Source organism: Bufo bufo, chromosome 2, assembly GCF_905171765.1.
Source record: "Bufo bufo chromosome 2, aBufBuf1.1, whole genome shotgun sequence".
Classification (NCBI taxonomy): domain Eukaryota; kingdom Metazoa; phylum Chordata; class Amphibia; order Anura; family Bufonidae; genus Bufo; species Bufo bufo.
This window is the reverse complement of record NC_053390.1, coordinates 273,627,087-273,699,175: the sequence shown is the minus strand read 5'-3', so window position 1 is coordinate 273,699,175 and position 72,089 is coordinate 273,627,087. Positions and strand designations below refer to the sequence as shown.

At 44.2% G+C, this 72,089-nt stretch overlaps 1 protein-coding gene and 1 long non-coding RNA gene across 4 annotated transcripts in view; one reads left to right on the top strand and one right to left on the bottom strand.

Moving 5' to 3' along the window:
* Window positions 1-22,600: 22,600 nt before the first annotated feature.
* LOC120988822 (retinol dehydrogenase 12-like) lies at window positions 22,601-53,960 on the bottom strand. 3 transcript variants are annotated; one of them, XM_040416549.1, is made up of 5 exons: window positions 53,887-53,960; window positions 48,482-48,611; window positions 42,146-42,388; window positions 25,984-26,286; window positions 22,601-23,789 (listed from the first exon to the last, which is right to left on the bottom strand). In XM_040416549.1, the coding sequence occupies exons 2-5, from the start codon at window positions 48,600-48,602 to the stop codon at window positions 23,494-23,496; spliced, it is 963 nt and encodes a 320-aa protein (XP_040272483.1). In that variant the 5' UTR covers window positions 48,603-48,611; window positions 53,887-53,960; the 3' UTR covers window positions 22,601-23,493. The 3 variants fall into 3 exon arrangements, with proteins under 3 accessions (XP_040272483.1, XP_040272481.1, XP_040272482.1); XM_040416547.1 differs by having other exon boundaries at window positions 53,891-53,953; XM_040416548.1 differs by having other exon boundaries at window positions 53,866-53,929.
* Window positions 53,961-60,015: 6,055 nt separating this feature from the next.
* Window positions 60,016-72,089, top strand: part of LOC120991899 — a 12,339-nt gene continuing 265 nt past the window's right edge. The window contains exons 1-2 of the long non-coding RNA XR_005776853.1: window positions 60,016-60,119; window positions 62,682-62,684. This is a non-coding gene — a long non-coding RNA (uncharacterized LOC120991899). The remainder of the gene's footprint in view (window positions 60,120-62,681; window positions 62,685-72,089) is intronic.

Here is a 72,089-nt window from a genome sequence, read left to right as displayed (position 1 = left end):
AGGCCGTCAGGTGGATCTTTGGCAAGGAATTCACACCAAGTTCAGCATGCAAAAAAAGCCATACGAATGGCCCCTTAAGGGGTTAAAGACAGAGCATAGACTTAACCCGTTCGCTACCAGCGCCGTACATGTACCGACACCCCCTGCGGCCAACAGGGATGTTGGGAGTTGCTTTTAATGCTGTGAGTCTCACTGACATGACTCACAGCATTCATGCTGCCATTATCATATTGGCCACCAGATGACAGGCCAACACAAGAAATGAGCAATTCACAGTAATAAACTCATTTTTAAAATACATGATGGTTCAAAATTAAAAAGCAGATTTTATAGGCTCATATATGAGCTTCAAAATCATTACAAAGATTTTTTTTTAAGTAAAAAAATATAACATTTTTTAAAAATATAAAAGTTTAAATCACCCCCCTTTCCGTATAATAAAAAAAATATATAACTACGGTAAATAACAAGAAATATAAACATGGGTATCAGCGCGACCGAAAACGCCCGTACTATTCAAATATAAAAATATTTGTCCAATACAGCAAATGGTGTAACGGAAAAAAGGGTCAAAATGGCCAATTTGCCATTTTTTCATTGCTTCTCTTACCCAAAAAAATATAATAACGTGTGATTAAAAAGTCACACACACTCCAAAATGTTATCAATAAAAAGTACGTATTATGCCGCCAAAAAATTAGCCTCCACACAACTCAGTAGACATAACTATAAAAACGTTAAGGGGGTCAGAATATAGGGATGTAAACAAATTTTTACATTTATTTTTACACTATTTAGACATAAAATAAACCTAAACATATGGGGTATCGTTGTAATTGTACTGACCCAGAGAGTGAAGGATATAGTTCAGTTTTGCCACAAACGCTGTGGGAAAAAAAAAATCATAAAACAGTGGAGGAATTGCTTTTTTTTTCAATTCCACCCAATTTGGATTTTTTTTACCACTTCCCACTACATTGCATGCCATAATTAATGGTGGCATTAGAAAGTAAAATTTGTCCCGCAAAAAATAAGCCCTCATACAGCTATGTGAACGGAAAGATAAAAACGTTATGGCTCCAGCAAGATAGGGAAGAAAAATGAAAACGCAAAAACAAAAAAACATCCGGTAGTGAAAAGGTTAAGCAGCCCCCTCTTATTTGCATACCCCTCATCGCAGCCCGGTAATAATGTTGCAGAATTGGCCCTGGGATGTGTTCTGCCAAAAACTGTTTGACACTAACATACATTTAAAGGGGATGTCCAGCCTTTACCTGTATCTTCATAATAGGCCATTACTAACTGATCATCGGGGGTCTGACACCCCACATCTCTACCAACTAGATGTTCGGGGGTAGGTCCGGCACCAGAACTACGCAGCTCCGTCCACTGTCTAATGGCTCATGCACACAAACGTATTTTCTTTCCGTGTCCGTTTTTTTATTTCAATGGGTCCACAAAAAAACCATAAGTCACTCCATGTGCATTCTGTTTCCGCAAAAAAATAGAACATGCCCTATTATTGTCTGCGTTACGGACAAGGATAGGACTGTTCTATTATGGGCAAGCTGTTCCGTTCCTCAAAATACAGAATACACATGAACGTCATTCGTATTTCTTTCCGTTTTTCGCGGACCGCAAAATACATACGGTCATGTACATGTATTTCCTGTGTATCAGTAAGAATCCAATCTTACATTAATACAATCCATTGTCAAACACTGCGCAGCTTCCACTGCACAATTAGAGCGCAATTTGCACCATAACTAACTTTTAGAGCTGGAGACGAAAGTAGTGGAAGTTGAGACCAAATTTATCACATACCGTACAGACCATAAAAAAAGACATAATGTAGATTTGCAAAATTTTTACAGCAATTGTGAAATTTTTATTCCAGTTTGTAGAAAAAGACAGGAAGTCGAGAATATGGCCGGTGTTCTGTCAGAAAACCTTACCTCGTCAGATTCCCTTACTTCACATGACTTCCGGGGTTGTGCACCTCCGCGCAAGCGCAGTACCATGGCACAGCGCCTCCGCGCAAGCGCAGTACCAGGGCATGGGTAAGGTAAAATGACAGTGAGCGTTGACTCATGGACGCGCGCACAGACACCGTGCGTGCGCTCTCAGAGGTAAGGAGATCTGACGGTCTTTTGTCTTATTAAATCTCCTTACCTTCAGACTGCGCACGCACGGATTGTAAAATCCTTACCCCTGACAGTGCACGCGCGGTGTCCGTGCTCGCGTCCATGACGAGGTAAGGGAATCTGACGAGGTAAGGTTTTCTGACATAACACCGGCTCTGCAGTCGCAATTCCACTTACAGCCCACAGCGTGTGACTTTTTTAAAAAAAAATTTAGTTTACTAGATTGCCCATATTGGCGCCTTTTCTCTGATAACACATTCATAAATATAACAGTCCTAACGCCATTTTATTAACCATGCCACTTTACTCGTCAGATTTCTATTTTGGCGTTTATTCTTCTTCTTGGTTTAAATACTAATGTAGGCATGTGATAAATTTGGTGCAATTTAGTTTCCATGTAATTATAGTGCATTTCTTTTTTTTGGCTCAGATTGATCCATAGCAAGCATTCAACAAGTGTGTGTATCTAGAACAGCAACAATTTTTTTTATCATGGCCGCCCTGCAATATATCACCATTACAGGGAGCAGTTCAAACATAAAAGTACTGGCAATAGTTGTGTAGAATAATTAGGGTAATGAAATTCTCCCAGTGTCTCACCGCTGTGTCTAGGAGCGATTTGATGTGATTAATAAAGTTGATATAGTAGAGTTGTCTAGCAGTTCCAGGAACCATTATTACCCACCGGACTCTGGTCATAAACATGGGGAAAGTATTGTTCACTGTAATAAAAAATGTTCTGTTCAGTAAAGACAAAGGAGAAGTGTCCAAGCCTAAACTCAGTATTCACCGTCCGTCTGGGCAGGAAGCCTAGAGGAGGACAAGAGGATCTGTCATTAGATAAATGGATAGTCTCCTATCAATAAAAAAGGATCCATATTATTATACTATTATATATATAAAGAAGGACGTACTGTATATATATATATATATGTATGTATATACTGTATGTATGTTCCGCGATCACTCAAAAACGCAACCATCGATCTCAACGAAACTTGGTATACACATCCCTTGCTACCTGGAAAGAAATCTTGTGGGGGTCACACATTCACTGTGGATGTTACTGTTAAGGGGGCAGGCCGCTGTGGAGGTCACTGTTAAAGGGGCGGGCACTGCGGAGGTCACTGTTAAGGGGGCAGGGTACTGTGAGGTCACTGTTAAGGGGGCAGGGTACTGTGAGGTCACTTAAGGCGGGAGGGTACTGTGAGGTCACTTAAGGCGGGAGGGTACTGTGGAGGTCACTGTTAAGGGGGCAGGGTACTGTGAGGTCACTTAAGGCGGGAGGGTACTGTGAGGTCACTGTTAAGGCAGCAGGGTACTGTGGAGGTCACTGTTAAGGGAACGAGGTACTGTGGCAGTCACTGTTGAAGGGACGGGTGCTGTGGAGGTCTCTGTTAAGGGGGCAGGGAACAGTGGAGGTCACAGATAAGGGGATGGTCCCCTATGGAGGTCAGTGTTAAGGGGCGGGGTGCTGTATAGGTCACTGTTAAGGGGGCGGACCCCTGAGGAGGTCACTGTCAAGGGAGTGGGGTGCTGTGAAACTCACTGTTAAAGGGGCGGGCTGCTGTGAAGCTCAAAGTTAAGGGGATAAGCTGCTGTGGAGAATTTGGGAAATTAGGGGCAGTCCCTGCAAATTTGAAAATGTTGGGAATTATGCATATGCACTGTTATGTGGCACATATTGTAGATGTCACATACTTACCTGTCTGTGTTCCAGCGGTGAGCCCAGCCTTTCTGTTGCTGTAGTACGGGTTTGTTCCATTGCCGTGGAAACCAGCCACGCTGACAGTTGGGCTTGTCGTCATATCAGGGAGCAGGGCCGCCGGACCAATCAGGCTCAGTGGCAGCATCACATGCTTCCCGTCAGTAGCAGCTGCTGGCAACAGGTGCCTGTGATTGGTCTTCCTGCCTCACAAGCTGTTTAAGGGCTCATTCAGACGGCCATATGTGTTTTGCGGTCCGCAAAACATGGATACCAGCCCGTGTGCATTCCGCAATTTGCGCACGGCACATGGCCGTCACTCTCATAGAAAATGCCTATTCTTGTCCGCAATTGCGGACAAGAATAGGACATGCTCTATATTTTTTGTGGTGCCGCAGAACAGAACAACGGATGCGGACAGCACATGGTGTGCTGCCCGCATCTTTTGCGGCCCCATTGAAATGAATGGGTCCACACCCGTTCTGCAAAAATTCAGAACAGGTGCAGAACTAAACAGATGACCGTCTGAATGAGCCCTTATACTGGCTCCTAGAATTCCTGGATTACTGACCCTCTGCTAGTTTTGTGACCTTGCAGTTGAATACTGATATTAACTCCTGGTTTAGATCTTCTTTTAATGTTGACTCTGCGTTTATTCAGTTGTGTCTGCTTGTGCTTTACCTGGTCTGTCTGTCCTCCCCTTCTCCCTTTGGCTAGGCTCCGTGCATTCAGTCGGGTCAGGGACCATCCCCAAGTTGGGGGCTGTTGTTTAAGATGGATTATCCAAGTAGGTAGGGATAGTGGTGTGAGTCAATGGAGATTTTTATCAATATTGGTGAAAAATAGCCCAGTTGCCTATAACAAACCACCAGCTCCCACGTGTGATCTCCGCATCCTGCTCGTGCACCCATCTTTCTTTCATAGGTAGCAGAACACACATAGAAGTACTTAAAGAGCAAAAAGAAAGGGCAGATTTAAATATAATATTTTTTTTTGTGTAAGGGGTGCAGTGGAATTTTAGTGAGTGGGGCAGGCCCAGGGGGGCCTAAATGCAAATTACTGCTCAGCGGGGCTGTGGGCATGGAGCTTAAATGAGGAATGGATTATTACTGTTGATACCTAAATGGGAATTCTTTTTGAGTCAGACTGGGGGCCTAAAAGGGGAAGGGTTCTATGTTAAGGGTCTTGACCACAGTGTAGGGAACGCAATACTTGGCTTGCCCTGGGCGATGGAAACCTACACAATGCTACTTGGCTCAGACACAATAAATCTGGGCCAGCGTGTTTTTCGATAACAGATACTTTAACCTGTTTTAGCCCTTCCCCATTGATTTGAAGAATGTGTCTAAAATCTGCTTTAGGCCTAGTTCACACGAACGTATAACTTTTATAGTTTTTTGCGGTCCGTTTTCTACGGATCTGTTGTTCCGTTTTTGAGTTCCACTGTGTTTCCGCTTCTGTTCCGTTTTTCCGTATGGCATATACAGTATACAGTAATTACATAGATAAAATTGGGCTGGGCATAACATTTTCAATAGATGGTTCAGAAAAAACTGAACGGATACGGAAGACATACGGATGCATTTCCGTATGTGTTCCTTTTTTTTGCGGACCCATTGACTTGAATGGAGCCACGGAACGTGATTTGCGGGCAATAATAGGACATGTTCTATCTTTTGTCGGAACGGAAAAACGGAAATACGGAAACTGAATGCATACGGAGTACATTCCGTTTTTTTTGCGGAACCATTGAAATGAATGGTTCCGTATACGGACCGTATACGGAACACAAAAAAACGGCCCGTACACTCGCAAAAAAAACGTTTGTGTGAACTAGGCCTAAAAGAAGTGACATGCCACTTCTCAGGTGCACTTGAAATCACTGTGTTAACAAAGTGCAATCACGTGTTCATGGTCATATTTTTTTTCCATGGAAATCAATGGTTGGTCGCATGTTTGCTGTGCATTACCCTACATAAAACTGACATTTTACACAATGGAATACTCTGTGTACTACTTAAATTCCGTTTTGAGACCTAAAACACCCCTTTTATGGGTTAAATATGTTAGGAAAATGAATGAGCTCTTCTACAGTTAATAATATGTACACTTGTGAAATCAAACTGTAAGAGATAAGAAAGATATCTTTATCTTTACTAACCTCTGACATCACAAGTCTTACGATAATATCTTTCGTTGCTGAGCAAAGGCTACCAGCTGCACCAAGGAGAGAATCTCTGCATCCATCTAATTCACACCCCCTCCCTACACCAAGAGGCAAAGCGCTTTGGATAAATCATCACAAAAAACACTGCTGCAAACCTTCATCATTAAAACAGAAGTATACTATATGTAAAAAAATATATAATGTGACGTGGGCAGAATATCTGTTCCTCACTATACCCACATCCTCGTGGTGTACAGTATAAGTGGCAGCCTTCACAAAACACATATGGGGTCATTTAACAAACTGGTGTAAAGTAGAACTGGCTTAGTTGCCCATAGCAACCAATCAGATTCCACCTTTCATTTTCAAAGGAGCTGTCAAAAATGTAAGGTGGAATCTGACTGGTTGCTATGGGCAACTAAGCCAGTTCTACTTTACACCAGTTTGATAAATGACCCCAATAGGGTTTCAGGACTGGCTACAGTATTGAAGCATAGCCTAATGGTAAGGATATGATGTCAAGCATCCCAATGAAATAAATAGAAAAAAATTGGTTATTACTGTATATAGGTATAATAAACCTAGCCTAAATCATGGTATACGAATCTCCACTTTTTACATAGGAGATAGTCTAGATCATACATTGCATGAAGCCTTTCATGTGTAAGACTGGACTAAAGTAACATTATTATTCACATTATCTAGGGAATTTACATGGTGCCCTCCTTTTCATCTGCGGATCCGTCCATTCTTGGGCTCTTCTTCTTCAGTCCAGGATGGGCGTACCGCTTCTTGGTCTGCCTAAAGCTTACTGCGCATTTGATAGCCCAAATCACTTCCTGCTGTTCTTGGATTGGCAAGCACTGCTCATGTGAACAGTGCTGCCCAATCCAAGAGCAGGGCTGGGCAAGTGGGAAGTTTCTTGATCAACATTATACATCAGAAAGTGTGAGAAGTGAACAAGTGGTGTGGCCATCTTGGATTGCAGAATATGATCCAGAGAATTAGCGGTTCTGCAACTATAAGGGTACTTTCACATTAGCGTTTTTCTTTTCTGGCATAGAGTTCCGTCAAAAGGGCTCAATGCCTGGAAAAGATCTGATCAGGCATATCCCCATGCATTCTGAATGGAGAGTAAGGCCTCTTTCACACCGGCGTGTACTCCACTTGCCGGAATTACACGCCGGATCCGGAAAAACGCAAGTGAACTGAAAGCATTTGAAGACGGATCCGTCTTCAAAATGCTTTCAGTGTTACTATGGCAGCCAGGACGCTATTAAAGTCCTGGTTGCCATAGTAGGAGCGGGAAGCGGGGGAGCGGTATACTTACAGTCCGTGCGGCTCCCGGGGCGCTCCAGAATGACGTCAGAGCGCCCCATGCGCATGGATCACGTGCCATGCGATCACGTGATCCATGCGCTTGGGGCGCCCTGACGTCACTCTGGAGCGCCCCGGGAGCCGCACGGACTGTAAGTATACTGCTCCCCCGCTCCACTTTACCATGGCTGCCAGGACTTTAGCGTCCCGGCAGCCATGGTAACCATTTAGAAAAAGCTAAACGTCGGCTCCGGCAATGCGCCGAAACGACGTTTAGCTTAAGGCCGGATCCGGATCAATTCCTTTCAATAGGCATTAATTCCAGGTCCGGCCTTGCGGCAAGTCTTCAGGATTTTTGGCCGGGGCAAAAGGCGCCGCATGCTGCGGTATTTTCTCCGGCCAAAAAACGTTCCGTTCCGGAACTGAAGACATCCTGATGCATCCTGAACGGATTTCTCTCCATTCAGAATGCATGGGGATAATCCTGATCAGGATTCTTCCAGCATAGAGCCCCGACGACGGAACTCTATGCCGGAAGAAAAGAACGCAGGTGTGAAAGAGCCCTAATCCGTTTAGGATGCATCAGGATGTCTTCAGTTCAGTCATTTTGACTGATCAGGCAAAAGATAAAACCGTAGACTTGCCTGAATACCGACACCGGCATTTTTTTCCATAGGAATGTGTTAGTGTCGGATCCGGCATTCAAAATAGTGGAATGCCGGATCCGTCCTTCTGGTCTGTGCATGCGCAGACCAAAAAAAAGGTGAAAAAAAGAAATGCCTGATCCGTTTTGCCGGATGACACCGGAAAGATGGATCCGGCATTTCAATGCATTTTTTTGACTGATCGGGCATTTTTAAGACTGATCAGGATCCTCATCAGTCTTACTAATGCCATCAGTTGGCATACGGAGCTGCTTGCCGGATTACTCTGTCGCAAGTGTGAAAGTAGCCTAAAAAGGTGTAAAGGAGGTCACCATATGTGTTCTGTTTGTTCCCCGGTAATGTGATTTTTTTTCTTGAACTGGAAGGTTGCTTTAAACAGCAAAAATGCTCCCTCTAGCTGCAAAATTGTCTTAGGCAGGGAGGCAAGGATTTTCTGCAGCTTCCCTTCAGGTCTGTCTGGCTAATGTTTACAGCAGCCTGTATAAATGAACACAAGATCATGATGTCCACATTGACAGCACTGGGCTGTGTTCCATGATGGAATGATGAGGGAATGTCACACATGTAGCAGTGTAATATAGCAACTCATTGCAATTACAAGGTTATCAGTGTTTTTCTTTAACCCCTTAGGTCCCTTGCAGACAAGTGTGTCCGGATTAGGTCCGGATGCGTTGCGTCTGCAATCAGGTAGAACTGTGTGAGTAGGTACGCAATTGCTGTCAGTTTTGACTGCGATTGCGTTCCGATGTTCAGTTTTTATCGTGCGGGTGTAATGTGTTTCGCACGCGCGTGATAAAAAAACTGACTGTGGTACCCAGACCCGAACCCGGACTTCTTCACTGAAGTTCGGGTTTGGGTTAGGTGTTCTGTATATTTTATTATTTTCCCTTATAACATGGTTATAAGGGAAAATAATAGCATTCTTAAAGGGATTCTGTCATGACATTTTAGGCCTATAACCTAAACATATGGCCAGGTCCGTCCAAATAGCATGAATCCGAAACTGTACTTATTAAATGTGCCTGTGGCTCTATTAGCACATAAAACAGGTTTTTATAACCTGTCATTCACCTACCTAAGGTGTCCAAGGGGACGTCGCTTCATACAGGGTGCCCGGCTGCAGCCATCTCCGTCTGGTGCCCAGCGCTGCCTTCCCAGTTGAAATCGCCGCCTTCCTCACTTCAGCTCCGCCTCCGCAATCGTCCAGGCCCCTCTGCCAGATCCCGCGCGTGCGCACTAGGCATAACCTGAGGGATCGGACGATTTTTTTTTTGCTAATTTTTGTTCTTTTTTTCTCCTAAATTTATTTTCCAATTTATTACAAGGCCCTTCACGTGTGAAAGCACCTCTTACACACCCCACACTAAATGAAGTTGTACACATTTCACACACTACACCCCAATAAAATAAAAATGGCCCATCTGTCCCAACGAGTTTACTCAGCGGAAGAGGCATACGCATATCTTGCCTCCGATACTGAGTCGGCCAGTTAGGGAGGATGCCACTTTCCTCTGCTCTTCTACCCCCTCCTCCTCATCATCCGGTGATGAGGGACCCTCTAGAAGGCGCCCCAGGGTAGCAGCAGAGACAGCCCCCAAGAGTCCATATGGACCCCACCCCCTGACAATTATCAGCCCCAAATTCCTTTGTGGGCAGCTCAGGAATTTAGATAGATTGTGCGGGCTTCACTAAAATATAATTTTTTAAAATCTTTTTCTCTGAAGATTTAATAAATTTGATGGTAACCCAAACAAATGTATACGCCCAGCAATTTATTTCCCAGAACCCCACATCGTTCTATGCTAGACGCCTAGGTTGGACCCCAGTAAATGCAGCAGAGATGATGACCTTTTGGGCGTTATTAAAAAAACAAAGATTACTCAGTATTGGAGTGTGGATGTCTTGTACCACACTCCAATTTACAGTAGTGTCATGGCCCGTAATCGATTCCAAGCAATCCTGAAATTTTTTGCATTACAACGATAATGCACAGTGCCCACCCCAAAATGGCCCACCCCATCCTTGACAACTTCAACACAAAGTTTTCAGTAGTGTACACCCCAAAAAAAAAATGTCTGCGTTGACGAATCCCTATTACTTTTCAAAGGGAGGATAAGATTCCGCCAGTACCTGCCCAGCAAGCGGGCAAGGTATGGCTTAAAAATGTATAAAATCTGTGAGAGTAGCTCTGGGTTCACTCACAAGTTCCGGGTTTACGAAGGGACGAACTCCCAGATTGAACCCCCAGAATGCTCCCCCGTCCTAGGAGTTAGTGGGAAGATAGTGTGGGACTTACTGCACCCACTGCTGGATAAGGGTTACCATCTCTATGTGGATGATTACTACACGAGTCTACCACTGTTCCAGTCTCTAGCTTCCATAGGTACTTTGGAGTGCGGCACAGTATGCAAAAATCAGAGAGGCCTCCCTAGATCCCTGGTAGGGCAACCACTAAGAAAAAGAGAAAGCCGTGCTCTCCTCAATGAGAACATGTTAGTGGTTAAGTACAAGAGGGATGTCCTTTTACTGACTACCATTCACACTAACACCAGCTCCCCTGCCGCTGTACAAGGTACCATAACCACTGTCCCCAAGCCAGACTGCATCCTGGACTACAATAAACACATGGGGGAAGGGTTTGATCTTTCAGATCAAGTTCTGAAGCCCTACAATGCCACACGAAAAAAGTGAGGTACACAAAGCTGGCCGTGCACCTCGTACAGATGGCGCTGTACAATGCGTTTGTGCTTTTTAAATCTAGAGGCCATCCAAGAACATTCCTACAGTTTCAAGAGGTGGTGATAAAGGCCCTAATTCTTTCTAAGGCTACTTTCACACCTGCGTTTAGGTCGGATCCGTCTGGTATGTGCCCAGACGGATCCGCACCTTTTATGCAAACGCTTAGATCCGTTCCAAATTTTTTTTTGTTCATGATAATGCAAACGGATCCGTTTTGACTTTACTGTGGCAATACTGTGTCAACTTCAAACGGATCCGTCCCCATTGACTTACATTGTAAGTCTGGACGGATCCGTTTGCCTCCGCACGGCCAGGCGGACACCCGAACGCTGCAAGCTGCGTTCAGGTGTCCGCCTGCTGAGCGGAGCGGAGGACAAACGGAGCCAGACTGATGCATTCTGAGCGGATCCGCATCCATTCAGAATGCATTAGGGCTGGACGGATCCGTTCGGGGCCGCTTGTGAGCCCCTTCAAACGGAACTCACAAGCGGAGCCCCGAACGCTAGTGTGAAAGTAGCCTAACCAAGCAATCGAGGGCCCCAGTACTTCTGCAAGTTACGGTGCCCCAAACAGCGAGAAAGGGAAGGACCTAAAAAAGATGCAGGGTATGTTCCAAAAGGGGGATAAGGAAAGACACCATTCACCATTGCGAAACCTGCCCTGAAAAACCTGGCCTGTGCATCAAGGATTGTTTCAGAATCTATCACTCATCCATGGAATAATTTCATCCTTGATGTACCCTGTAATTTTACCACCTTATAACTGATTTTGTCCACAGAGCTTACATATTCACTTTTCACCAACCACTACATATTAATTTCTGTAATACACTTGTTTGGTCAAAAGTGCCCTTTCAACCCCTTAAAATGTTCGTACGCGGGTGCGCTTTGCAAAATGGGGTCACTTCTTGGGTTTTTTATTTTTTTATTTCTGGGGACCTCAGGAATTTTTTTAACATGCGACATGGCACCTAAAATCCATGTCTATTAATTCAGGCCTGCAAAATCCATATTTTGCAGTTTGCCTATAGAGCCCTGCTGTGTGCCCATACAGTAGGTTACAAGCACATATGGGGTGTTTCCTGAATGGGGAGAAAATGGGGAACACATACTAAGGTGCATTTTCTCCTTTAACCCCTTGTGAAAGTGAAAATTTGGGGTCTGCTAGTAATTTTTAATTTTCACAAATAAGTGCTTTGAAATCCTTTAACAAGTGTTTTTGCCTTCTGTGAGACACCTGTTTGCTGAAAAGTACCCTTTCCACCACTGAAAATGTTCGTACCGGGGTGTTATTTCCAAAATGGGGTCACTTCTTGGGGTTTTTTTAATTTCTGGGGACCTCAGGAATTTTTAACATGCGACATGGCACCTAAAATCCATGTCTGTTGATTCAGGCCTGCAAAATCCATATTTTGCAGTTTGCCTCTAGAGCTCTGCTGTGGGTAGAAAATGGGGAACATATGCTGGGGTGCATTTTGTCCTTTAACCCCTTGTGAAAGTGAAAAATTTGGGTCTGCTTGTAATTTTTCATTTTTACAAATGTGTGCTTTGAAATGCTTTCTGCAGTATTTTTGCCTTCTGTGAGTCACCTGTTTGCTGAAAAGTACCCTTTCTACCACTGAAAATGTTTGTACAGGGGTGCTCTTTCCAAAATGGGGTCACTTCTTGGGGTTTTTCACTTCTGTGGACCTCAAGAATTTATTAAATGCGACATGGCACCTAAAATAAATGTCTGCCAATTTAGGTCAGCAAAATCCATGTTTAGAGCCCTGCTGTGCGCCCATACATAATTTTTTTTAGCACATATGGGGTGTTGGCGTATCCAGGGGGAAATGGGGAACAAAATTTGGGGTGCCTGCATGTCCGACCCCTGCATGTCCGACTTTTTAGTCCGGCGGCCTCTCACCGCGAACCGTATAGTCAATGGGGACGGAGCGGCGGTCCAGCGGCACGGCGAAATAGCGGCAGGACGGATCCGACAGGGTGAACAGCCTGTCGGATCCGTCCTGCCGCTAATGTGAAAGTACCCTAAGTAAAAGCGTTCTAAAGTTATTACCACATAAAGTGACACGTCAGATTAGCAAAAATCGGCCTGGGATTTAAGGTGAAAAGTGGCTCGGTAGTGAAGGGGTTAATTTATGGTGTGTAAAGGGAAAACAACAGTTGAATGACCTGTTTATCCCTGTCAACTCTGTACTTTTTTTTAGGCTGTTTGTGCAATACCCCACATAGGGTATCTGCAATTGTTTATTATATATTGTAAGGTCACATTATGGTTTATGTATCTGCCATATGCTTCAGGAATGGTGAGGTATGGTTGGCCTTAGGACTGGTATAAGACATTTCATTCCTCTTCTCTTGTTGAGAGTGGGCTGGACCTACTTCCTCCTGGGAAGGGGATTTCTAGAGAGTTCCAAAGTTTGCTTAGCAAGCCTGGAGGGAGGGAGCACATCCATTTGCTCCCACTTCAAGAGCCTTTGGGACTAATGAAACAGATCATATATGAGGACCACTACTCCAAGGAGACTGCAGGGTCCCAGACCCTGAAAAATCTGAAACCACATGGTTTACAGACAGCTCTATAGACTCTGCTGCAGGTGAGCGGATAACACGTTAAGACTGCAGGTTAGCTATGTTAATGAGTTTCATTCCAGATTTATCATTGAGACTTTTTTTTTAAAAAGCCTCAAAAAAGTTGCAATCTCACTACAGAAGGAGGTGGAGTAGGAAAACTGGAGTAGCTTTTCTAAACAAAAGTGTTAGGTTTACAGATAAGACAAATTTATCAATCGACCTGTGACATTTGATAAATGTGGCATAAAGTACGCCAATGCATACTCAAGCAAAAAGGACTTCAAATATTACCCTGATGATAAATCCCCCCCCCCCTCTGTATTTTGTACTGTAATTCATCTTTTGCACTCAATAAAGAAAAACTTTTGATGTTCTTCTACATCTGCCTGATCCTTTCACACCACCTTTTCATTGCACCGACCCCCAAGGAGCAACTACCTGAGGGAGTTCACCATGACACAATATCCTCTGCACTGGCTCCTCAGGGGCTTGCTGTATAATTTATCATCACAAACAGGATGGACCTCTTTGTCTTGCTAACAATTGGCCAAGTTGTTGTGTTAAACCCCTAAAAGTAACTTTATTACAGTATCCAAGAAATCTAAGCATTTATTTGAAGCCTAAAGTGAGAAACAGCGCAGTATGTGGTGCTCCAGCATTATAGGGATTAATCAGGAATTTTACTTTGTGCCTCGTGTACTGAAGACCTACCTCCAGAGCTGGAAAAGACTCTTCTGTCTAGTAAAAAAGCAGGAAGATATACTTCTCCTACTAAGGTGCAGCCTTGCTGCTGACAGCGGCGACAGTAAAGAACTTACCACAAGCTTCGGGAACAGGCTGCAGGTCTATAAACATGGCGGACCAAAGTAGAGCAGTTGCCCAGTGGTTTGCTATGATGTAGGGAGATGAGGGTAATATGCTGGCGCTTGTTGAGAACATAAAGGTAGCTAAAGAAGCACGACAGCTCTGTCAGCCTGGACCACTCTCTGATGCAGTGGGCACAGCTGGAGCTTCTGCCCCATTGCCTGTATCTGCTCCCAAGGATGTAGGCAAGGATCTGGAGATCCCTAATTATTTGATGGCCTATATTGACGATCCTTGGTGCTATAAGACCCCATCAAAAGTCTGGCTTTGGTTCCAGGGATGTCAGAGCCCCCAGTGGTTGCTTCCCCTGCTACTGGTCATGATGAACCCCAACATCAGCATCAACACTGGGGCCACCTATGTACTTTCATGGAACAGGAGGCACACAGGACCAGACTGCCCCTCAAGTCTATCTGCTACCCCCACTGGAGCCAGACCTTCTCTACTCCAGCCATATCATTCAGGCTGAAGGGGGCCCTTATCCCATGTGCAAGCAGCCAGAGCATCTGTAGTTCTGCCTGTGGCCACTGGATGTCACCAACTCCCCACCTTGATGTGCCATAGAATTGCTAGTATAGCTTCAGCTATGGCATCACCACCAGAGTGTCATCTTATTAATCTGGGAGAAGAGGAGGAATAATTTATCTCCCTGATTTAAAGGCACCAGGAAATCAAAGAGCACCAGGAGCATAAAAAGATTGGGACTGGCCCTGTTTTGTGAATGTTTTTTGTTTGGGCCCTGCCCAGCCTACCTCCTGCCTCTTGTGTACAAGGACTCTATCTGTCATTAGCCCAAGTTGAGCCAATTACGCTACCCCTACCCTTTCTCAGATTATTGACAACATACAACCTGAGAGGGTTATGCAACATTTAAAGTATTCTGACCCAAGGAATCAAATCATTTGTGCCCAATTTGTGTTTACGGGACTCTTGTTAGCAGAGCTCCAGGGATCCTCATTCTCAAGTTGTGCAACATTCTTAAGTGTGTACCCGCCACACATTAAATTGAATAGGTGTGTGACAACACACATCTGTGATGCATTGATGTGTGAAAGACGCCTTCCCATTTCATGCTACAGGTTACATAGTCTCACATTAAAGGGGTTATCCAAGACTAAACTTTTTTAACAGACCGCTTCAGAGTGGCTGGAGCCACGGTGGGGTTTATACTTACTTGGTCCTCCCTGCTGGATCCTGGCTGCATCGCTCCATGGCCACCTCCGCAGGTCCTGGGTCTCTAGTAATCAACATCCTGTTGATAGGCATCATGTGACCACTGCAACCAATCACTGGCTGCAGTGGTGATCACCCATGCGGTATGTCATAGATGACAGGTCACCACTGAGGCCAGTGAGCAGCAGGGACCAGGTAAGTATGAACCCCACCATGGGTCCAGCCACTCTGAAGAGATCTTTTAAAAAAGTTTAGTCTTGGATAGCCCCATTTAATTGCTTCCTGATGTGTAGTGGCTCATTTTTTGTGGGACAATTGTATTTCTCATTGGTTCTATTTTGGACTGTGTATGCCGTTTTAAAGAGGACCTTTCACTAGAATAAAACATCTAAACTAACTATACAGACATGGAGAGCGGCGCCCAGGGATCTCCCTGCACTTACTGTTATACCTGGGCGCTGCTCCAATCGCCCGGTATAGGCTCCGGTATCTTCATAGTTAGGCTCCACCCAGGGGAACCTGCCGGCGTCTCAGTCTCCCATGCTGTAGCGCTGGCCAATCACAGCGCTCAGCTCATAGCCTGAGAGGCTTTTTTCTCTCTCAGGCTATGAGCTGAGCGCTGCGATTGGCCAGCGCTACAGCATGGGAGAAAGAGACGCCGGCAGGTTCCCCTGGGTGGAGCCTAACTATGAAGATACCGGAGGCTATACCGGGAGAACGGAGCGGCGCCCAGGTATAACAGTAAGTGCAGGGAGATCCCTGGGCGCCGCTCTCCATGTCTGTATAGTTAGTTTAGATGTTTTATTCTAGTGAAAGGTCCCCTTTAAACACTTTCTATTAAAATTTTTGAGGAAGGCGAATCCGCCATTTCGATTTTTTTTTTCTCTCACACCATGCACCATCTTTTAACAGTTCGGGCATTTTCAGATGTGGCAATGCCAATGGTGTTTATAATTGCACATTCACATGCCATGCATTGATCTATTGCTTCTCAGCATAATTTTAATGGTATATGAAATACTTTATATACTTTTTCATCAAAATGCATAAGCCTTTCAATCAATCAAGATGACCTGTTTTGAGTGGGTCTCTACTTTAAATTGGCGCAGCACCACCGCTCCATGTGAACACATCTCAAAAACTCACCTTTCTATGTGGTCTGAAATCAAGTAGGAATTAGGCTAGGTCTACACAACGACATTTGTCGCGCAACATTTTGTTGCACCAATGTCGCGCGACAATTTTTATAATGGCAGTCTATGGTGTCACACTGCAACATGCGACATGCTGCGGCTGCGACTGCGACAGTCGCAGAAAAATCCATCTCGAATGTAGACTGCCATTATAAAAATAGTCGTGCGACAAATGTCGTCATGTAGACCTAGCCTTAACCCTTATGCAGTCTCCTGCTAAATAAAAACACCTGGGCCGAGGAGGGCGGACACCATAAAAAGAAAAAAAAAAAGGAGCAATGCAATATTCTGACAAAGAAAAAAAGTATGGCTCTCACATCCACATGCTATGCATTGATCTATTGCTTCTCAGTTAGCTTCTGACACCACACTGAGAGGTGAGTTTTTGAGATCTGTTCACAGAGGGCAATGCTGCACGGCGGTTGGTGTGTTCCAGTACCATGGGAAGCTTAGCCTGACAGCATGGGTGTTGTTGGGCTGCTGTACAGAGCTGCCTGCAGGTGCTGTGTTGCGGTGGGTTGGTAACCTTGTTGCGCTCCGCCATTTTAAATTAGGGACCCATTCGAAAGAAGTAACCTTGAAGTGGTGAGTGGGATTATGCGTTTTGATCAAAAACTAAACAAACTCCCTAAATTATTCTGACAAGCATTAGATCAATGCATAGCATGTGGATGTGCGATCCATGCTTTTTTCTTTTTATCAGAATATTTATTTTTATTAGTAAAATAGGAAAGGGGTGATTTTTTAAAAACTTTTTTTTCACATCTATTCTACCTGGGGGACTTTACAATGCAATCGCCTGATTGCTTATACCACAGACTGCAATGGTTTACTCCTGCAGTCTATGGGGGAATCGGTGCATTCCTATAAAGCTATGCCACAGGCCAACACCTTAAAACACCCCATAGCATTTTCCCTCCTCCACCAAACTTTACAGGTGGCACAATACAGTCAGGTAGGTAACATTCTGCTGGCACTCACCAAACCTAGACTTGTCCGTCAGATTGCCAGATAGAGAATGTCTTATATGCAAATTAACCTGAGATGAGTCCTTTCCCTGACTCATCTCACGTACAGGACTCATCTCAGGTTAATTTGCATATGTATCAAATCGGTTTTTTACACAATAAAAGCACACAGAGCTATGGGGACTGGGTATTGCGGATGTGCTAGTGGCCATCTAGCAACCCATGTCCTCAGCTCTATACACAAAATCCCGGTGACAGGTTCCCTTTAAATGAATTATACAATATTCATATATTTTTAAGCTGGAGTCGGAACCTTTTTTCAGACTCCTGCAAAAAAATAGCCCAGACTCTGAATCCACAGCCCTGGTGTAAAGGCATCTGCTTTGCAATAATACCACCCAGAGTTGATCATGGAATACTTAGGAGGGAACGCATTTCACAAACTGACTTGTTGAAGAGGTGACATCCTAATACAGTACCAAGCCCCAATTCAGTGAGAATGAGCCCTTCTTTCACAAATGTTTGTAAAGACAGACTGCAAGTCCAGGTGCTGGATTTTATACACCTGTGGCAATGGGACTGAATAAAGCAGTAATTAAGAGATGTGACCCAATACTTGTGTCCATATAATGTATATACTACTTGAATAGTGTGGAAAGGATTAACAGAATTCAAGCAGGTCACGCGTTTCAAAATGCATTTATGTAATGAATTTTCAGCAAGAGACACGTAGTACCAAGCAAAAGAAGATAGCGAAAGAATTCTTCTGTGTATCACACGTCTAAGTGATGACTGAGATTTATGATTTTCTGTTAAGCATATTGTACTTATCTCCTGTTTTGAATACTTGCACAAACTACTAATTCAGAATACTTTTTTATGGGGGATATGGGACTAACGAGGTTGCAGCATCAAAGAAAAGGAATTGGTGACCTAGTTTAATGGACTTGGCTTTATAGGTTTGCATCTATGAAGGTCATGCAGAATCCTAGTTATTTAAGTCAAATTTCTACTGACAAAAAAACGCTTATGCATGTTTTCAACCTTTGGTTGTCAGTGGCCCCCCCCTTATATACTGAGATCCTGGGCAGCTTCACAAGCTGACATGGTATGTCCGTCTCTGGAGCATTCCTCATGTTTAAGCCTCATGCACATGACCGTATGTACAGTATTTTGCGGTTGTTGTGGAAATTTTATTATGCAGACATTTTACTTTAGGATTTGTGTGTGTTTTTATAGATTGTCATCTGTCTCCCTGTGTCGGATTTAGCCAAGGAGCGCTCTAGCAGAGGGTACTTTGGCTGAATCGGGACCAGTGGTAAAACAGTCAGTATGAAAACCTTCTCATGGGCTTGGAGACATATCTGCCTTTAAGACATGCATATTTGCCTTGTCGGTATACTAGTACCGTATACTGACAATAGCCGTAGCAATGTCTCGCAGATAATTTCAAGCCTATGGGAACCAGTAGAATGATCTTTATTAGACACTGATCACCTTTGAGCAGTATTAAATGAGGTCCATGCTGACAGTGATGGGGGATGGGCGGCCACCTGGCTGATCAGACAATGGACATGACTCATCCTTCCTTATACAGGGATGGGGTGTGTGCATTGTCTGCCCAGCCACATTGATTGCCCCGCCCTGTCCTTTGACATCACTTCCTGCATGTTATCACTTCCTGTATCCTTGTCTTGGGCCAGCCCCTTTTACACCTTTTGTTAGTAAATAAAAGTGCAGGCTGGGCATGGAGAAGGGGGAGTTGCTCAGAATTTTCAATCAAGATGGTAACACCTGGGTTTGTCTCTGACTGGGGCTGAGGGAAGAGAGTTTCACCTTTTTCCTTACACAAACTTTGATGTGAGCTGATTACAACTATTAATATTTTCTACAACACGATCCACAAAAAATACAGATGGCGTCCGTGTGTATTCCGTATTTTGCGGAACGGAACAGCTGGCCCCTAACAGAACAGTACTATCCTTGTCCGTAATGCGGACAATAATAGGACATGTTCTATTTTTTTGTGTAACGGAAATACGGACAAACGGAATGCACACGGAGTACCTTCCGTTTTTTTTTGCGGACCCATTGAACTGAATGGTTCTGTATACGGTCCGCCAAAAAAATGGAATGGACACGGAAAGAAAATACATTTGTGCGCATGAGCCCTTAGGCAGAGGCAATTCTTCGGTAAATTCATAGATTTGTGTGGGTGAATCACGTCCATCAATATTTATATTTTTTAATAAAATTCAAGCTTATCTGGTTCCACCTTCAGCGCTGTATACAGCTTTATTTCTCGTTTCAGGCTGCTTGGCATAAAGCTCTCCTATATGAAAGGCACCTCTGGGCCTCATTTAAATAAGAAACGCTATAAAGAAATGAAGAGAACAGATAACATGCTCAGATTTTTCCCCGCTATGGTTGCCGCAGTACATAAAATAGAGAACCAAAAAATCTGAATGTTTTCTTTTCACATTGTTACAAAGAGTAAAAGTCAGCCTTGCATCCTAATGTATGCAAATGTGTTTGAGTATAAAGAAAAGAGAAATTTCTTCCACATTTGTAGTCTTGTATTTTTCTAACATGGGCACAGCAGTCTGTCATTAGATGAACCACTTCTATACGCAATACTCTGTCAATCAACTGTGGCTCACTCTGCTGACTATTCGGAAAACTCCATAAACGCGTGTCCCATATAGGAGGGTGTTGCACTGGGTATTGCACTTTAACCTGTGTAGAAGCACATTGCTGTCAGAGGTGATACATGAGTCACATTATTATGACCACCAGCTAATATCCAGATTAACCGCCGTGTGCAGCACAGACAGCAGCTAGACGGGCTGGGAGTGACTCAGTGAAGTCCTGGTAGGTTGTCACAGGCAGTGATGGCCAGTTTGCATTGTTCGCCCGCGAACACATGCGGGCTGCCATCTTTTCTCACAAGTCCGGCGATGCACAGGTAAGCCCTTACCTGTGCGCGAGCCGGTCTGAAATCAAAGGCGGTCACCGGGAGCAGGCAGTTCCGAGAACAGCCCGATGAAGGCCCCCGGCGGCTGTTCTTGGAACTGCCTGCTCCCGCTGACCGCATTTGTTTCAGACCGGCTCGCGGCGCAGGCACAGGTAAGGGCTTACCTGTGCCTTGCCGGACTTGTGAGAAAAGATGGCAGCCCGCATGTGTTCGCGGGCGAACAATGCGAACTGGCCATCACTGGTCACAGGTATCTGGAGCCATGCTGACTGCAAAGCATGCCACAGCTGTTGGAGGGTGCATGGGGAAGGATCCACAGATAGAACACGACGATCGAGATGGTCCCTCAGATGCTCAAATGGGTTCAAGTCTGGGAAATTTAAAGGGCCAGGGCAGTACTTAGAAGTTTTAGTCATGCTCTTCCAAACCAATTACATAATGTAACGTGGTCTCAAAAAGCAGGAAATGCTCAAAAAGCAGGAAATGCTCAACCCCATATGCAGTTGTGCATTTATAACCGGGGGAGCAAATCCTGCACTTGTGGTCCGTTGCTAATGGCGATCCCCAGCAAGAAATGCATACAATGGAGGATGCCCGCAGCGGACCACAAGTGCCACATAGACATCTTACACCAGATAACAAAATGTGTGGATGTAATTGACTATATCAAATAAACATTTAGAAGAATGGGTGCTCTACTATGGTGCATGCAATTTGTATATGTATGTCTGGAGGTGTATAAACTCCAAATCTGAATGTGCCTGATTTTCATCTATAGGCAGCATTCAGTGCACCTGAAGCCTGCATCATATCATTCAGCTCTGTGGTTTCACACTGGAGGCAACTGGGAGCTGTTTGCTGTGAGTTGGACCTTACACATCTGTAATTCGCCCACTGGCCCCTGGTACTGACCATATGGCACAGGTAGGTTAGCGTGAGATACCTTGACGTGGTGAGCGGGCTCCGGTATGTCCTTCATATAAGGATATATTGGCTAAAGTCTCATTTTAACATCAGTGTGAGGGTTTAGTCAGATTTTGTTGATTGCATCCACCACAGTAGTGCAACTATCCTTCTAAATGTTTATTCTTCCAAACCAATGTCAAACATTTCTAGCTGTGTGACATGTCACATTGTATTGTTGGAAGATCCCATCCGCCCCAGGGAAGACAATCATCATGTATGGGTCTCCGTGATCTGCAAGGATGGATTCATACCCTATCGGTTGAGAGTGGGCTCAGATAATGCCACAAAAACATTCCCTAGACCGTAACGCTGTCACCACCAGATTGTGCTCTTCCAGCAATGGTTGCAGGGTGTTTGTTCTCTGATGTTTCCATTACAAACACTTATCCTCTAGCCACATATCCTATGAGGAATAATCTGGAAAAAAACAAAAGAACTGAGCATTACTTAAGTGTCAGATCCTGCGATGCTGATCTGGTTCTCCAAGCCAGGCTCTGTTAACGGAGTTGCAGTGATGATGCCACATTGACTGCACATAACTGCTGTGCTGCAGCCAATCGCTGGTCTCTTCGGTACACCAATGAGGTCAATGATTGGCAGGGGTGGTTACGTATTGTCAACGTGACATCACCGCTGTGCTATAGAGAGCCTTGAGCTGAGTGGAGCAGGCTCAGGCAGGAGCCTGCTCTGCTCAGCCAAATCCTGGCATAGCGCATCTGTACAGGGAAACGATGTGCTGTGCTATAATTTAGCCAACCTTGAGGGGCGCACAGGAAGGAGCAGCGATCTGTGCTCCAGCTTGTGCGGCCCCCAGTACAGCGCTGGCATGTCAGCGTTGTACTAGAATAATAAGTGATAGCACCCAGGGTGCCTATATAAGTAGAACTGTATTATTGATTAATAAAGTATATTACAAAAATAATTTTTAGCCTACTTAGAACATTTTACAAGAAGGTTTTAGAAACGTTTACTCTTTAAATACTGCTTTATTATAAATACATTCCCAAATGCCTTTCATTAGTTATAATGGTTAGTTTTGTTTGGGGAGAAATCATCAGAAGAAATAAAATGGCCGCTGTCCTATTAGTACACACAAAACCTGTCCTAATCACACAGGAGGACAAGTTACTTCACAACAATGAGGTAAAGAGCTGCCTCATCCTCCTCTCCTACTTGTCAGGGGTTATGATCCTGAATACAGCTGATAAGATCTTCAGCTGAATCTCTGTAGGAATGGAGTCCATGAGGAGACATGAAGTACAGAGAGGACGGACAGGACAGACTGTCAATGGCAATGTTGCAGACTGTACTTCAGCTGTCTTCCGTACATGAACAAGTCATGTAAAGCACTTTAGGAAACTTTGGCCTCGCTTAACTCCTGAATATGTAAAGATAGGTCACAACAGACACTTGTTTCTGAGTAAATTCTAGCCAAGACTGATGATATATCACATGAACCCCTTCCCATTGGAAAAACCTGAGCTAGGGATATGGGGATTTCAAAATTGTGGCCGAAAACATTTCCTCCACCAAATATTGCAGCCTCCCTCCCAATTAATACTATCACAAATTGGAAGTCAATTTTCTACAAAGTACACCAGTTAAAAGAGTGTGTCTGTATTTATATGGCTGCAACTGAGCTACATGTTTAAAAAGTACAATACTGCTGTAATGTTTCTGGGAATGTCAGACATGCTATATTAACATCAATTACGGTAAATCAATGTTTTTCTAAATGTGAAAAAGAAACCGTGCCTGAAATGCAATAAATACTAATCATGTTTAAGACTTAAAACTTTAACCCACGTACCGGATACCACTGGGTCTCTCATTCCCACTGTGAATAACCATATAATGGGTGTTCTTGGCAAGACCTACTAGCAAGAAAACTGCGTAATTCTTCAGATAGTTCTGTAGACAAGATGGTTGTTCATCTACAGTTTTCCAATGGTACTTTGAAAGTCAGAAGGCCTTGATAGGAAAAGTAGACTTTCATGCAACTTTATATACAAAGCAGGCAATATTATAAAAAAAAAAAAAAACAACTATCTTGTTCTTGTAGCTAGATGTTCTCTTGCAGAAGAAGTTAGTCCAACCATAGCTTCACTGGCCTCCCAAAGCTTTTTGGCAATGCCAGCGTCCTGCACATAGGGACGCAGCTTGCAGGGTTTACAGTCTGAGAAGTAGCCGCCATTATGCTGGAGAATGTCATCGGATATAGCACAGTATATGACAGTCTGAGCCGCCGCCTCACATGAAATAAAGAACAAGGATGTGATGACATACATCACTATACGGAAAAGAATTGAAAATTGGGAGGTCCAATCACCGACCACATAGCCTGTAAGAGAAAGGGATATCGTTCAGTATGCCCAGTGCTGAAGTAACATTTTTCCACCTATCCCTTATTGTACTACTAACTACCATATATTAAGTAGACTAGGATTATGTGCAGGATCTGAATACACAAGGACTTTGGTCCATATAGGATGTGCGTACACAAAATCACAGTACGTTTTTATTTAAGAGTATTTGCCAAGACAAGGCTATTGCTCTGTGAACACCCATCAGGACATCCTCTGTCTATCTGCCCTACTAAATCGTATGGACATGAGAAGGGAGGAGAGCTACTAACATGCAGAGGCTCTCACTCTGGTGGACACAAGCTGTGTATGTATTACATGTACGACCATTTATTAGACTGGTCACCAAGTATCTTGGGAGCAAGAGAGATGGTTCAACTCTCAGAAACCAGGCACAGTGCCTGCTATGGGTGCCTCTGCTAATTGCCCACCTACCTTTCTCTTCTGAATCCATTGCCACAATTGTGAGAAAAAACGCTTTTGAACCCTTATGGAAATGGCTTCTTAAGTTTCCCTCAGGGCAGGCCTGAGCCGCTTGATGCACCCTAGCTACTCTGCTCTCCTTTGCTAGCCACACCCGACAGGACCAGGCAACATAAAGATTCGGATGCCGAGCTCGTCAATCAAGTGGAAGTAGGAGTAGTTATGAGCAAGGGTGCACCGAGTGACTTGGGCTACCATAATACTGGTAATGACTGAAGGACTATTGCTGCAGATCAGTGGAAGACGTAAGTTTGCTCAGGCAAATCCTAGTCAGCAAAAATTCCCAGGAGTAATGCTTATTTTATGTGCAAATAAAATACTTCATATTCATGTTGTAGTTTATGCATATCACACAGTGACCGTATATACTGCTACATAGAAATAGTAATCAGTGTTACAGAGGACCTGACACCATGAAATGCAGTGCAATATGCAGGCAGCATGTTATAGAGCAGGAGGAGCTGAGCAGAATGATATATGGTTCTGTGGGAAAGATTGAGTATTATACATTTATATCTCTGCTATTTCTGATTTCATTGCTCACGTGGGAGGTGTTATCAGTGATTGAAAGCCTTCCCTGTATACACAATTAGGGTCCTATAACAGTGCCTGATGTTCAGGCGGTGCGAGTGCCGATTGCACAAGCCATTGCAAACTGACAGTCTGACTCTATCCAATCAGTGCTGCCATTTTCAGTCTGTGCAGGTACACCCCCCAACTGGTTACCTCCCCTCTGTACCCTTACTGCAGACTGCTAGCAATTCATTTATAGCTTCTAGTATAAATAATACAGGAATGGCACAACATAGAGCCATAAGAATAGATGCTCCTGAATTATTACATGGGGAATGCATGACGCTATTAAAACAAGCATGTCAGGAGTGGTGACAGGTCCTCTTTAAATAATTGGTAAATGACATGTTTTTACTGAATCTTTTCCCACAATACTATACATCAATCTGCTCAGCTCCTCCTGCTATAGAACATGCTGCCTGCAGATAGGACTGAATTATGGGGTGACAGGTTCTCTTTAAAGGTATAAGACAAGTTATTAGGCGCTGTTCATACTACAGTCTCAATCTCCTTGTATAACCAAGGTAACGTGACCTTTCCAACGGATCCAACTGGACTCCACTAACGTTAGGCGCTATTTCTAATGGCAAGAACAGCACTGCACACTCTGCCTTTCTTCCTTTCAATAAAGCTTGAAAAAAGCTCCTGAACAGAAGAGTGAAGAAAGTCTCTATTAGGAGCTATTGTGCTGCTGCCATTTTCTAAATCAAAGGCGATCAAAGAAATATCAGTCATAAGTAGTCATTGTGCTGGGTGAGCTGCTGCCAGGTAACATCAGGCTACATGCACACGGCCATATGTGTTTTGTGGTCCGCAAAAAAAAAACAAAAAAAAAAACGGATGACGTCCGTATGCCATCCGTTTTTTTTTTTTTTTACGGATCCATTGCAACAATGCCTAAAATGGACAAGAATAGGACATGTTCTATTTTTTTTTTTGCGGGGTTACGGAACGGACATACTGATGCGGACAGCACACGGTGTGCTGTCCGCATTTTTTGCGGACCCATTAAAATGAATGGGTCCGCATCCTATCCGCAAAAAAAATAAAAAAATTTACGGACACAGAAACAAACAAGGTTCGTGTGCATGTAGCCACCGAAACACACATTCTGACCTGGATGAACGGCACATGCAGTCACTCCATGCCCCTCCGTCTGTCGAGCTATCTCCTGGGTAAAGTAGACATTTGCCAGTTTGCTTCGGCAGTAGGCGAACAGCGGCACTATGTTGTAGTTTAAGTCAGAGAAGTCCAGCTTTTGATACTTATGAACGTTAGACGTGATGTTCACGATGCGGCTTGGAGAACAACTTTTTAGCCGTTCTAATAGAAGATTGGTGAGAAGGAAAGGTCCAAGGTGGTTGACTCCAAAGCACTTGCTGAACCCATTATCTGTCCAGTCTAGCACCGCGGGCACACCTGCAAATGACAATAATGAGATATACAAAAGTCTAAACATTAGCTGCACATAATAGCAAATCTTGAAAACAATGTGTTGGAACAAGTTTCAAGGGCACATTAAGTATTTGAGACAAAGATAGTAAAAAAAAACTGCATGTCAGCAGAATAATGGGGCAAAGGTACATAATATATGGTTAAAGTTGTTTTTTTTTAAGTGTTTTTGACAGCTGAAGTGCCCCCTTCCCTTTCTCCTGGGTACCATTTCGTCTTGTCACGGTCCCTTCTTTAAAGTTAATGTTAAAGGGAATCTGTCACCGGCGACCTCACTATCCAACTGTTTGAGTAGACACATAGCTGTGGTTCACCCAATTAACCACTTAAGGACCACAGGTTTATACCCCCCTAAAGACCAGGCCCTTTTTTACAAATCGGCACTACACTACTTTCACCGTTTATTGCTCGGTCATGCAACTTACCACCCAAATGAATTATACCTCCTTTTCTTCTCACTAATAGAGCTTTCATTTGGTGGTATTTCATTGCTGCTGACATTATTACTTTTTTTGTTATTAATCGAAATTTAACGATTTTTTTGCAAAAAAATGACATTTTTCACTTTCAGTTGTAAAATTTTGCAAAAAAAACGAGATCCATATAGAAATTTTGCTCTAAATTTATAGTTCTACATGTCTTTGATAAAAAAAAAATGTTTGGGTAAAAAAAAAATTGTTTGGGTAAAAGTTATAGCGTTTACAAACTATGGTACAAAAATGTGAATTTCCGCTTTTTGAGGCAGCTCTGACTTTCTGAGCACCTGTCATGATTCCTGAGGCTCTACAATGCCCAGACAGTACAAACACCCCACAAATGACCCCATTTCGGAAAGTACACACCCTAAGGTATTCGCTGATGGGCATAGTGAGTTCATAGAACTTTTTATTTTTTGTCACAAGTTAGCGGAAAATGATGATTTTTTTTTATTTATTTTTTTTTCCTACAAAGTCTCATATTCCACTAACTTGTGACAAAAAATAAAAACTTCTATGAACTCACTATGCCCATCACGAAATACCTTGGGGTCTCTTCTTTCCAAAATGGGGTCACTTGTGGGGTAGTTATACTGCCCTGGCATTCTAGGGGCCCAAATGTGTGGTAAGGAGTTTGAAATCAAATTCTGTAAAAAATGACCAGTGAAATCCGAAAGGTGCTCTTTGGAATGTGGGCCCCTTTGCCCACCTAGGCTGCAAAAAAGTGTCACACATCTGGTATCTACGTACTCAGGAGAAGTTGAGGAATGTGTTTTGGGGTGTCATTTTACATATACCCATGCTGGGTGAGATAAATATCTTGGTCAAATGCCAACTTTGTATAAAAAAATGGGAAAAGTTGTCTTTTGCCAAGATATTTCTCTCACCCAGCATGGGTATATGTAAAATGACACCCCAAAACACATTCCCCACCTTCTCCTGAGTACGGCAATACCAGATGTGTGACACTTTTTTGCAGCCTAGGTGGGCAAAGGGGCCCATATTCCAAAGAGCACCTTTCGGATTTCACAGGTCATTTTTTACAGAATTTGATTTGATTTTGGTTTAAAAAAAAGTCGCATTTTAGTGCCATTGGCATTAAAATGTCCCGAATAGAGAGAATTAGGCGGGGAATCAAGTTCATATTTTAAAAAGTCACATTTTAAAAGTGGCGTGCGCTTTTTGATATATGAAGTGAAACAAATCACCACTTTTGATTTGTAAAGTTAGTATTTTTTTGGGTGCAAATTACACCATTATTGATAAATGTCCCCCATCGTATTCTAATTTTAATGTTCCCATGGCCAACAGGCGTCGTCTTTCATCACATGACGTCTCTTGGCCAATACGGTCAGGTGGCTCTGTAATTAGAATACAGCTCGCGCTTTAGAATGGGGCCCTAAATTGGCATGCTGTTTAGAAGGCGCATTAGTCCTTTACTGTAAGGGATCTACTAGGATATCAACAATGTTTTGAATGTTTCGCATACGGACATTTTTCTATTTCCATCTCCTGTTCTCAATATATACAGTGAATATACAGGTGAAACTCGAAAAATTTGAATATCGTGCAAAAGTCCATTTATTTCAGTAATGCAACTTAAAAAGAATTGCATTAATGCAGCTTAAAATTAGAATATAGTGAAAAGTGTCACACTCTAGTCAGCTAATTAATCCATACCCCCTGAGCAAAGGGGACCTCAAAATTGTGACTTTGGGGTTTCATAAGCTGTAAGCCATAATCATCCAAATGATACCAAATACAGGCTTGAAATATCTCGCTTTGCATGTAATGAGTCTCTCATATGTTAGTTTCACCTATTAAGTTGCATTACTGAAATAAATGAACTTTGCACAATATTCTAATTTTTCGAGTTTCACCTGTACAGTGCATTCGGAAAGTCTTTAGACTTTTTTCACATTTTGTTATGTTGCGGCCTTGTGCTAAAATAAAAAGAAAATCAAGTTTTTCACCATCATTCTGCACTCAATACCCCATAATAGTAAAGTGGAAACAGAATGTTTGAAATCTTTGCTAATTTATTGAAAAGACAACACTAAAATCTTGCATTGACATAAGTATTCAGACTCTTTTCTCAGTACTTAGTTGAAGCACCTTTGGCAGTGATTACAGCCTCCAGTCTTCTTGGGTATGATGCCATGAGGTTTTCACATTAGGATTTGGGGATTTTCTGCCATGCTTCTCTGCAGATCCTCTCAAGCTCTGTCAGGTTGGATCTCCTTAAGGCCTCTTTCCCGAGAACGTAAGGGCTCCGTGCCCGTGCTGCGGGCCACATACGGCGGTTCCGCAATACACAGGTCACCAGCCATGTGCATTCTGCATCATTCACTTGAATGGGTTCGCATGGAGTGCTTCTGTGGTTTTCCATTCCGTGCTTCCTTTACGCAAAAAGATAGAACTTGCGGAACAGGCGGCTCGCGGACCCCATTCAAGGCAATGGCAATGGGGTGGGGGAGAGCTGAAGGCTCTGGGGTGGGGGAGAGCTGAAGGCTCTGGGGTGAGGGAGAGCTGAAGGCTCTGGGGTGAGGGAGAGCTGAAGGCTCTGGGGTGAGGGAGAGCTGAAGGCTCTGGGGTGGGGGAGAGCTGAAGGCTCTGGGGTGGGGGAGAGCTGATGGCACTGGGGCGGGGGAGAGCTGATGGCACTGGGGCGGGGGAGAGCTGATGGCACTGGGGCGGGGGAGAGCTGATGGCACTGGGGCGGGGGAGAGCTGATGGCACTGGGGCGGGGGAGAGCTGATGGCACTGGGGCGGGGGAGAGCTGATGGCACTGGGGCGGGGGAGAGCTGATGGCACTGGGGCGGGGGAGAGCTGATGGCACTGGGGCGGGGGAGAGCTGATGGCACTGGGGCGGGGGAGAGCTGATGGCACTGGGGCGGGGGAGAGCTGATGGCACTGGGGCGGGGGAGAGCTGATGGCACTGGGGCGGGGGAGAGCTGATGGCACTGGGGCGGGGGAGAGCTGATGGCACTGGGGCGGGGGAGAGCTGATGGCACTGGGGCGGGGGAGAGCTGATGGCACTGGGGCGGGGGAGAGCTGATGGCACTGGGGCGGGGGAGAGCTGATGGCACTGGGGCGGGGGAGAGCTGATGGCACTGGGGCGGGGGAGAGCTGATGGCACTGGGGCGGGGGAGAGCTGATGGCACTGGGGCGGGGGAGAGCTGATGGCACTGGGGCGGGGGAGAGCTGATGGCACTGGGGCGGGGGAGAGCTGATGGCACTGGGGCGGGGGAGAGCTGATGGCACTGGGGCGGGGGAGAGCTGATGGCACTGGGGCGGGGGAGAGCTGATGGCACTGGAGCGGGGGAGAGCTGATGGCACTTGGTGGGGGAGTGGAGCTGATGGCACTGGGGGAGTGGAGCTGATGGCACTGGGGGAGTGGAGCTGATGGCACTGGGGGAGTGGAGCTGATGGCACTGGGGTGGGGAAGAGCTAATAGCACTGGGGTGGGGAAGAGCTGATGGCACTGGGGGAACGGACCTGATGGCACGGGGGAAAGCTGATGGCACTGGAGGGAACTGATGCACTTGGGCTGATTGCACAGTGGGGAACAAAGGGTGTTGGGGACTAATGGCAGGGGGTCTTATGAGTTTTTATAAAAGAAAACAGTCTATTAATTCATTTTTTCCTATTAGATTACTCGATAAATCGTAAAAAATAATCGATAGAATACTCGATTACTAAAAAAATAGTTTACTGCAGCCCTAGTCGACTGTCTCACCCAAGTGCTGGATTCATAGCATAACAGCTGTATAATGTCATCCATGTTGCTGCTTCTTGAAGTTCTACAGAGAGACAAGGGAGCAGAATCTCCTCATCTCTGTGTGCGCTGTGTATGGGAGATATCATAGCAGCTAGTCTCTGTTCACTTTCTCAGGTAAACCAACAATTAGACATGGAGCCTGCTGAGGGGTAAACTGGTGGAAAATGCTAAATTCTAATCATTAGTGATAAGAGAACTTCAGTTTTGTAAGTTCGAGTTTGTGCTGAATTGCGTTATGGATTCCGTTACCACGGATCATAACGCAATAGAAGTCTATGGCCAGCATAATGGATCTTTCTGGTTTCCATTATGCAGGAGAGGACTCCTGCATAACGGAAACCGGACAGATCCATTATGCTGGCCATAGACTTCTATTATGACAGAATGCATAAAAAAAAAAAATCTGCATTTTCCACTAACTTGTGACAAAAAATAAAAAATTCTAGGAACTTGCCATGCCCCTCACGGAATACCTTGGGGTGTCTTCTTTCCAAAATGGGGTCACTTGTGGGGTAGTTATACTGCCCTGGCATTTTCCAGGGGCCCTAATGTGTGGTAAGTAGGTAAATGACCTGTGAAATCCTAAAGGTGCTCTTTGGAATATGGGCCCCTTTGCCCACCTAGGCTGCAAAAAAGTGTCACACATGTGGTATCGCCGTATTCAGGAGAAGTTGGGGAATGTGTTTTGGGGTGTCATTTTACATATACCCTTGCTGGGTGAGAGAAATATCTTGGCAAAAGACAACTTTTCCCATTTTTTTATACAAAGTTGGCATTTGACCAAGATATTTCTCTCACCCAGCATGGGTATATGTAAAATGACACCCCAAAACACATTCCCCAACTTCTCCTGAGTACGGCGATACCAGATGTGTGACACTTTATTGCAGCCTAGATGCGCAAAGGTGCCCAAATTCCTTTTAGGAGGGCATTTTTAGACATTTGGATACCAGACTTCTTCTCACGCTTTGGGGCCCCTAGAATGCCAGGGCAGTATAAATACCCCACATGTGACCCCATTTTGGAAAGAAGACACCCCAAGGTATTCAATGAGGGGCATGGCGAGTTCATAGAAATTTTTTTTTTTTGGCACAAGTTAGCGGAAATTGATATTTTTAATTTTTTTCTCACAAAGTCTCCCGTTCCGCTAACTTGGGACAAAAATTTCAATCTTTCATGGACTCAATATGCCCCTCACGGAATACCTGGGGGTGTCTTCTTTCCGAAATGGGGTCACATGTGGGGTATTTATACTGCCCTGGCATTCTAGGGGCCCTAAAGCGTGAGAAGAAGTCTGGAATATAAATGTCTAAAAATTTTTACGCATTTGGTTTCCGTGAGGGGTAGGGTGAGTTCATGTGAGATTTTATTTTTTGACACAAGTTAGTGGAATATGAGACTTTGTAAGAAAAAAAAAATAATAATTCCGCTAACTTGGGCCAAAACAATGTCTGAATGGAGCCTTACAGAGGGGTGATCAATGACAGGGGGGGTGATCAATGACAGGGGGGGTGATCAATGACAGGGGGGGTGATCAATGACAGGGGGGTGATCAGGGAGTCTATATGGGGTGATAACCACAGTCATTGATCACGCCCGTGTAAGGCTTCATTCAGACGTCCGTATGCGTTTTGCGGATCCGATCCATCTATCAGTGCATCCGTAAAAATCATGCGGACATCTGAATGGAGCTTTACAGGGGGGTAATCAATGACAGGGGGGTGATCAGGGAGTCTATATGGGGTGATCACCACAATCATTGATCATGCCCCTGTAAGGCTTCATTCAGACGTCCGGATGCGTTTTGCGGATCCGATCCATCTATCAGTGCATCCGTAAAAATCATGCGGACATCTGAATGGAGCTTTACAGGGGGGTGATCAGGGAGTCTATATGGGGTGATCACCACAGTCATTGATCATGCCCCTGTAAGGCTTCATTCAGACGTCCGGATGCGTTTTGCGGATCCGATCCATCTATCAGTGGATCCGTAAAAATCATGCGGACGTCTGAATGGAGCTTTACAGGGGGGTAATCAATGACAGGGGGGTAATCAATGACAGGGGGGTGATCAGGGAGTCTATATGGGGTGATCACCACAGTCATTGATCACGCCCCTGTAAGGCTTCATTCAGACGTCCGGATGCGTTTTGCGGATCCGATCCATCTATCAGTGGATCCGTAAAAATCATGCGGACGTCTGAATGGAGCTTTACAGGGGGGTGATCAATGATAGGGGGGTGATCAATGACAGGGGGGTGATCAGGGAGTCTATATGGGGTGATCAGGGGCTAATAAGGGGTTAATAAGTGACGGGGGGGGGGGGGGTGTAGTGTAGTGTAGTGGTGCTTGGTGCTACTTTACTGAGCTACCTGTGTCCTCTGGTGGTCGATCCAAACAAAGGGGACCACCAGAGGACCAGGTAGCAGGTATATTAGACGCTGTTATCAAAACAGCGTCTAATATACCTGTTAGGGGTTAAAAAAAACACATCTCCAGCCTGCCAGCGAACGATCGCCGCTGGCAGGCTGGAGATCCACTCTCTTACCTTCCGTTCCTGTGAGCGCGCGCGCCTGTGTGCGCGCGTTCACAGGAAATCTCGGCTCACGCGAGATGACGCCTATTGGCGTTAGCGTAGCCTGGGGGAGCCGCCGCAATGACGCCTTTCGGCGTTACAGTTGCGGGAAGTGGTTAAAATGTTTTTCTATTTTGAACCAAAGCTCTGTTATTGAGTTATAATACTATTTCTTAATATGCAAATTCGGTATTTGGCGCATTGCGGGTGTTCGCATTGCTCTTGGTGCACCAAGCTCTGCCCCTCCCTGGCTGCTTTACCACTGCCTGGCCCTGTCAATCAAAGCAGCCAGGGAGGGGCTGTCCACAGAAAGAGTGGAGCTTGGGTGCAACAAGAGCAATGGTGACGCACTTATTGCACCAAACTCCTAATTTGCACATTAAGAAAACATAAAACTGAGGAACGAAGACTTGGATCACCAAAAGAAAAACAGTTACATGTGTATGGAAGCACTTCAATCAGGAGGTCGCTGGTGATAGGTTCCCTTTAACGTTTGGTCCACTCTTCTTGGATCCGATTTAGTTTCATTTATTTGTCATGTCCACTGGCACGATTATTACGTTCCATGTTCTATACCCTTGTATTGTGTTATTCCTTACTGCTTCGTGCACTTTGGATTGTATTTGTAACTTGTTACAAATGTTTTTAAAAAGTGACGGTAGTTTAACGCCTTTGGGGAAATACTCACATGCCTTTAGAAATAGCTAGGGGTTAAAGGGCTTTTACATGGAGCAACTAGGGCAGCTGTGGTAAAACTACAACTCCCAAGATGCCCCCCTTGCCTGGCTGCTCTCAGAACTCTATAGAAATAAATGGAGCATGCTGGGAGTCGTAGTTTCACCACAGCTGGAGTGCCAAGGTTAGCCATCACTGAACTAGGGTGTGAAATGTTGTAATATCAAGTTGGCAATGTCCAGTAAGAAATTGCTTGTTTGTCACTGATTGAATGTTTTAGCCTGAAAATGATCATTTGTCGACAATACACCGCCTCATATAAACTGGTTGTTAGCAGACAAGACAGGAAGTGCATGAGCACTGTAAGGAGCGAAGACAAGCAATCAAAATGACAAAAAAAATCCCGTAAGGTTATTGTTACACATAATTGGATGTCTTTGGAACGTCAGTGACTCACTGTATGGCTGATCCGTGCTCGTTGTCACCAATCTATCGTCATGTAAAATGACCTTTAAAGGGTTTACAGCATTATGTTGTTTCTCTACTAGCAATATTTCTGTCCGTTTTAAACACACATCATATTACTGAAAACACATGTAATTTAAAAATTCTTTATAATCCCTCTTACAAACTGTGTCCAAAAGAAATATGCCATAGTAGTAGAAGTACATCAGCGATCACTGGCAACAAGTCCTTTAGCCCCATCTAGTGGGCATCTGTGTTATTGACACAAATTAATGTCATCAGTTCTAAGTCTACAAGGCGCCCAATTTAAACACCAGTTAATTAACTTCAGAGTCACACAATCCTTCTGTGGACAGTGTCTTATCCGTAGTTCAGAAAAAACACCTCAAGTAAATGTAGCTATATGTAACATGTAAAGTAACGTAACATATAAAGTAATGTAACTGTATGTAACATAAAGCAATGTAACTGTATGTAACATATAAAGTAATGTAACTGTATGTAACATATAAAGTAATGTAACCGTATGTAACATATAAAGTAATGTAACCGTATGTAACATATAAAGTAATGTAACCGTATGTAACATAGAAAGTAATGTAACTGTATGTAACATAGAAAGTAATGTAACTGTATGTAACATAGAAAGTAACGTAACTGTATGTAACATATAAAGTAATGTAACTGTATGTAACATATAAAGTAATGTAACTGTATGTAACATATAAAGTAATGTAACTGTATGTAACATAGAAAGTAATGTAACTGTATGTAACATATAAAGTAATGTAACTGTATGTAACATAGAAAGTAATGTAACTGTATGTAACATAGAAAGTAATGTAACTGTATGTAACATAGAAAGTAATGTAATTATGTAACATATAAAGTAATGTAACTGTATGTAACATATAAAGCAATGTAACTGTATGTAACATATAAAGTAATGTAACTGTATGTAACATATAAAGTAATGTAACTGTATGTAACATATAAAGTTATGTAACTGTATGTAACATAGAAAGTAATGTAACTGTATGTAACATATAAAGCAATGTAACTGTATGTAACATAGAAAGTAATGTAACTGTATGTAACATAGAAAGTAATGTAACTGTATGTAACATAGAAAGTAATGTAATTATGTAACATATAAAGTAATGTAACTGTATGTAACATATAAAGCAATGTAACTGTATGTAACATATAAAGTAATGTAACTGTATGTAACATATAAAGTAATGTAACCGTATGTAACATATAAAGTAATGTAACCGTATGTAACATATAAAGCAATGTAACCGTATGTAACATAGAAAGTAATGTAACTGTATGTAACATATAAAGTAATGTAATTATGTAACATATAAAGCAATGTAACTGTATGTAACATATAAAGCAATGTAACCGTATGTAACATAGAAAGTAATGTAACTGTATGTAACATATAAAGTAATGTAATTATGTAACATATAAAGTAATGTAACCGTATGTAACATAGAAAGTAATGTAACTGTATGTAACATATAAAGTAATGTAACTGTATGTAACATAGAAAGTAATGTAACTGTATGTAACATATAAAGTAATGTAACTGTATGTAACATAGAAAGCAATGTAACCGTATGTAACATAGAAAGTAATGTAACTGTATGTAACATATAAAGTAATGTAACTGTATGTAACATAGAAAGTAATGTAACTGTATGTAACATATAAAGTAATGTAACTGTATGTAACATAGAAAGTAATGTAACCGTATGTAACATATAAAGTAATGTAACTGTATATAACATAGAAAGCAATGTAACCGTATGTAACATAGAAAGTAATGTAACTGTATGTAACATATAAAGTAATGTAACTGTATGTAACATAGAAAGTAATGTAACTGTATGTAACATATAAAGTAATGTAACTGTATGTAACATAGAAAGTAATGTAACCGTATGTAACATATATAAAGCAATGTAACCGTATGTAACATAGAAAGTAATGTAACTGTATGTAACATATAAAGTAATGTAACTGTATGTAGCATAGAAAGCAATGTAACCGTATGTAACATATATAAAGTAACGTAACTGTATGTAACATATAAAGTAATGTGACTGTATGTAACATATAAAGTAACGTAACTGTATGTAACATAGAAAGTAATGTGACTGTATGTAATATATAAAGTAATGTAACTGTATGTAACATATAAAGTCTGCATATAACATACTGATAGATGTGTTAGTACAATACATAATGGATAAACAAGCTCACAGATTCTTAATGTGGGATGATGGTGGGTGTAGTTCTGGTACAAGCCTTGTTCCTTCCCAGCTACTGGACACTGGAGCTGAGGGTTTTTGGACTTGTGGGGCTAGATATAACAGATAACGTTCCATGAACGACGATGAGCAATGGAGGTCAACACAGTATGAAGGTGAATGTGTCCCAAGACACTCCCCAATGAGAACAGTATCTAAGGACACGCTGGGGGACATTTACTAAGCATGCTGCCCCAGAATTATGGCGCAAAATGCGGCAAAAAGAATGGCGTTTTGATTTGCGCCAAATATATAAACTGTCTTTCTCCAGAATTTTCACAATAAAGAATGCATCACGCCAGAAATTAGTTATAAATGGAAAAGTGGGCGGGGCTATCAAATTGGCACATATTTTGCCTCATTTATCATCCTCTTATTGGCAGAATTGGCTCAAATTGTTGCGGACCATTAAGCCAGCCTATGTGGTGGTGTTTTGTGTAAAAAGTCGCATTTATGGCATAAAGATACAACTTTTTGCCAAAAAGTCTAATTTATGAAAAGAAAACCAACTCATCGTGGGAACAAGTGGTGGGTAAGTATTATTTATTTTTATCTAATAGAAATGAGCTAAACAACAGGGTTTTGTCAGTAAAGTGACATTTAACAAGAACAAAACAATAACAAAAACGTCCCGGGTCAAAAGTCGCAACTTACCAGTGGAAATGTCGCAAATATGTTTCAAAAGTCTCAAGTGTGATCTAGCAGGGGAGGCTGAAATGGCGCATTTTGGTTTAAAAAAAAGTCGCATTTTAGTGCCATTGGCATTAAAATGTCCCGAATAGAGAGAATTAGGCGGGGAATCAAGTTCATATTTTAAAAAGTCACATTTTAAAAGTGGCGTGCGCTTTTTGATATATGAAGTGAAACAAATCACCACTTTTGATTTGTAAAGTTAGTATTTTTTTGGGTGCAAATTACACCATTATTGATAAATGTCCCCCATCGTATTCTAATTTTAATGTTCCCATGGCCAACAGGCGTCGTCTTTCATCACATGACGTCTCTTGGCCAATACGGTCAGGTGGCTCTGTAATTAGAATACAGCTCGCGCTTTAGAATGGGGCCCTAAATTGGCATGCTGTTTAGAAGGCGCATTAGTCCTTTACTGTAAGGGATCTACTAGGATATCAACAATGTTTTGAATGTTTCGCATACGGACATTTTTCTATTTCCATCTCCTGTTCTCAATATATACAGTGAATATACAGGTGAAACTCGAAAAATTTGAATATCGTGCAAAAGTCCATTTATTTCAGTAATGCAACTTAAAAAGAATTGCATTAATGCAGCTTAAAATTAGAATATAGTGAAAAGTGTCACACTCTAGTCAGCTAATTAATCCATACCCCCTGAGCAAAGGGGACCTCAAAATTGTGACTTTGGGGTATCATAAGCTGTAAGCCATAATCATCCAAATTATAACAAATAAAGGCTTGGAATATCTCGCTTTGCATGTAATGAGTCTATCTCATATGTTAGTTTCACCTTTTAAGTTGCATTACTGAAATAAATGAACTTTGCACAATATTCAAATTTTTCGAGTTTCACCTGTACAGTGCATTCGGAAAGTCTTCAGACTTTTTTCACATTTTGTTATGTTGTGGCCTTGTGCTAAAATAAAAAGAAAATCAAGTTTTTCCCCATCATTCTGCACTCAATACCCCATAATAGTAAAGTGGAAACAGAATGTTTGAAATCTTTGCTAATTTATTGAAAAGACAACACTAAAATCTTGCATTGACATAAGTATTCAGACTCTTTACTCAGTACTTAGTTGAAGCACCTTTGGCAGTGATTACAGCCTTGGGTATGATGCCATGAGGTTTTCACATCAGGATTTGGGGATTTTCTGCCATGCTTCTCTGCAGATCCTCTCAAGCTCTGTCAGGTTGGATCTCCTTAAGGCCTCTTTCCCGAGAACGTAAGGGCTCCGTGCCCGTGCTGCGGGCCACATACGGCGGTTCCGCAATACACAGGTCACCAGCCATGTGCATTCTGCATCATTCACTTGAATGGGTTCGCAAATCCGGACATGCGGTGCGGAACGGAAGCACAGAACGGAACCCCATGGAAGCACTACGGAGTGCTTCTGTGGTTTTCCATTCCGTGCTTCCTTTACGCAAAAAGATAGAACTTGCGGAACAGGCGGCTCGCGGACCCCATTCAAGTGAATGGGTCTGCGATCCACATGCGTCTGGGTCTGCCCCACGGTCGGTGCCCATGCATTGCGGACCGCAATTTGCGGTCCCCCGCACGGAGCCCTCACGTTTGTGTGAAAGAGGCCTAATGCTGAAGTGCATGGGGTCACTGTTTTGGAAAAGACCATCAATTCTGCATTGACAGTTGCCTGCTCTTATACAGCTCCCTTGATTCATGGCCAGCAAAACTGGGTGAGGTTGTCTTTTTTAAAGTGGTGCCAATATCTCCTACTGAGGCATTGTGTTCTCTGTGACTGGTAGAAATATGAGGCTGGTTTAAACAGGCACTGCCATTTTATCAAACTTTGCATAAGTTAAAAGTACAAGTGAAGATAATAAGTTTTTATAATGTCTTACTAGAGAGAAAAAAACATCTTTCTCCACTTATCAGACTCTTCTTCTCCCTCCTGCACTGCACACATAACTCTCAAATACTTACTAAAATCAGACAAACTTTCTGTATCTCTTCACCACAGATGACTAGGAAGAAGGGAGAAGCTGTAGTGAGAAAGACACATACAGACCAATATGCTGCTGCTTGTATAAAGTAGTCGACTGTAGGGCTGAAAAGATTACTCGATTAAATCGAGTAATTCGACACAAAAAAATCCTTGATGCAAATTTTTTGCATCGAAGATTCGTTTGTGTCATGTGACCACGGAGCGGGTCTGCCCCACGGTTGGTGCCCATGCATTGCGGACAGCAGGGAACTAATGCAGCGCGGAACGATGGAGTGTCGGCGGCGCCCCTGCTGGAAAGGTAAGTTGGTGAAACCGAGGGGGTGGGGGCGCGACTAATGCCTGGCACCCGGAGTGCACAGCGCCATAGCAACCAATGACGCTGTGCAATCCAGGTGTCAGGAGGAGCAGGGCAGCAGAGACTATGGCACAAGGGGGGAGAGCTGATGGCACTGGGGAGTGGAAGATCTGATGGCAATGGGGTGGGGGAGATCTGATGGCAATGGGGTGGGGGAGAGCTGAAGGCTCTGGGGTGGGGGAGAGCTGAAGGCTCTGGGGTGGGGGAGAGCTGATGGCACTGGGGAGTGGAAGATCTCATGGCACTGGGGTGGGGGAGAGCTGATGGCACTGGGGAGTGGAAGATCTCATGGCACTGGGGTGGGGGAGAGCTGATGGCACTGGGGAGTGGAAGATCTGATGGCAATGGGGTGGGGGAGAGCTGAAGGCTCTGGGGTGAGGGAGAGCTGAAGGCTCTGGGGTGAGGGAGAGCTGAAGGCTCTGGGGTGAGGGAGAGCTGAAGGCTCTGGGGTGAGGGAGAGCTGAAGGCTCTGGGGTGAGGGAGAGCTGAAGGCTCTGGGGTGAGGGAGAGCTGAAGGCTCTGGGGCGAGGGAGAGCTGAAGGCTCTGGGGCGGGGGAGAGCTGAAGGCTCTGGGGCGGGGGAGAGCTGAAGGCTCTGGGGCGGGGGAGAGCTGAAGGCTCTGGGGCGGGGGAGAGCTGATGGCACTGGGGCGGGGGAGAGCTGATGGCACTGGGGCGGGGGAGAGCTGATGGCACTGGGGCGGGGGAGAGCTGATGGCACTGGGGCGGGGGAGAGCTGATGGCACTGGGGCGGGGGAGAGCTGATGGCACTCGGGCGGGGGAGAGCTGATGGCACTGGGGCGGGGGAGAGCTGATGGCACTGGGGCGGGGGAGAGCTGATGGCACTGGGGCGGGGGAGAGCTGATGGCACTGGGGCGGGGGAGAGCTGATGGCACTGGGGCGGGGGAGAGCTGATGGCACTGGGGCGGGGGAGAGCTGATGGCACTGGGGCGGGGGAGAGCTGATGGCACTGGGGCGGGGGAGAGCTGATGGCACTGGGGCGGGGGAGAGCTGATGGCACTGGGGCGGGGGAGAGCTGATGGCACTGGGGCGGGGGAGAGCTGATGGCACTGGGGCGGGGGAGAGCTGATGGCACTGGGGCGGGGGAGAGCTGATGGCACTGGGGCGGGGGAGAGCTGATGGCACTGGGGCGGGGGAGAGCTGATGGCACTGGGGCGGGGGAGAGCTGATGGCACTGGGGCGGGGGAGACCTGATGGCACTGGGGCGGGGGAGACCTGATGGCACTGGGGCGGGGGAGAGCTGATGGCACTGGGGCGAGCTGATGGCACTGGGGCGGGGGAGAGCTGATGGCACTGAGGCGGGGGAGAGCTGATGGCACTGGGGTGGGGGAGAGCTGATGGCACTTGGTGGGGGAGTGGAGCTGATGGCACTGGGGGAGTGGAGCTGATGGCACTGGGGGAGTGGAGCTGATGGCACTGGGGTGGGGAAGAGCTAATAGCACTGGGGTGGGGAAGAGCTAATAGCACTGGGGTGGGGAAGAGCTGATGGCACTGGGGGAACGGACCTGATGGCACGGGGGAAAGCTGATGGCACTGGATGGAACTGATGCACTTGGGCTGATTGCACAGTGGGGAACAAAGGGTGTTGGGGACTAATGGCAGGGGGTCTTATGAGTTTTTATAAAAGAAAACAGTCTATTAATTTATTTTTTCCTATTAGATTACTCGATAAATCGTAAAAAATAATCGATAGAATACTCGATTACTAAAATAATAGTTTACTGCAGCCCTAGTCGACTGTCTCACCCAAGTGCTGGATTCATAGCATAACAGCTGTATAATGTCATCCATGTTGCTGCTTCTTGAAGTTCTACAGAGAGACAAGGGAGCAGAATCTCCTCTTCTCTGTGTGCGCTGTGTATGGGAGATATCATAGCAGCTAGTCTCTGTTCACTTTCTCAGGTAAACCAACAATTAGACATGGAGCCTGCTGAGGGGTAAACTGGTGGAAAATGCTAAATTCTAATCATTAGTGATGAGAGAACTTCAGTTTTGTAAGTTCGAGTTTGTGCTGAATTGCGTTATGGATTCCGTTACCACGGATCATAACGCAACTCCATGACGGAATTCATAACGGAATGCCTTTAGAGGCATTCCGTCATAATAGAAGTCTATGGCCAGCATAATGGATCCGTCTGGTTTCCATTATGCAGGAGAGGACTCCTGCATAACGGAAACCGGACAGATCCATTATGCTGGCCATAGACTTCTATTATGACAGAATGCATAACGGAATGCCTCCGTCATGGAATTGCGTTATGGTCCGTGGTAACGGAATCCATAACGCAATTCAGCACATACCAGAACTGGAACTTACAAAACTGAAGTTCGCTCATCACTACTAATCATATAATGACCAGAAGTAGTGTTATTCCTCCTGTACACTTACATTACAGCTTGTTCTGAGAAGTCGCCTGTAAAGGCAGGTGTGCTTTAGGTTCTCATGGCTGCCCAGTTCTGCATTTAAATGTGGATGTGCTGAAGACATACTGTGCCACTCACCATCATTGTTGATAAGAATATCAAGACGGCTCTCATTCTTCAGAAAATCCTTACAGAAATTGCGGATGCTCTGCAGATTTGCTAAGTTTAGGCTCCAGAAGCGGACATTCATACTGGCACTTTCGTTTTTGATGTCTCGAAGAGCTGCACCCCCTTTCTGGTCATCATGACTTGTGATGTGGACACGTGCACCACGTCTTGCCAGAGCAACGGCTGTCTCTTTCCCAATTCCTGATGCCCCACCTAATGTTTAAAAAGGTAACAATGACCATGATGACAACGAGTCCAATAAGAAGTTGGCATGTCAAGCTATATAGCAAAGTAAAATGAAAGGCTTGCCAGCATGCAGAGTGCCCAGGATTTCTTCTCCCGCACATAAAGACGTTTCTACTGGTACTTCACTTTCTTGTGTCGTGAGTCATCCCATTCTCTGATCCATTCACTGATCATTGTGCTCATTATTATGAGCTGTGCAATGGGGTGCTAGTGTAGTACTCAATGAAGCTATGTCTCTATGGCAATAAGGTTTCAAGGCCTTACCACCCATCAAGGCACATACCCATCTGTTCCATGGCAGCCCTGACAACCTGCTTACTGTATGTGCAAGTAGCACAGCTCCAAACACTGGATGTGTCCATCAATTACTTACTGTAGGTAGATGTTCTACTGTGAGCACTAATTTATATGGAATCAATCTACATAACGCACATAGTGAATACATGACATCAGTTATTTATAACCCAGAGCTGCATTCACAATTCTGCTAACTTCTAGGCTGAAATCTCCCAGTATTACTTGAGGGTTATTACTTACAATGTTTGCACGCAAGCTTGCTCTGGTGGGATTTTGGGAAGTATAGTACACAGGCACTGTACAGTAAAGTACACCCCCCCGCACCCCCACTACCATATGAGAGTATATGTCATAGCCAGCTTGTTCACTGTTTCCAATAATGACCATCTGAACTCAACATTTTATGAGATCATAAGGTGTAGATATATAAACTGTAAAATGGTGCTCAAAAGGTGAGGGAATAGGAGTCTGATCATTAGGGGTCCAACCGTGGTGACCCACACCAACTACAAGAACTGGGGTCCTTTGTCACCCCATATGAATGGAGTGGTGGCTCCTGGCATCTCTATGAATTCAGCATGGCGAGACAATGGACCAACATTCTTGTAAATGGTGGACGACCAGCAGTTGGGCGCCCACCAATCAAATTCTTCTGCCTTATCCTGTAAGTAAGGGATACGTTTAAAATTGGGCACAAACCCTTTAAACCATACATACTGGACTTTCCTGAGAGTAAGCAGATGCATGGTTAAAGGGATTCTCTTTGAAAAGCTCTTTTGGACAGCGGACATTGACTGGGCATATACAGCTCTGTAATAGAAGTGCAGTCTTATCGTGACCATGTAAAACATTGCTGGGCTCCACTCCAGCTAACAGAGAGGGTCTTCAACACAGGACCCACCTCTATGACATCCATATGAAAGGGGTTGGCTAATTGAAACATGCAACAACCCCTTTAAACTTCTTAGAAAGGGATGGTATATTGCTAGGATATGCCATCAGTTTATGATCTATGGTGGTCCAACCTCTAGAAGCCTCACCGATCCTGAGAATGAAGGGGCCACAGCTTTAGTTTAGCACTGCAGGCCCTTCATTCTCTTGACGTAGAAGTCGGTCGGCTGCAGTTCCCTGCACAGACGGGTAGCCAGGAACGCAAACATGCAGGGAAAGACTAAAGGGGCTGCAGCCCTCGATCAGGATCAGGGAGGTCTCAGAGACCAACACTAGGGCCGTAGCTGTAGTGGAAGAACGGGAAGCAGCTGCTATGAGGCCGAAACTCGGAAGGGGCCCGTCCGGGAGAAGGCCTGAAAGATATTATTGTCAGTACCTTCAACAGTAGCTGCCTGGTCTGGGAAAGCGATCTTCACTAGGCGCAGGAGTGAGAGTTGCATAGGAGGAGAGGGTTTCTAGGGGGGTGAGGGGGTTTCTAGGGGGGGGGGGGGGGGGTTTATGGCATTAAAATATTTGCTGTTGGGCCCAGTCAGTGCTAATCACGCCACTGACCACCACGGATCATAAAGTGGTGTCATATCCTAGCAATGTAGCAGGGATCAGCAACCTCCAGCACTTCAGCTGTTCAGAAACTACAACTCCCAGAATACTTAATTCACTTCTGTGGGAGTTAGAAGAACAGCCAAGCATGCTTACATGCTGGGAGTTGTAGTTTCACAGCAGCTGGATTGTCGAAGGCTGCTGATCCCTGCAATATACCATCATATTACAAGATGGCAAAACCCCTTTAAATCTATTTTCTTAGCAAAAAATAAATAAAAGGAATAAAAAGCATCTACTGCATGGAAGAGCCTTTGCCAAGCGGCCATCTTTGTGTTCATCGATCACTACATCTGCCGCTCATTTTCTATTGTACATGGACTGGGCGGTTTTTAAACACCATTTTGTCACTATTAGAAAACCTAGAATATAGATCCAAGACAAGCAGAGATCTGTAGTTTGTGCACAAAACAAATATCGCATTAAAGGGACACTTAACCCTGAAAAAAAACAAGCTGCTTGTCTCCAACAAGGACACAAATGAGAAATAAATTGATGGAACATCTTACGATCCCCTATCGTTTTTCTGAGTGTAATGGAAGTGGAACATGTCGATAATGAACCGGTAGCAAGCAGAGAGTGGCGGCCAGGAGATGTCACTTCCTCTGCGGGGGTGCAGTGGATTGGCACAGTTCTGAAGACACGTCAGATGTCACACAGAGACCAGGTGGCTTATGTTTCCTTTTGAAAACTCGGCTACTGACATCTCAGTAGTAATTCACTAACAGGCATCTCAATGTTCTGCTGGACAATACTGCCACTTGGAAAAAGGCTTGGACATTTGGCATCTATGGGGACTTCAGTGGCCAAAACACAGCATTCTAGGAGCCTCTGCCAGGAGATTCATGGCAGGATATCAGAGGGTTTAATAAGAGATGAAAACTTGTCTATATAGAAATGAAGACATGAGGTCATGTGGGTAATTAGCTGATGTTCTCTGTAAGTGGAGTAAAGGCAAATGAAGATGTTGCTAATACTGATGACAATGAGGGTCCCAAGTCTTGGCCAAAGCCCCAGCAGGAAGGATTGGGATTGAATGTAACATGAAATCCCACCAACAATATCTCAAGAGTGAATTACTGCAGACGACCGCTCATACATACTGTACACCATTTTATCCTTAAAAGGGTTTTCCAAGACTTTAATACTGATGACCTATGGATAGGTCATCAGTATCTGATTGGTGGGGGTCCGACACCCAGGACTCCCGCCGATCACCTGTTTGAGAAGGCATTTGCGCTCCTGTGAGCAGCGCGGCCTTCTCTGTGCTCACCAAGCACAGCGCCGCACATTGTATAGTGGCTGTACTTGGTATCGTAGCTTAGCTCCATTCTCTTCTAAGGGGTTGAGCTGCTCCTAGGTCACGTGCCCGATGAACATGTCGTCACCGGCCTAGGAAACAGCTGATCGGCGGAGGTCCACCGATCACATACTGATGACTGATCCTGAGGCTATGTCATCAGTATTAAAGTCTCAGAAAACCCCTTTAACACATAGCAATATTATAGACAGGTGGAAGCACAGACATGTCGCACATGAGGGACCAATAACTGGAACCCTATCAATGCTGTGGTCTTCTTCATCTGCTCTTGAATACACTGATAGAGGACTGGATCATCCACTTAGTGACTCTGTATCCGGATAATATTAGGCCCCTTTCACACGGGCGAGAATTCCGCGCGGGTGCAATGCGTGAGGTGAATGCATTGCACCCGCACTGAATCCGGACCCATTCACTTCAAGAGGGCTTTTCAGATGAGCGGTGATTTTCACGCTTCACTTGTGCGTTGCGTGTTCTATATTCTGTGTTTTTCACGCAACGCAGGCCTCATAGAAATGAATGGGGATGCGTGAAAATCGCAAGCATCCGCAAGCAAGTGCGGTGCGATTTTCACGCATGGTTGCTAGGAGATGATGTTAGTAAATTGATAAAAGTCAATTCACTGTATCATTTTTCCTTATAACATAAAGGAAAATAATAGCATTCTTAATACAGAATGCTTACTAAAATGTGGATTGAGGGGTTAAAAAAAATATTAAAAATTAACTCACCTCATTCTCTTGTTCGCGCAGCCGAAATGTCTTCTTTCTTCTCCTTTCAGGACCTGCAAAAGGACCTTTGATGACAGCGCAGGTCCTGCTGAATGAAGATAGTAGATTACGTCAAAGGTCCTTTTGCAGGTCCTGACAGAAGAAGAAGAAAGAAGACGATGCCGGCTGCGCGAACAAGAGGATGAGGTGAGTTCATTTTTTTATTTATTTTTTTAACCCCTCAATCCACATTTTAGTAAGCATTCTGTATTAAGAATATATAACCATGTTATAAGGGAAAATAATAAAATGAATAGAACCCCGATCCCAAACCCGAACTTCAGTGAAGAAGTCTGAGTAGTACATTCAGTTTTTTTCTCCCGCGCGTGAAAAACGCATTGCACTCGCGCAGAAAAAAACTGAACATCGGAACGCAATCGCAGTCAAAACTGACTGCAATTGGGTGCCTACTCGCGCAGGTTTCCCACAATGCACACACGACGCATCCAGAGCAAATCCAGGACGCCTGTGTGAAAGAGGCCTTACATGGCGCTGTCCAAGTTTGGATGTTGGATCTACATCACCAGTAAGGCTACTTTCACACTAGCGTTCAGAGCGGGTCCGTCTGATGTCTGCACAGACGGATCCGCTCCTATAATGCAGACGTTTGTATCCGTTCAGAATGGATCTGTCTGCATTATAGTTTGAAAAAAATTCTAAGTCTGAAAGTAGCCTGAACGGATCCGTCCAGACTTTACATTGAAAGTCAATGGGGGACGGATCAGTTTGAAGATTGAGCCATATGGTGTCATCTTCAAACGGATCCGTCCCCATTGACTTACATTGTAAGTCTGGACGGATCCGCTTGCCTCCGCACGGCAAGGCGGACACCTGAATGCTGCAAGCAGCGTTCAGGTGTCCGCTCGCTGAGCGGAGCGGAGGCTGAACGCTGGCAGACTGATGAATTTCTCAGCGGATCCGCGTCCACTCAGAATGCATTAGGGCTGGACGGATGCGTTCGGGGCCGCTTGTGAGCCCCTTCAAACGGAGCTCACGAGCGGACACCCGAACGCAGGTGTGAAACTAGCCTTAGAATCATGCACATAGTAGTATTATGGGATACAGCCGTAACCCATGGCAGAAATCACAGCACTTTCTGTTGCGTGTTTTCATTTTGAATGCTGCAGGCCCGCTCATGGTTTAGTTCCACTGAATACAGCTACACTACTGTGCGGCTTTCAAAGGTGTCTGAGCGGTAACTGCGCCAAGAAGGGACGTGCATTCTGGAAACCTGCACGGGAAAAATCTTCAGCCGCACGAACTCCCATGGAAAACAAAGGAAGGTGGTTTTAGCAACAAATCTGTGCTGAAAACTGAGCCCCCCACGAGTGTGAACATACACTAAAAGTGTTGTACAGGACTAGAAAAACATGGCTACTTCCTTCCAAAAATAGCGCCAAACCTCTGTACAGCTTTTTTGTGGCACTGCTGCTCAGCCCTATTGTCTTCAATGGAGCTGAGGTGTAATACCTGGCACAACCTATGGCCTGGTGTGGCACCATGTTTTTCTTAACCTCTTCTTTCCCATCAACGACACTGGAGATTGATTGAGGGGACGTCATGTATCTAGACAAAGGAATTCCTTTGCTTGTCTGGCAGAATCCTGTTGGCGCATTTGTATTTTTATGAGGTTTGGGGTCAGAAGAGGAAGACTGAAAGACCACCCTGAGTCATGACTTCTCATTCGTTTGCCCCTAGACTAATTTGTAAGATTTGGCGCACTGCAGACGACATGATAAATAAAAAAATAATGGCTGCACACACATATAAGCAGTAGAGCTGAGAAATGGGGATCATTCTAAATTCAAGTGGTACTATACCTACTATTGGAATCAATGGAAGCTCTTAGCGCACATTTTGATCAAACTTGTGTCGGGCCCATCTACTAGGCGTCAAGGTGGCTTCCGTGGACCGGTCCCTATCACTAATATACCGCCTCTCCTGGACTTATCCAAGTCCACATTATCAGGGCAGTGAAGGAACCAGCTTCATTTGTACTTTGCTCAGACGACATGGTTAGATCCCTTGTTGAGGGATCATAGGAGAATTCAACCATGACCAGATAAAGGCACAGCTCTGCCGTGTGGTGTGACGGGACATGTTCTTCAGAAGCTCGCTGACCTGTTATGAGGACGGTTTTGCCATCCAGTCTTTTTGGATCAAGACACGGCCGTCTGCTCTTGAAGCGCCTCTGAAGCAAGGTGAAGAACAACGCGGCCAGCACGGTGACAAGAACATACATGGCTGCTCCCTGCAAAATACAAGAAGAATATATGCACAGAGGCCAGCAATCAAGTCCACACATTAATCCGGAAAGATGACCTTTTTACAATGGTTGACAACTGGTGCATTTTTGGGGGTGCTGTGAAAGTCCTAATCAAAAATGACATCGCAGCCAGTGAAGGTCAGTTCGCAGTGTTCGCCAGTGAACACATGCGGGCTGCCATCTTTAGTAAGGTAGACTCACCCGTCCGGCAATGCACAGGTAAGCCCTTACCTGTGCCAGTCTGAGATCAAATGCAGTCACCGGGAGCAGGCAGTTCCGAGAACAGCTGCCGGGGGCCTTCATCGGGCTGTTCTCAGAACTGCCTGCTCCCGGTGACTGCATTTGATTTCAGACCGGCTTCCGGCACAGGTAAGGGCTTACCTGTGCATCGCCGGACGGGTGAGTCTACTTCACTAAAGATGGCAGCCCGCATGTGTTCACTGGCGAACACTGCGAACTGACCATCACTGATCACAGCTATCAATGGAAGTCCTTACAGGCCAAGTAACGTGTCTGACAACACCACAAGGGCACACAACCCTGAACCTATCCTTAGAGCGCTGTGTATGGGGAACATACCCTAAGTATTTTTTTGGCACCTGAGGATTTTTAGTGATTTTGCACAGTGGGGTAGATTCATCTAAACAGTATAAAATAAAACAGGCCTAGCCCTGTTTCACACTTGCGTTGTGGTGTTCCGGTTTTGAAATCCGGCAGAGGATCTCAAAACCGGGTCAGTTTTGTCCCCATTAATTGTCCATGGGGACAAAACTGATCAGGATGCTTTCCGTTCCACCTTGTTTTTTGTAAGCTGCGGTTTTGCGTCTGGTCTGCAAAACGGAACAAACCGGATCTGGCATGAAAATCAATGTCGGTCAACAGTGCCGGATAGCTAAAATAAACGGATCCGGAGCCAATTGACTTACAATGATTTTTATACCGGATTGTTTTTTTCAGTTTAGATTTAATATACCGTATTTTTCGCCCTATAAGACGCACTTTCCCCCCCCCAAAAGTGGGGGGGAAATAGCAGTGCATCTTATGGGGCGAATGCTGCTGATTTTGGCAAATTTTCAATAATACACCCGCCGCGATGCCGCGCGGCGGGTGTATCAGCTGTGAGGGAGGAGAGGCTGGGGGCCGGCATCTGCTTTTATAATGACAGCGGGGCTCGTGCAGTGACTGTATTCTACTACACGGGCCCCGCTCACTGTATAATCGTATCTGTAATAGTTAATTATGTATATACCGGTAATCGCATAATCAGCGCCTGTATTACTTACAACTACAAGCGCTCGGTAGGTAGCAGAGAGGAGGCAGGTCGGGAGGACGGGCGCTGGCAGCGTGAGTAACTATGTCACGCGCTTGCGCCACTACGTCACGCGCTTGCGCCGCCCACTTTATGAATGGAGCAGGCGGCGTGGGCGCATGACGTAGTGACTCACGCTGCCAGCGCCCGTCCTCCCGGCCTGCCTCCTCCCTGCTACCTACCGAGAGCTTGTAGTTGTAAGTAATACAGGCGCTGATTATGCGATTACCGGTATATACATAATTAACTATTACAGATACGATTATACAGTGAGCGGGGCCCGTGTAGTAGAATACAGTCACTGCACGGGCCCCGCTGTCATTATAAAAGCAGATGCGACCCCCACCCCCTGTATTGAGGGTCATTCACTACAGGGACACTGTTATGGAGGGGATTTGTGGTTGACACATAGCATAAGATGCTATATATGTGTCATCCACAGATCCCCCCCCATAACAGTGTCATACACAGATCCCCATAACAGTGCCATCCAGAGACCCCAATAAGAGCCACCCACAGATCCCCCATAAGTGTCACCCAGATCCCCCATAATTGTCACCCACAGATCCCCCATAACAGTGCGTCACCCACAGATCCCCCATAACAGTGCGTCACCCACAGATCCCCCATAACAGTGCATCACCCACAGATCCCCCATAACAGTTCGCCATCCACAGACCACAATTAGTTCAAAACCCACCAAAAGCACACCTATTGGTTCAAAATATATTTTTTATTATTTTCCTCCTCAAAAACCTAGGTGCGTCTTATGGGCCGGTGCGTCTTATAGTGCGAAAAATACGGTAACCAGATACGGCCGTACATCTGGATGTATTAAATGGCACGGATCGGTGTAATTCTGGTTTCAGAGATCTTCTGCCGGATCTCAAAATCGGAATTAACAACGCAAGTGTGAAACAGGCCTTACCTAGGCCCCTTTCACACGAGCGTGACGGATTAGGTCCGGATGCGTTCAGTGAAACTCGCACCATTTTGCAAGCAAGTTCAATCAGTTTTGTCTGCGATTGCGTCCAGTTGTTCTGTTTTTTCGGCGGGACTGCAATGCGTTTTGATGCGTTTTTCACGCGTGTGATAAAAAACTGAAGGTTTACAAACAACATCTCCTAGGAACCATCAGTGAAAAACGCACTGCAACCGCAGTTGTTTCCGGATGCAATGTGTTTTTCACTGAAGCCCCGTTCACTTCTATGGGGCCAGGGCTGCATAAAAAACACAGAATATAGAACATGCGGTGATCACGTAACGCAGAACTGATGCGTGAAAAAAACGCTCATGTGCACAGACCAATTGAAATGGGTCAGGACTCAGTGCGGGTGCTAGACGTTCACGTCAGGCATTGCACCGGCGCAGAAAACTCGCTCATGTGAAAGGGGCCTAAGGGTACTTTCACACTAGCGTTTTTACAGGATCCGGCAGGGTTCAACAAAAACGCCTCCGTTACTGATAATATGAACGGATCCGGTTGTATTATATTTAACATTGCCAATCTATTGTGTCAGAGAAAACCGATCTGTCCCCATTGACTTGCATTGGGGGTCATGCTGCGGTTTGCTCTCCGGTATGGGAACGCAACGGAATGAATTTTGGAGCATTCCGTTCAGTTTTATTCCCATTGACAATGAATGGGGACAAAACGGAAGGGTTTTTTCCCCAATATTGAGCCCCTATGACGGATCTCAATACCGGAAAACTAAAATGCTAGTGTGAAAGTAGCCTTAGTTTCCCACAGCAACCAAAGTCCACCTTTCATTTCATTTTAGAGCTCCTTTGGAAAATGAAAGGTGGAATCTGATCGGTTGCTATGGGCAACTAAGGCTACTTTCACACCTGTGTTTAGGTGCGGATCCGTCTGGTATCTGCACAGACGGATCCGCACCTATAATGCAAACGTTATTGCATGATAATGCAAACGGATCCGTCCTGACTTACACTGAAAGTCAATGGGGGACGGATCCGTTTACAATTGCACCATATTGTGTCAGTGAAAACTGATCCGTCCCCATTGACTTACATTGTAAGTCAGAACGGATCCATTTGGCTCCGCATCGTCAGGCGGACACCAAAACGCTGCAAGCAGCATTTTGGTGTCCGCATCCAGAGCGGAATGGAGACTGAACGGAGCCAAACTGATGTATTCTGAGCGGATCCTTATCCATTCAGAACGCATTAGGGCAAAACTGATCCGTTTTACCGCTGGCGAGAGCCCTGAACGGATCTCACAGGCGGACCCAGAGACGCCAGTGTGAAAGTAGCCTAAGCCAGTTCTGTTGATTAATCTCTCCCAATCTGTACGTGAGATTTGTCTAATCTCCTACACTTTGCTGTTACTGTATTAGGGCTCATGCACACGAACTTATTTTTCTTCCTTGTCCATTCCATTGTTTTTTTTACGGACCGTATACAGAACCATTCATTTCAATGGGTCCGCAAAAAAAACAGAAGTTACTCCGTGTGCATTATGTTTGCGCATGTCCGTTCCGCAAAAAAATAGAACATGTCCTACTATTGTCCGCATTAGTACTGTTCTATTAGGGGCCAGCTGTTCTGTTCCGCAAAATACTGAATGCAGACGAATGTCATCCGGATTTCTTTGCAGACCACAAAATACATACGGTTTTGTGGATGAGGCCTTGCACTAGTTTTTCTGCACAAAAATTTGTGCAAAAAAAAATGCACTTAATCTGCAGTGTGTGCGGGTAGCCTGAGGGTGGCGACACATGATGCAAGTTGCATGCGTTTTTATTCTGCAGCGTCATACATTACCAGCAAAGTGTATGAGATTACGATATTCCCACGGACACGTCGCTTTTTTTCCTCAGGTGCGGAAACTGATCTGCTGTGCGGATTCTGAAATCTGTAATGTGTCAACTGTTGTGCTTTTCTTGTGTAGATTTTACACTTTTCAATGGAAGGGCGACATCTGCTGAAAATCCGTATAAAAAAATGCATAAAAACCGCACCAAAACCGGGTGATTTTCCACAGATCTCCTCCTTGCAATCCAAAGGGTAAAATCCGCACAAACAACTGACACTCTGCAGATTTCAGAATCCGCACGGCAGGAAAAATGTAAGGCCCCTTTCACAGGAACAAATTTTCTGCGCTGGTGCAATGCGTGACGTGAACGTCTAGCACCCGCACTGAATCCTGACCCATTCATTTCAATGGGTCTGTGTACATGAGCAGTTTTTTTCACGCATCGGTTCTGTGTTGCGTGAAAATCGCAGCATGTTCTATATTCTGCGTTTTTCACGCAGCCCTGGCCCCATAGAAGTGAACGGGGCTTCGGTGAAAAACGGAAGCAAGTGCAGATGCGATGCGTTTTTCACTGATGGTTTCTAAGAGATGTTGTTTGTAAACCTTCAGTTTGTTATCGCGCACGTGAAAAACGCATCAAAACGCATTGCACCCTCGCGGAAAAAACTGAACAACTGAACGCAATCGCAGACAAAATGGACTGAACTTGCTTGCAAAATGGTGCGAGTTTCACTGAACGCATCCTGACCTAATCCGTCACGCTCGTGTGAAAGGGGTCTAAAGCGTCCATGGGATGGGTCTAATCTCGTACACTTTGTTGGTCCTGGATTACGCTGCAGTGTTTCTGCACGAGAAAAAAGGCGTCATCCACGGCGTGGGCAGGTAGCCTATGGGTGCACCAACGCGCTTCTTAGTACCAGCCTGTGTTTTAGGACAGTGCCAGGTCTCAGCTGGTGTTTTCCAGGGTTTTAGAGTACATTTGTGCCCATGATAAATTCCAGGTGTAGTAGCTGGGTTTGTCACCAGGCACATAAGGAGCTACTATGGGAAAGCACAGATAAGAAACAGCCTGTAACACACACAGCTCTGCTCCATCTAGGCCCAGGTATATTACAGATGAGTGCAGGCCTATTCTGTCCTAACGACACACGTACAATGGACAGCGGGGACCTTACCCACCGGGCACACCGCTCCACTAGGGGAGAAGGAGATGCTGCTTCCTAGAGAGGACCGCTGGTGACGTCACGCCCATGTGACCAGACCTTCCTGTGGGCGGAGCAATGCTAGGAAGTTTACCGAACGGCGTGGTTCTCCCGAGGTTTCTGAGCAGTTGCCGCCGACATCCGCCCTGTGTGCTGGGGGATCATCATCATCCGTATCAGGGGTGGGGGGCACTGGGCTACAATGCTCTGTGGGTGTCCTGGGATGCTCTGCGGGGACTGTGGTTGCAAGGGGATGTAATGGTCTGTGGGTACAAGGGGATGTAATGCTCTGCAGGAACTGTGGGTGCACTGGGATGTAATGGTCTGTGGGTGCACTGGGATGTAATGCTCTGCAGGAACTGTGGGTGCACTGGGATGTAATGGTCTGTGGGGACTATGGGTGCACTGGGATGTAATGGTCTGTGGGTACAAGGGGATGTAATGCTCTGCAGGGACTGTGGGTGCACTGGGATGTAATGGTCTGTGGGGACTATGGGTGCCCTGGGATGTAATGCTCTGTGGGTGCACTGGGATGTAATGGTCTGTGGGTACAAGGGGGTGTAATGCTCTGCAGGGACTGTGGGTGCACTGGGATGTAATGGTCTGCGGGGACTGTGGGTGCACTGGGATGTAATGCTCTGTGGGTGCACTGGGATGTAATGGTCTGTGGGTACAAGGGGGTGTAATGCTCTGCAGGAACTGTGGGTGCAAGGGGATGTAATGCTCTGTGGGTGCACTGGGATGTAATGCTCTGCGGGGACTGTGGGTGCACTGGGATGTAATTGTCTGCGGGGACTGTGGGTGCACTGGGATGTAATTGTCTGCGGGGACTGTGGGTGCACTGGGATGTAATGGTCTGTGGGTGCACTGGGATGTAATGCTCTGCAGGGACTGTGGGTGCAGTGGGATGTGATGGTCTGTGGGTACAAGGGGATGTAATGCTCTGCAGGGACTGTGGGTGCACTGGCATGTAATGCTCTGCAGGGACTGTGGGTGCACTGGCACGTAATGCTCTGTGGGGACAGGGTACATTAGGGTGATGAGTGGGATGCTTTCATTTCTGCATTACAAAAGCCAGAACGTTGTGATTTCTCTGACATATGAGGGTTTATCTTTTGCGGGAGTAATATACTGGTGTGTATATATATAATTATTTTTTTTACAGCACGGTTGTTGGGGCACATCTAATGTATAATATTAGTTTTATACTTTTTTTTTTTTTTTTGAAGTGACTGTGTGGGAAAAATGCAGCAATTCCGCCATTTTTTTGGGGTTTCATTCTTACCACATTCACCTTGTGGTATAATAGCTCAGTTCTGTGGGTCAGCACAGATTTGATGTAGTTTTTATGCTTTTCTACTTGTGCACAATTTCTCTCTTTTTGGAAATAGCTTGTCTGTGTCGCCGCCTTCAAAGGTCCAGGACATTTTTCTTTTTCTATCGGTGGAGCTGTATGCGGGCTTGTTTGTGTTGTGGGACCAGTTGTAGCTTTCATTAGAGCCATTTTGGGGTGCACACGACTTTTTGATTACTGCGTTAACGAGGTGGACGAACAATAAAGAAAAAAAAAACTAATTTTGGTATTTTATTTATTTTATATAATTGAAGACACGTTTATCACCGGCTCTATAACGCTTCATCCTAAAACAAGGGCGTTTTTAGCAGTGCTGATCACGTGCTCTTATATTTTGGATACTTTGTGACAATGGAATAAATACTATGGTTTTAACTTTTGTTGTGCGAATCGAAGCAATTGAAGCGGAATTTGGAGTTTAGGAAAAATTTTGTTTTCTGCGAAGCCGAATTTCTTCTAGCTTCACGGTAACAAATAATTTTTCCTAAAATGGCGGCTGCAGTTGTCTTAGAAAGAACGGGGGGAAAAAAAGGCTCATCCACTTGCACCATGTGATCACCCTGGGAGTGCGCGGTGACGCCCTCACGCTCAGCGTAAGTCTTTTCCACTGGAAAGGAGCGGACTCCTCTGCGCAAGGAAGTCGATGTGATTTTTTTTTTTTTTTAACCTAAACCTGACCGTGGGGCAGCCGCATGCGGATTGCAGACCCATTCACTTGAATGGGGTCTGCGATCCGTCCGTTCTGCAAAAAGATAGAACAAGTTCTATCTTTTTGCGGAATGGAACACCACAGAAGCACTCCGTAGTGCTTCCGTGGTGTTCTGTTCCTTTGCTTCCGCACCGCATCTCCGGATTTCCGGACCCATTCAAGTGAATGGATCCACATCCGTGATGCGGAATGTACACGGTTGTTTACCAGTGTATTGCGGAACCGCCGTATGCGGCCCACAATACGTCCACGGGTGCACTACGGTCGTGTGAACAAGCCCTTATCCAATACATTCCAGACCTCTAAGGCCTCATGCACTCAAACGTATTTTCATTCCGTGTGCGTCCAGTTTTTTTTGCGGACCGTATACGGAACCATTTATTTCAATGGGTCCGCCAAAAAAACGGAAGGTACTCCATGTGCATTCTGCTTCCATATTTCCGTTCCGCAAAAAAATAGAACATGTCCTATTATTGTCCGCATTACGGACAAGGATAGGACCGTTCTATTAGGGGCCAGCAGTTCCGTTCCGCAAAATACGGAATGCACACGGCTGTCATCCATATTTTTGCGGACCGCAAAATACATACGGTCGTGTGCATGAGGCCTAAGGGTTACATAGCATCATAAATCAATATAATGCTATGCGACCCTGTCAGTGCTGGGAGGTCAAGACAGGAGCTGCCGCATACTCGCGCTGCGAGGTCGATGCGTAGAACTTGCTCGTCTGGGGGCTCTGCCTTAGACTGTGCAGTGACACACACCAGTTGTTAATGCCCAACTGGCACTTTAGTCCTGGACTTCTAGTAAGGCCCTTTGCACATGACCTTATGCCCTTTGACTAGAACCTTCAGAATCACAGGTGCATATCTATGAAGCAAACATAATTGCAAAAAACAAAATGGCTGCACACTATTATATACAAACAATAGAGCTAAGAAATGGGGGTCATTCTAGATAAAAGTGGTACAATACCGACTATAAATGAGTAATGGAAGCTCTTAGCGCACATACGTGTCGGGCCCATCTACCAGGCGTCAAGTCGGCTTCCGCAGATGGGTCCCTATCACTAAATATACTGCCTCACTTTGGACTTACTTAAGCCTACAATATTCAGGGCAGTGTAGGAACCAGCTACAAACGTACTCTGCTCAGAAGTCCCAGGTAGATGGGCGTGTCCAATCTAAAAGAGGTGCTACCCTCAACATGTTGCAAGAAAATTTAGACTAAAACCTTCAGGATCACAGGTGCATATCCATGAGGCAAACATAATTACAAAAACAAAATGGCTGCACACCGTTATATATATACAAACAATAGAGCTAGGAAATGGGGGTCATTCAGGATAAAAGTGGCACAATACCGACTATAAATGAATAATGGAAGCTCTTAGCGCACATACGTGTTGGGCCCATCTACCAGGCGTCAAGGTGGCTTCCGCAGATGGGTCCCTATCACTATATATTTGTTTTTTGTATTATGTTTGCCTCATGGATATGCACCTGTGATTCTGAAGGTTTTAGTCTAAATTTTCTTACAATATATTGAGGGTGGCACCCCTTTTAGACTGGACACGCCCATCTACCTGGGACTTCTGAGAAGAGTATGTTTGTGGCTGGTTCCTACACCGCCCTGAATATTGTAGGCTTAAGTCCAAAGTGAGGCAGTATATTTAGTGATAGGGACCCATCTGCGGAAGCTACCTTGACGCCTGGTAGATGGGCCCGACACGTATGTGCGCTAAGAGCTTCCATTATTCATTTATAGTCGGTATTGTACCACTTTTATTTAGAATGACCCCCATTTCTTAGCTCTATTGTTTGTATGTATAATGGTGTGCAGCCCTAATAGAGGAACAAGACAACCTACAGTTATAAGAAAAGATGCTCCAAAATTGTCATTTCATTTGGAATAGTTATTTACTAAAACAGACATATTGGGAGGGGCGGCAGGTCCTCTTCAAAGGATTAAATTGACATCTACTACAGTAATTGGTGGGGGTCGCAACAATCGGAACTATGAATTATTCCCTATCCCGTGGATAACATGGCACATTCCCTTGAGGTCTGCCTTCTGAGTACTATTCAAATATCAAGTTTTTCATACACAGTGAATGTTTTTTTCTGTTTTGTGGTCACCAAGCTGTCACATCAATGGGAAAATAAAAATGTAGTAGTTTCAGAATAAAATTTTATTCTCTTTTATTTTAATAAAAAAGCTTTTTTTTTTATGTCAAATATAACAGTGGAATCAGTTTGATTAGGCATAATTGGACTGTCTTGCAGAATAAAGTTACTGTCATTTGTACCAGTGAACTCCATAAAAATAACACCACGAAACAACGGTTTAATTGCGTTTTTTACCACTTCACAAACCATTTCTCAAGAAATAATATGGTACAATGAATAGTGTCATACACGCCAACTCATCCTCCATAAAACAATCACTCATATGGCTATAGCGACAGAAAGTAAAAAAAATAAATAAAATGATGTCTCTTGGAAGGGAAACACTATATATTTAGGGCTTGTTCACACGACCGTATGGCTTTTTCAGTGTTTTGTGGGCTGTTTTTAATGTTTCAGTAGTGTTTCCGGTTCCGTTCCGTTTTTCCGTATGGCATATACAGTAATTTCATAGAAAAAATTGGGCTGGGCATTACATTTTCAATAGATGGTTCCACAAAAACTAAACTGTCATGGAAGATATACGGAGTACATTCCGTATGTGTTCCGTTTTTTTGGCGGATCCAATGTCTTGAATGGAGCCATGGAATGTGATTTGCGGGCAATAATAGGACATGTTCTATCTTTGAACGGAAATACGGAAACGGAATGCATACGGAGTACATTCCGTTTTTTTGCGGAACCATTGAAATGAATGGTTCCGCATACGGAACAAAAAAAACGGCCTGTATATGGAATGCAAAAAACTTTCGTGTGAACAAGCCCTTAAAGGGGTATTCCCATCTTAGACATTGGGGACATATCACTAGGTATGCTTCCAATGTCTGATAGGTGCAGGTCCCACCTCTGGGATCCATACATATCCTTAGAGCGGAGCCCTCAAAGTGCAGGAGGGTGCATGCGTGGCCACCTTTCATTTATTTCTATGGGACTGCCAAAAAATCCTAGCACTGGCTCAGCTATTTCTGTCAGCCTCATAGAAGAGAATGGAGCGGTGTCTGCTTCCAATTCATTTCAGTGGGTCTTCTAAGCCAACCATGTTGCTTGGCTATTTTCAGCAGCCCAATATAAATTAATGGAGGGCGGCCGCACTTGCGTGTTGCGCGCTCCTGCACTTTGCTGGCTCTTTTCTAAGGATAAGTGAGGGTCCCAGAGAACCCGCACCTATCAGGCATTGGTGGCATATGCTAGCGATATGCCTCCAATGTCTAAGATTACATGACACTTTTAAAGGGTTAAACCTGCAGCAAAGTGAAATTATGCTTCAGTCTAATTTTCTATCAAGCAATTACATAATTGGCGTAATTTATGGCAAATTTGTATTTTCTTTTAATCCCTATATGTAAGCATTCTGTTCACTGTGAAAAATCATGGACTAGCTCATGCTATTACTATGGCCAGTTTTATAAGCCTTTGAAGACCCCATGTTACAGCTGAAATCTATGATTTCATGACTTGCCTAAATTCAGTGGGGTATATTTATTAAAGAGGACCTTTCATGGGTCCAGACATTATGAAATAAGTAGGGGGTTGTGTAGGGCATAGTTCATGGATGTAATATCGCTTACTACTGTGTCTGTCCGGCGCTCCGTTCCCCCGATGTGGCCCCCGTTCACTTTGCCTGATATGCTAATGAATAGCATCGGTACAGGGAGGAGGAGATGGCCGTGTTTCTCAGTGGGCGTCTCTTTCTCTCCGTGGCTGTGAGCGATCCAATCACAGCAGAGAGCGTCACAGCCAGGGGGAAAAAAAAAACACAGCAGGGGAGAAGGAGACGCCCATTGAGAAACACGGCAGTCTCCTCCTCCTTGTACCGATGCTATTCATTAGCATAGCAGGCAGGCAAAGTGAACGGGGGCCGGAGCGCCGGACAGACACAGTAGTAAGCGATATTACATCCATGAATTATGCCCTACACAACCCCCTACTTATTTCATAATGTCTGGACCCATGAAAGGTCCTCTTTAATAAATATACCCCACTGAATTTAGGCAAGTCATGAAATCATAGATTTCAGCTGTAACATGGGGTCTTCAAAGGCTTATAAAACTGGCCATAGTAATAGCATGAGCTGCGGTCCTCTTTAAACCCCATACTCCATTTTTCTGGTGTCAGAAAAGCACAGATTTTGGTTCAAGTCCCAATTTAACTTTGCAACTTTTCGAAAGGTTTTTTGCCGCACTTGCCACTCTTTAAAAAGTTGGTGGAGTGTGGGCTAGGTGGCCCACCACATTTAAGCTGGTAAAATGAAATCCATATCATTGGACCACAGATTGACTGGTGTGTAAAATGGTGATCTTAAAGGGGTTTTCTGGGTTCTTCAGCTAACTTGTGGAGAGAATACACCTTCAAGCCTACAACCCTGGGGTCCTTCCTTGCCCCCCAAAAGTAACAAACACTACTCAACTGTCCCATGTCCTGCTGCTGGTTGCTTGCATCCCCTGGAACCAGGAAGCGGCTGAGTCATGTGACTGCTGTGGCCAATCACAGGACTGGGCTTTCACAGAGGTTTGAACGGTACATCACTTGCAATTCAAACCTCTGTGACAGCTGATGACTGTGATTGGCTGCAATGGTCACATGACTCAGCCAGCTCCTGGTCCCATAGGGACTGGTATTGGCTGGGAACGGAGCTAGGGGTGGACAACCCCGTTAAACAGTACATAGCGTTTTGCTCCTTTGATTCTACAATCACGGCTGGGGTTATGAGATAGTATAGAGGAAGAACAGTGTTGGAGCATGTTTTCCTATATAGTTTGATGCATCGCGGCACAGCTGTATTATAGTGTATTTTATCTCTGAATTAGTCTAGCAGTTGGGTATTTCTTTCTAGGTATGTGCAGCTTAATGTTCAGGGATCTGAACCTTACAGAAGTGCCACACTTCAACAGACCATAATCATTTGTGATACATGGCAAGAAGAAGTCATCCTGTGCTGCTGTGTCTGTGCATGAATAATGAGGTGATGTATCTGAGGCAGAAAATCCAGTGTAATAGCATCTCCACCAAGACAGCGACTGAGGGATAGATTGATGATGTTACATCTAACAATGTGATGTCACAAGAACATTTAGACTAGAACCTTCAGGATCACAGGTGCATATCCATGAAGCAAACATGATTATAAAAAATAAAATGGCTGCACACCGTTATACATACAAACAATCGGGCTAAGAAATGGGGGTCATTCTAAATAAAAGTGGTACAATACCGACTATAAATGAGTCAATGGAAGCTCTTAGCGCACATACGTGTCGGGCCCACCTACCAGGCATCAAGGTGGCTTCCGCAGATGGTTCCCTAACACTAATAAACTGCCTCATCTGATGTCACAGATTGCATTTTACACATGTATGACAACATAATCCAATTCACAGTATCCCATTCATAGGCTGATGCTGTATGTAAATCTCAGATTTCAGCCATTATGGACGTCTACCAAGCATCAGGTTTTTGAACCTAAGCTGGTAAATTATGTCTCTCAGCACCAGGCTGTTTTGGCTTTTATATGTTCCCTTGGGAAGTAATTTATTCTGGGTCTTGCATTCAGTTTTCACGAAAAACTGCTTCTGTCTTCTTTTTCAGGTACCATTCTATCAGGGACCCAGCACTCTGCTGCCTGATCGTTTTGTATTAGGAAGCTGGAAGAAAATTCTAAATGGGGTGGAATTTAAAAAAATGCAGTTCTGCCATAGTTTTATGGGTTTGGTTTTTGCTGCATTCTTTATTTGGTGAAAATGACCTGTTAAGGCCTCATGCACACGACCGTTGTTGTGTTTCGTTCCGAAAAATGGGGTTCCGTTGTTCCGTGATCCGTTTTTGTTTCCGTGTGTCTTCCTTTATTTTTGGAGGATCACCAGACATAAAGGAAAGTAAAAAAAAGTCTAAGTCAAGTTTGCCATGCAAATGATAGGAAAAAAAATGACGCGGATGCCAATCTTGTGTGCCTCCGCGTTTTTTAGCGGTCCCATTGACTTGAATGGGTCCGCGAACCGTTTTCCGCGAAAATAATAGGGCAGGTTATATTTTTTTGACGGACTGGAACCACGGACGCGGATGGCAACCGGTGCATTAGCCGAGTTTTCAACAGACCCATTGAAAGTCAATGGGTCCGCAGAAAATCACGAAAAACGGCACAACGGACACGGAATAAAACAACGGTCGTGTGCATGAGGCCTAAGGCTGAGCTCAACTTCAGTTATTTGGTCAGTTATTTCCACCAGTTATTGTGAGCCAACACCAGTAGTGAAGCCTTCTCAGATCTAAGGTATAATGCAAAAAGCTGCAACTTTTCTGTGTTTTTGACCCGCACCTGGTTTTGGATCACAATAACTGATGGGTTATGAGGTGAACGCATTGCGCCCGCACTGAATCCGGACCCGTTCACTTCAATTGGGCTGTGTACATGAGCAGTGATTTTCACGCATTACTTGTGCGTTGCGTGAAAATCGCAGCAAGCTCTATATTTCACGCAACGCAGGCCCCATAGAAGTGAATGGGGCTGCTTGAAAATCACAAGCAAGTGCGGATGCGGTGCGATTTTCACTCATGGTTGCTAGGAGACGATCGGGATGGGTACCCGATCTTAATTATTTTCCCTTATAACATGGTTATAAGGGAAAATAATAGCATTCTTAATACAGAATGCTTAGTAAAATGTCCATTGAGGGGTTAAAAATATTAAACAAATTTAACTCACCCCATCCACTTGATCGTGTAGCTGATCTCTATTTTCTTCTTTCTTCAGGACCTGGCTAAAGGAACTTTGATGACGTCACTGCGCTCATCACATGGTCCATCACCATGTGATGGATCATGTGAGGAGCGCAGTGACATCATCATAGGCTTTTTAATCAGGTCCTGAAGAAAGTAGAAAGAAGAGGAGATCCACTATGCGATCAAGTGGATGGGGTGAGTTAAATTTGTTTATTATTTTTAACCCCTCAATGGACACTTTACTAAGCATTCTGTATTAAGAATGCTATTATTTTCCCTTATAACCATGTTATAAGGGAAAATAATAAAATCTACACAACACCGATCCCAAACCCGAACTTCTGTGAAGAAGTCTGGGTTCGGGTCTGGGTACCCAACATGCCGATTTTTCTCACGCGCGTACAAAACGCATTAAAACGCTTTGCACTCGTGTGGAAGAATCGCACAATTTCCCGCAACGCACCCGCATCTTATCCGGCCCTCACACACGACGCCCGTGTGAAAGAGGCCTAAGAGAAACAAAATAAGAGTCTTGAAGGTCTAATACCTCTTAATGGCTAATGTAATGTAACATCATTGACAGCACTAAACTAGGTTTCTGCTGACTAACATAGTACCAGACTTTTTCTTTTAATCCTTAAATAAAAACTTTGAAAAAATATATATATTTTTTGAATCGCCATATTCTGTACCCTATAATTTTTTTTATATTTACGTCTACAGAGATGTGTGGGGGGCTCATTTTTTGCAGGGCGATCTGTACTTTTCTTTGATAGTATTTTGGGGTGTGTGGCTTTTTGACATTGGTTGGAAGAGCATGACCAAGACATCCAAGTATTACCCTGGCCCCCTTATTCCCCAGACTTGTACCCAGCTGAGCATCTGTGGGACCACCTCTTCATTATGCTCGCCCTATCAGACTTCCTCCGCGCACCCTCCAGCAGCTGCGGGATGCACTGCAGTCAGCATGGCTCCAGATATCTACCAGGACCTTGTTGAGTCACTCCCAGCCCATGTAGCTGCTGTCCGTGCTGCACATGGTGGTTACTCTGGATATTAGCTGGTGCTAATAATGTACTTGACTGTGTACATGGAGACACTTACGAAAATGAATTATTTACATACAGTAGAACCCTGACTATATCAACTGGTCTGTTACAGTTTCTGGTGACTTTTCAGCATCCCTAGTGTTCTGCTACTGTTCCTGGTTGCCATTTTCATGCTTTATGTATTTATATTGTACAGTAATATATACATTTTTCTGGAACACTTAAAAATGTGAAAAGAAAGAAAAGACATTTATGAACAAATACTGTTTTCTCAGAAGAAAAAAAAAGCTAAAAAAAATTACAAAAATGAAATGACCTAAGTCTGCGCAGCTTCTACTGCTGTCACAAGCTCCATTCAGGTAGACTCAATGGGGATCTCTGTGGTAAGTCAAAGCTGGTATAAGTAGTGCAACGGAGCTGACTTTCACCATTGTTTCCATTACAAAGGAGAAACAAGAAGCAGTGTGAACAAAGCCTAATTCACTCCTGCTGGGGACAACCAATTACCTTTAGAGCTCCCTGAGGGATTTGTCTCTCACTGGCAAATCTGCAGCAGTGTAATTGCTGCATATCAAACCTGTTTTTGAAAACTGGGTAAGCACACCATAGGGGTCATAATAACAGCCATATTGGTCATTTTATCATCTTTCCAAAATATAGATGTAATAATTACCAGATGTCAGTCTTGGGGCAGTCACGTCTCATTTGGCGAAGAAAACCTGACATGGAAAAAAAGGTATGCTAAAAATGTGTCTAAAACTTTTACAACACAAAAACCAAGAAAAAAGTGGGTAACCTTTAAAATATAACTTTTATTAGTATATATCTATAAAAAGCCCATCTGTGAAATAGTGCAAATTTACGGGATAGAAATACCCCGATTTGGGTAGGTTTGTGGTTGTCTAGAGTGGGGGAAGGGGCTGCTGGGTCTCTGCCCCTATTACACACCCTAGTAAAATGATCCCTATCCAATCCACCGCACACCTCCTATGCCGTCCCTATGTCCTTCCCTAAACAGTGCAATGACTGCCCAGCTTCGTCCTGAAGGGGGAGGAAAGAGGGGGGAAGGAGACCCTAAATCACAAAATCAGCTACAGAAATAGTTGTGTACCCAGGTCCCTGGGACACACTCTACAGGGAGTGCAGAATTATTAGGCAAGTTGTATTTTTGAGGATTAATTTTATTATTGAACAACAACCATGTTCTCAATGAACCCAAAAAACTCATTAATATCAAAGCTGAGTATTTTTGGAAGTAGTTTTTAGTTTGTTTTTAGTTTTAGCTATTTTAGGGGGATATCTGTGTGTGCAGGTGACTATTACTGTGCATAATTATTAGGCAACTTAACAAAAAACAAATATATACCCATTTCAACTATTTATTTTTACCAGTGAAACCAATATAACATCTCAACATTCACAAATATACATTTCTGACATTCAAAAACAAATCAGTGACTAATATAGCCACCTTTCTTTGCAAGGACACTCAAAAGCCTGCCATCCATGGATTCTGTCAGTGTTTTGATCTGTTCACCATCAACATTGCGTGCAGCAGCAACCACAGCCTCCCAGACACTGTTCAGAGAGGTGTACTGTTTTCCCTCCTTGTAAATCTCACATTTGATGATGGACCACAGGTTCTCAATGGGGTTCAGATCAGGTGAACAAGGAGGCCATGTCATTAGATTTTCTTCTTTTATACCCTTTCTTGCCAGCCACGCTGTGGAGTACTTGGACGCGTGTGATGGAGCATTGTCCTGCATGAAAATCATGTTTTTCTTGAAGGATGCAGACTTCTTCCTGTACCACTGCTTGAAGAAGGTGTCTTCCAGAAACTGGCAGTAGGACTGGGAGTTGAGCTTGACTCCATCCTCAACCCGAAAAGGCCCCACAAGCTCATCTTTGATGATACCAGCCCAAACCAGTACTCCACCTCCACCTTGCTGGCGTCTGAGTCGGACTGGAGCTCTCTGCCCTTTACCAATCCAGCCACGGGCCCATCCATCTGGCCCATCAAGACTCACTCTCATTTCATCAGTCCATAAAACCTTAGAAAAATCAGTCTTGAGATATTTCTTGGCCCAGTCTTGACGTTTCAGCTTGTGTGTCTTGTTCAGTGGTGGTCGTCTTTCAGCCTTTCTTACCTTGGCCATGTCTCTGAGTATTGCACACCTTGTGCTTTTGGGCACTCCAGTGATGTTGCAGCTCTGAAATATGGCCAAACTGGTGGCAAGTGGCATCTTGGCAGCTGCACGCTTGACTTTTCTCAGTTCATGGGCAGTTATTTTGCGCCTTGGTTTTTCCACACGCTTCTTGCGACCCTGTTGACTATTTTGAATGAAACGCTTGATTGTTGGATGATCACGCTTCAGAAGCTTTGCAATTTTAAGAGTGCTGCATCTCACTATTTTTGACTTTTCTGAGCCTGTCAAGTCCTTCTTTTGACCCATTTTGCCAAAGGAAAGGAAGTTGCCTAATAATTATGCACACCTAATATAGGGTGTTGATGTCATTAGACCACACCCCTTCTCATTACAGAGATGCACATCACCTAATATGCTTAATTGGTAGTAGGCTTTCGAGCCTATACAGCTTGGAGTAAGACAACATGCAGAAACATAGAAACATAGAATGTGTCGGCAGATAAGAACCATTTGGCCCATCTAGTCTGCCCAATATATCTGAATACTATGGATAGCCCCTGGCCCTATATTATATAAAGGATAGCCATATGCCTATCCCATGCACGCTTAAACCCCTTCACTGTATTTGCAGCTACCACTTCTGCAGGAAGGCTATTCCATGCATCCACTACTCTCTCAGTAAAGTAATACTTCCTTATATTACTTTTAAACCTTTGCCCCTCTAATTTAAAACTGTGTCCTCTTGTGGTAGTTTTTCTTCTTTTAAATATGCTCTCCTCCTTTACCGAGTTGATTCCCTTTATGTATTTAAAAGTTTCTATCATATCCCCTCTGTCTCTTCTTTCTTCCAAGCTATACATGTTAAGGTCCTTTAACCTTTCCTGGTAAGTTTTATCCTGCAATCCATGTACTAGTTTAGTAGCTCTTCTCTGAACTCTCTCTAGAGTATCTATATCCTTCTGGAGATATGGCCTCCAGTACTGCGCACAATACTCCAAGTGAGGTCTCACCAGTGTTCTGTACAGCGGCATAAGCACTTCACTCTTTCTACTGCTTATACCTCTCCCTATACATCCAAGCATTCTGCTGGCATTTCGTGCTGCCCTATTACATTGTCTTCCCACCTTTAAGTCTTCTGAAATAATTACTCCTAAATCCCTTTCCTCAGATACTGAGGTCAGGACTGTGTCAAATATTCTATATTCTGCCCTTGGGTTTTTACGCCCTAGGTGCATTATCTTGCACTTATCCACATTAAATTTCAGTTGCCAGAGTTCTGACCATTCTTCTAGTTTTCCTAAATCCTTTTCCATTTGGCGTTTCCCTCCAGGAACATCAACCCTGTTACATATCTTTGTGTCATCAGCAAAAAGACACACCTTCCCATCGAGGCCTTTTGCAATATCACTTATGAAGATATTAAACAAAATTGGTCCCAGTACAGATCCCTGTGGAACCCCACTGGTAACATGACCTTGTTTTGAATGTTCTCCATTGACTACAACCCTCTGTTGTCTGTCACTCAGCCACTGCCTAATCCACTCAACAATATGGGAGTCCATGCTCAATGACTGCAGTTTATTGATAAGTCTTCTATGTGGGACAGTGTCAAAAGCCTTACTAAAATCTAGATATGCGATGTCTACTGCACCTCCACCGTCTATTATTTTAGTCACCCAGTCAAAAAAATCTATAAGATTTGTTTGACATGATCTCCCTGAAGTAAACCCATGTTGTTTTTCATCTTGCAATCCATGGGATTTTAGATGTTCCACAATCCTATCCTTTAATAGGGTTTCCATTAATTTGCCTACTATTGATGTCAGACTCACTGGTCTATATTTGCTCGATTCCTCCATACTACCTTTCTTGTGAATGGGCACGACATTTGCTAATTTCCAATCTTCCGGAAGGACTCCTGTTACTAATGATTGGTTAAATAAATCTGTTAACGGTTTTGCCAGCTCACCACTAAGCTCTTTTAATAATTTTGGGTGTATCTCATCAGGCCCCTGTGACTTATTTGTCTTCACCTTAGACAGCAAACTTAGAACATCTTCCTCTGTAAAGATACATGCATCAAATGATTTATTAGTCATCCTTTCTAGTGGAGGTCCTTCTCCTTTTTCTTTTGTAAAAACTGAACAGAAGTATTCATTAAGGCAGTCGGCTAGCCCTTTATTCTCTTCTACATACCTTCCGTCCTTTGTTTTTAATTTAGTTATTCCTTGTTTTAATTTCCTTTTTTCATTTATATATCTGAAGAATGTCTTATCCCCTTTTTTCAAAGACTGAGCTAGTTTTTCTTCTGCCTGCGCTTTAGAAGTTCTTATAACTTGCTTGGCCTCTCTCTGCCTAATCTTGTAGATTTCCTTATCTTCATTGCTCTGGTTTTTTTTATAATTACAAAATGCTAGCTTTTTATTTTTAATGATTTGGGCCACTTCTGCTGATTACCACAGTGGTCTCTTCCTTTTTTTGCTTTTACTGACAAGTCTAATGCAATTTTCTGTTGCCTTCAATAATGCACCTTTTAAGTAGTCCCATTTCTCCTGGACTCCATGTAATCCGTTCCAGTCTGATAAGGACTCATTTATGACTAATTTCATTTTTGAAAAGTCTGTTTTTCTAAAATCTAAAACTTTTGTTTTTGTGTGATGGGACTCTTTCACAGTTCTTATATTAAACCACACTGACTGGTGATCACTAGATCCCAAGGTTTCGCCTACAATGACATCATATACCGAATCCCCATTTGTGAATACCAAATCCAAAATGGCCTCCCTCCGGGTTGGCTCCTCAACCACTTGTTGTAGAGATAACCCCAGTAGGGAATTTAGAATATCTGTACTCCTGGTAGAACTTGCTATTTTGGTTTTCCAGTTTATATCTGGAAGATTGAAATCTCCCATAATGATAACTTCTCCTTTCATTGTCATTTTAGCTATTTCTTCAACTAGTAGATCATCTAGTTCTTTAACTTGACCAGGTGGTCTATATATCACACCTACACGAGTTACTGCATGGTTAGCAAACTGCAACGTAACCCAAACTGACTCTATGTTGGCCTCACCAACTTGTATTAGGTTAGATTTAATGCTATCTTTCACATACAGGGCCACTCCTCCTCCTTTCTTGCCTTCTCTGTCTCTTCTGTATAAAGAGTACCCTGGTATGGTTATGTCCCAGTCATTTCTTTCATTAAACCATGTCTTCGTAACAGCCACTAAATCTACATTCTCAGATGCCATTATTGACCCAAGTTCATTGATTTTTTTACCTAAACTGCGAGCATTTGTAGACAGGACTCTGAGCTTATCATTTCTTAACCTCTGTGCTTCTGACCTGTTCTGGCATTGTTTCGGGGGGCAATTGGACTCTTTTATTTTCACTCTTTTGCCCCCCCTTCCTAGTTTAAATACTCTTCCGCAAATTCTTGGAGTTGTTCACTAAGTACATTTGTTCCTTTGAGAGAAAGATGCAAACCATCTTTTTTGTACAGTTCCTTTCTATTCCAAGTAGAGCTATCATGAGAAACAAAGCCAAATCCTTGCTCTTGACACCATTTACCAAGCCATATGTTGAACTCCTTTATGCGCCTCTGCCTATCATTCTGAACATTATGCACAGGCAGAACTTCAGAAAATGAAATGGTGGATGCAAAATCCTGTACGTCATTACCAAGTGTGATAAAAGATTTTTTCACCTCTGACACTTCATTGCAAGCCAGGTAATTTGTACCTTGATGGACATTACATCCACGTCCCCTTCCTGCTTTGCTTGCTTAACAATATTAATAATACGTCTTCTATCTCTTCTAGCAGTAGCCCCAGGGAGACATCTCACAAAACCATTTTCTTTAAGCTCCACACTTCTTATGATTGAATCACCCAGCAACAGCTGCTTCCTTTGAGACTTCACTTTATCTTTTTTGTTGCATACATTAGACATAGGAGTCGATGGTTTCTCACCCTCTGTGCTTGAGTCCATATTCATGTTGTCCTTACATTCTGAGAGTGCTGCAAATGAATTATGGAGAACCACCGACTGTGGGACATGTCTTCTATCCACCACTCTAAGTCTTCCAGAACCTACATTAACCCATCTGCCATTTCTGGGGGTCCTCTGTGGCAGTGGTATTGCAGCAGTCCTAGCTGGAGTTTGTTTACCAGATAATTTAAATATTTCAGATTTCAAAAATGCAATTTCCTGCTGCAGTAAGGAGAACTGTCTACAGATCTGACAGCATCTGAATCTCCAAAGAGTGGAACATGAAATAAATGCACAACAATTCCTGCACTGAACCAAGTCTGCCATTTTAAAGAGGAGAAAAAAAAAAAAAAAAAAATTGTAAATTTAAATCAAACAAATGTTCCCTTTTTTTTTGTATTGTTTCCACCTTCCAGCCTACCTCCTGACTATCTCCTGCAATATCTCTTTACTGTACTTAATGTAGTACTTGAAGGTAGTACTTGCAGCTAATGAATTAGGCCAGATAATGACTCTGTCTCTATATATACACACACTGCTTCCCAAACTCCTCCCCCAGCAACAAATGTAACACCTTATTGAGCTAGGCTCATTAGCAAACGCACAATAGCAAACAGCTGACCAAATTCCTTACCTCTTTTCAAGCAATGGTCAGAGAAAAAAACAACACAGATGAGCCAGATGCAGACTCTAAGCCAATCTCTTGCAGTATGTCTTCAATCTCTTCAGTCTCCTGCAATATCTCTTTACTGTACTTAATGTAGTACTTGAAGGTAGTACTTGCAGCTAATGAATTAGGCCAGCTAATGAGTCTGTCTCTATATATACACACACTGCTTCCCAAACTCCTCCCCCAGCAACAAATGTAACACCTTATTGAGCTAGGCTCATTAGCAAACGCACAATAGCAAACAGCTGACCAAATTCCTTACCTCTTTTCAAGCAATGGTCAGAAAAAAAAAACAACACAGATGAGCCAGATGCAGACTCTAAGCCAATCTCTTGCAGTATGTCTTCAATCTCTTCAGTCTCCTGCAATATCTCTTTACTGTACTTAATGTAGTACTTGAAGGTAGTACTTGCAGCTAATGAATTAGGCCAGCTAATGAGTCCGTCTCTATATATACACACACTGCTTCCCAAACTCCTCCCCCAGCAACAAATGTAACACCTTATTGAGCTAGGCTCATTAGCAAACGCACAATAGCAAACAGCTGACCAAATTCCTTACCTCTTTTCAAGCAATGGTCAGAAAAAAACAACACAGATGAGCCAGATGCAGACTCTAAGCCAATCTCTTGCAGTATGTCTTCAATCTCTTCAGTCTCCTGCAATATCTCTTTACTGTACTTAATGTACTTAAAGAGGATGATGTGGTCAAAATACTCATTTGCCTAATAATTCTGCACGCAGTGTATACAAAGCTTGGATTAAAATAACCTTGTGTCCTGCATAATCAGGCACTCAGGTGTCACAAGTGATGTATACACCCAATTTCAATGGTATATGATCGATGCCAGAATCTATGCTTCCAAGACACCATATGACAGCCCGACGCGTTTCTCTGGTCTCACCAGGTCATCAGGGGCCTTGACATTGATGTCAGCAACAGAAAAAACATTTGGACTGTCCCTCCGCAGGAGGGGGTCAATTCAAGCAGGATACACAGAAATCAATAGCGAAAACTGTCATGGTATACATGTCACTTCACAGCCTCCCAATGAATTGGCAGTATAACAGTAAGCCACAACTACATAGGGCGGCTTGAACAGAAAAACACTTATCTTTGGGAGAGACAGTCAGTAGACATGTTCCCAAGATGGCAGGCCTCGCACCGTACTTCCTGCTAGCCTGATGGCTGGATCCCGCGTATGGCAGTACCTCTCCGACAGCCGCACTATTTAAAGCTGCCCGCGCTGTCCGGAGACCGCCCATCCTTCCGATCACATGGTCCATCCCGTGACCGCAATGTCATGGTCACGCGGGATACCATGTGATCGCAGGTCCTGCAACCACACTGCACCA

Excerpts from the sequence above, each read along its gene's own strand:
- LOC120988822 (XM_040416549.1), bottom strand. The coding sequence starts at position 48,602 with ATGTATGTTCTTGTCACCGTGCTGGCCGCGTTGTTCTTCACCTTGCTT. Across the intron at positions 42,389-48,481 it reads CAAAACCGTCCTCATAACAG|GTGGGGCATCAGGAATTGGG; the intron begins GTCAGCGAGCTT and ends TTTAAACATTAG. Across the intron at positions 26,287-42,145 it reads TATTCTTATCAACAATGATG|GTGTGCCCGCGGTGCTAGAC; the intron begins GTGAGTGGCACA and ends TGTCATTTGCAG.